Below are 58280 nucleotides of genomic sequence, written 5' to 3'. Positions count from 1 at the left end.
GGGGGGAAACATGAAAACAGGAGACTAAGCCGAGTGCTGGGGGTCAGGAGCCTGTGGACCCCACCCCCTCCCCCGCCCCAAGGGGTGTGGGGCTGCCAGCCCCACTCCGTATGCCCACACCACTGGGCTGTGCCCTGGAGAAGCGAGACCCCCCCCCCTTCCACTGGCGGGCGGGGTGTCATCTGGCTGCAGACGGGGTGCAGGATCCGGGGACCCGACACGCTGGGTCACCTGCCCAGGCTGGGGGGGGGGGGGCAGTCTCTGTAACCCAGGGTGGCCGGGACACGTGGGTTCCAGCTGGGAATTGTGGGGGGGGGGGGCTCTCTGCTGTTTGTGGTCCAGGCCCCTCCCCTGTGGGCTGGGGAATGAGGCCACGTGAGGCCCCGCCCCCCCGCATCGGTCAATACCCCCTGCTCCCCAGGTGCCCCTCCCTAGAGCCCCCCCCACGGTCCCGCCCCCCCCCCCTCGCTGGAATCTGGTTGGGATGCAGGATGTTGCTCCGCAGACGGTTGCTTAGCAACCAGCTCGGCAGCTGCGGCTGGGGGGGGGGGGGGGGGGGGGGTTCGCCTGGAGCATCCCCGGCGCGAGCTGCGGGGCGGTTCTCGGCGCTTCCAGACGGCGGGGAAATGGGGCTGGACCCCGCCCCTCCCCGTGGCCTCGGGTCCGGCTGGAGTGCGGCCCGAGACCCAGCCACGGAGACTGCCCGGGGCTGAGCTGGACGCAGTAACCCTCGCCGCTCCCCAGCCCCTTGCACGCTCAGCCCCCCTTGCACACTCACCACCGTCCATCCTTGCACGCTCAGCCCCCTTGCACACTCGCCCAGCTCCGTGCACCGCCTCTGCATACTCCCCAGCCCCTTGCACACTCGCGCCATTGCACACTCGCCCCAGCCGCCATTGCACACTCGCCCCCTTGCACACTCGCCCAGCCCCTCACCCCCCCCAGATGCTCGCCCCTCGCACGCGCCCCCTGCGCACACTCACGCGCGTGGGGCTCGGGCCGCCGCCCAGGCCGCTCGGAGCCCATCGGGGGGTCTGCCCCCCCCTAGCGCGCGGCTCCGTCTCCCCAGCCCGCTGCAGCCGGCCCGGAAGGAGCCGCGACGAGCCGGCCGCTCCCGATGCAGCGCCTGGTAGGTGCCCCGCGGGGATGGGCGGCGGACCCAGGCGTCCGGGGGCTTCGCGCGGGCCTGGGGCGGGGGGGTTCCTCCGCCCCCTCGGCCCCCAGCAGCCTCCTATGGGGCAGCCCCACCGCTGGCCCCGCCCTGTAGCCCGGCCGGGGAGGGGCAGGGCTCCTGGGTTCTCTCCCCGGCTCGGGGGGGGGGGGGGATGCTGACCCTTCCTCCCGTGGGCCTCAGTTTCTCTATCGGCAACAGGGGACGTGGGCTTTCGGGGGGCCCGCTGGGGATTGCCCCTCCCCCCCTCTGCGCCCCCTGCCCAGCTGGGCAGCCAGGGCCGGGATCTGGCTCAGCCCTCGTGGGATTCCAGCCACTCCTGCTGGGCAGTGTCTGGAGGGCCCCCCCCAAGATCCCAGACCTGGGGAACCCCCGGCCCCCCCTTAGTCCCCCAGCTGATGACTAGCTGGGGATGAGGCTTCCACGGAGGCCACCCTCCCCCCCCCGTGAAAAATGGGTTAGCAGAGCTGGGGGGGGAGCGGCAGAGCTGGGGGGCTGGAGGTGGGGAGTGAAGGGTGGTGGCAGAGCTCTGGGGGTGGGGAGTGTGGGGCAGGGGCAGAGCTAGGGGGCAGTGGGCTGGGGTGGGGGATGAGGGGCAGCAGCAGAGCTGAGGAGCAGGAGGCTGCAGGAGGGGAGTGAGGGGCAGGGGCAGAGCTGGGGGTGGGGAGTGAGTGGAAGAGCTGGGGGGTAGGAGGTTAGGGTGGGGAGTGAGGGGCAGGGGCAAAGCTCTGGGGGTGGGGATGGGGAGTGAGGGGCAGAGCTGGGGGGCTGGGGGTGGGGAATGAGGGACAGAGCTGGCGGGCAGGGGGCTGTGGGAGAGGAGTGAGGGGCAGGAGCAGGGGCAGAGCTGCGGGGCAGGGGGAGGGGAGTGAGGGGCAGAGCTGGGGGGCAGGGGGAGGGGAGTGAGGGGCAGAGCTGCGGGGCAGGGGGAGGGGAGTGAGGGGCAGAGCTGGGGGGCAGGGGGAGGGGAGTGAGGGGCAGAGCTGCGGGGCAGGGGGGGAGTGAGGGGCAGAGCTGCGGGGCAGGGGGAGGGGAGTGAGGGGCAGAGCTGGGGGGCAGGGGGGGGAGTGAGGGGCAGAGCTGGGGGGCAGGGGGAGGGGAGTGAGGGGCAGAGCTGGGGGGCAGGGGGGGAGTGAGGGGCAGAGCTGGGGGGCAGGGGGAGGGGAGTGAGGGGCAGAGCTGGGGGGCAGGGGGGGGGAGTGAGGGGCAGAGCTGGGGGGCAGGGGGAGGGGAGTGAGGGACAGAGCTGGGGGCAGGGGGAGGGGAGTGAGGGGCAGAGCTGCGGGGGGGGGGAGTGAGGGGCAGAGCTGGGGGCAGGGGGAGGGGAGTGAGGGGCAGAGCTGGGGGGCAGGGGGAGGGGAGTGAGGGGCAGAGCTGGGGGGGGGGGGGGGAGTGAGGGGCAGAGCTGGAGGGCAGGGGGGGGAGTGAGGGGCAGAGCTGGGGGGCAGGGGGGGAGTGAGGGGCAGAGCTGGGGGGCAGGGGAGGGGAGTGAGGGGGAGGGGGGGCAGGGGAGTGAGGGGCAGAGCTGGGGGCAGGGGGAGGGGGGGAGTGAGGGGCAGAGCTGGGGGCAGGGGGAGGGGAGTGGGGGCAGAGGGGGGCAGGGGGGGAGTGAGGGGCAGAGCTGGGGGGCAGGGGGAGGGGAGTGAGGGGCAGAGATGGGGGGCAGGGGGAGGGGAGTGAGGGGCAGAGCTGCAGGGCAGGGGGAGGGGAGTGAGGGGCAGAGCTGGGGGCCCGGCTGTCCCTGCTGACGTGGTGCCCATGTCACTGGGGATGCTGACGATAGTGTGGGGGGGGGGACCAGGCGTTTGTTGTTTTTCACAGGCTGAGCTTGCCCAAAGGAGCCACTTCCCCCAGCCTCCCTCCCCCGCTTTTCCCACTTGTGGGGTAATGGAGGGGCCCATGGCTATGGGGTCAGGCCTGACTCCAGGGGCTGAAGGGAGGGCAGGATCTCCACACCAAGAATGGGCCCTTCTTGACACAGCTGGCGGGGGCTGTGGGTCAGGAGCGAGGGGCAACAGCAGGGCTGGGGGGCAGGGCTGGGGGGGCAGAGGCTGTGGGTCGGGTGTGAGGGGCACTGGCAGGGCTGGTGGAGCAGGGGCTGCGGGTCAGCCGTGAGGGGCACCGGCAGGGCTGGTGGGGCAGGGGCTGCAGGTCAGGTGTGAGGGGCACCGGCAGGGCTGGTGGGGCAGGGGCTGCAGGTCGGGTGTGAGGGGCACCGGCAGGGCTGGTGGGGCAGGGGCTGGGGGTCGGCCGTGAGGGGCACCGGCAGGGCTGGTGGGGCAGGGGCTGTGGGTTGGCCGTGAGGGGCACCGGCAGGGCTGGTGGGGCAGGGGCTGCAGGTCAGGTGTGAGGGGCACCGGCAGGGCTGGTGGGGCAGGGGCTGCAGGTCGGGTGTGAGGGGCACCGGCAGGGCTGGTGGGGCAGGGGCTGGGGGTCGGCCGTGAGGGGCACCGGCAGGGCTGGTGGGGCAGGGGCTGTGGGTCGGCCGTGAGGGGCACCGGCAGGGGTGGTGGAGCAGGGGCTGCGGGTCAGCCGTGAGGGGCACCGGCAGGGCTGGTGGGGCAGGGGCTGCAGGTTGGGTGTGAGGGGCACCGGCAGGGCTGGTGGGGCAGGGGCTGGGGGTCGGCCGTGAGGGGCACTGGCAGGGCTGGTGGGGCAGGGGCTGCAGGTTGGGTGTGAGGGGCACCGGCAGGGCTGGTGGGGCAGGGGCTGGGGGTCGGCCGTGAGGGGCACCGGCAGGGCTGGTGGAGCAGGGGCTGTGGGTCGGCCGTGAGGGGCACCGGCAGGGCTGGTGGGGCAGGGGCTGTGGGTCGGCCGTGAGGGGCACCGGCAGGGCTGGTGGAGCAGGGGCTGCGGGTCAGCCGTGAGGGGCACCGGCAGGGCTGGTGGGGCAGGGGCTGCAGGTCGGGTGTGAGGGGCACCGGCAGGGCTGGTGGGGCAGGGGCTGCAGGTCGGGTGTGAGGGACACCGGCAGGGCTGGTGGGGCAGGGGCTGGGGGTCGGCAGTGAGGGGCACCGGCAGGGCTGGTGGGGCAGGAGCTGTGGGTCGGCCGTGAGGGGCACTGGCAGGGCTGGTGGGGCAGGGGCTGTGGGTCGGTCGTGAGGGGCACCGGCAGGGCTGGTGGGGCAGGGGCTGTGGGTCGGCTGTGAGGGGAACCGGCAGGGCTGGGGGGGCAGGGGCTACAGGTCAGGTGTGAGGGGCACCGGCAGGGCTGGTGGGGCAGGGGCTGGGGGTCGGGCGTGAGGGGCACCGGCAGGGCTGGGGGGGCAGGGGCTGCAGGTCGGGTGTGAGGGGAACCGGCAGGGCTGGGGGGGCAGGGGCTACAGGTCAGGTGTGAGGGGCACCGGCAGGGCTGGTGGGGCAGGGGCTGTGGGTCGGCCGTGAGGGGCACTGGCAGGGCTGGTGGGGCAGGGGCTGTGGGTCGGCCGTGAGGGGCACTGGCAGGGCTGGTGGGGCAGGGGCTGTGGGTCGGGCGTGAGGGGCACCGGCAGGGCTGGTGGGGCAGGGGCTGTGGGTCGGGCGTGAGGGGAACCGGCAGGGCTGGTGGGGCAGGGGCTGTGGGTCGGCCGTGAGGGGAACCGGCAGGGCTGGTGGGGCAGGGGCTGTGGGTCGGCTGTGAGGGGAACCGGCAGGGCTGGGGGGGCAGGGGCTACAGGTCAGGTGTGAGGGGCACCGGCAGGGCTGGTGGGGCAGGGGCTGTGGGTCGGGCGTGAGGGGAACCGGCAGGGCTGGTGGGGCAGGGGCTGTGGGTCGGCCGTGAGGGGAACCGGCAGGGCTGGTGGGGCAGGGGCTGTGGGTCGGCTGTGAGGGGAACCGGCAGGGCTGGGGGGGCAGGGGCTACAGGTCAGGTGTGAGGGGCACCGGCAGGGCTGGTGGGGCAGGGGCTGGGGGTCGGGCGTGAGGGGCACCGGCAGGGCTGGTGGGGCAGGGGCTGTGGGTCGGGCGTGAGGGGCACCGGCAGGGCTGGTGGGGCAGGGGCTGTGGGTCGGCCGTGAGGGGCACCGGCAGGGCTGGTGGGGCAGGGGCTGTGGGTCGGCCGTGAGGGGCACCGGCAGGGCTGGTGGGGCAGGGGCTGCGGGTCGGCCGTGAGGGGCACCGGCAGGGCTGGTGGGGCAGGGGCTGCGGGTCGGCCGTGAGGGGCACCGGCAGGGCTGGTGGGGCAGGGGCTGTGGGTCGGGCGTGAGGGGCACCGGCAGGGCTGGTGGGGCAGGGGCTGTGGGTCGGCCGTGAGGGGCACCGGCAGGGCTGGTGGGGCAGGGGCTGGGGGTCGGCTGTGAGGGGCACCAGCAGGGCTGGTGGGGCAGGGGCTGTGGGTCGGGCGTGAGGGGCACCGGCAGGGCTGGTGGGGCAGGGGCTGCGGGTCGGCCGTGAGGGGCACCGGCAGGGCCGGGGAAGCCCAGGGCTGGGTCGTGTCTGGCCGGTCTCTCCCCACAGCTGTGCAGACCTGGCTCCTGGTGTCGCCCCCATGTCATGGTGGTGGGGGAGGGAAGCCCCCAGCCCCTTTGGCTGAGGCCCCATCCCCATGGGAGCCAAGCCGCCCCCTCCCCCCCAAGGGACCATGTACCCCCCACTTGCTCCCCAGCCCTGGTGCAAGGGGCGGGCGGGCGCTGGGGCAGCAAGGCGCCTACAGCTGGTGTTCTGGGGGCGGAGTGTGGGCGGGGCCAGGCAACGCCTCCCCCTGCCTATGAGACCAGCTCCCTCTGCCCTGCCTTTCCACGAGGAGGGGCTGGAAAGTCCTCCAACCCGGCACTGGGGGGGTCCTGGGAGAAGAGGGCAGGGGCAGCCCCCCCATCCCTGGGAGACTCGGGGCTCCCCATTCTCGGCAGGAGCTGGGGCTGCCGGTGGAGAGCCCGGTGGCCGGAAGGGGGGACCCGTGGGCGGAGGAATGGGGGAGCCCCGCTCTTCACCTGTCCCCGCCCCCCAGCAGGTGGACCTGAAGCTGCGCGTGGAGAAGCTGGATGTGAAGATGGTGCCGGGGGGCAGCGGGAGGCCGGGCCCGGAGTCCAAGGAGGACCATGAGGAGCGTGTCCTGGCCATGCTGGGCATCGTGGGCACCGTGCTCAACCTGCTGGTCGTCATCTTTGTCTACATCTACACCACGGTCTAGCGCCGCCCGGCCTCCGCGCCCGGGCCCCGCGGCTGCATGGCGGAGCCTGGGGCCGCCCCGGACCCCTGGGCACACGGGGCCTGGCCCCCGCCGGACACCCAGCGCCCAGCCCCCGGGACCGCCCCCCAGGACAGCGAGGGGGGGCTGTGGCCCAGAGGGCACCTGCTGCCCGGCCCCCGGAGCTCCTGGACCTGAGCAGAGACAGCGGCCCCGCAACGTGGGGCAGGGACTGTGCTGTGGGTGGGGGAGGCGCATGGGGCGCTGGGGGGGGGGGGTGGCCCCTGCAGTGCCCAGAGGTGCAGGGGAGAACCAGGGGCTCTGATTTTGCCCTGGCAGAGATGTCGGCGCCAGAGTCTGGTCTAACCAGCCAAAGGCGCTGGCCCAGCCCTCTCGGGCCCTGCCCCTGCGCTCGCCACCCCCACCCCCGACCCCCCAACTCTGGCCAGTGGCCCCAGCCGCCTTTGTCTGGTTTGCTGCCACAGGCCACCCCAGAGCCATGGGGAGACCCCTCCCCCAACCACACTGAGTCTGCGCCAGGCCGGGGCTTGGGCCCCACTGGGGCATGGGACCGTGACCCCCATTTCACTGCCAGGGCCTAGACCTGCAGCCTCTGGCTGGATGGGAGCCGACCCCTCTCGAAGGGACAGGCCCTGCCCCCCTCAGCCAGCCAGTTCCTACCCGGGGGCCAGGTGGGAGCCGCCGCCCCTAGAGGGGACTGGCCCCGTGCCCCATTCTTGGCCCCTCTGCTGGGGAGATTCTCCCTGTTTTTACAGCCCCTTGGCTCTTTCCCGGCTCAGCTCTCTGCCCTGAGCCCCCCAGGACGGGCACGTGCCCCACGGGGCCCAGCTGCCGCCGCCCCACGGGAGTCAGGGGCTCTTCCACTCCAAGTGCTTTATAGGACATCAGGCTCCACCTGGCTCAGCAGGCCTCTGTGCAGCCCCCCGGCGCCCACGGGCTCCCGTCCCTCTCGGAGGGTGGGGGTGGGGGGTGGCTGCCCCCCCCCGCTGTGCAGAGCCCAGGGGACCAGCACAGGCCCCTCCCTGAGGAGCAGCGTCGCTCCCCGCTTCCTGGCTTGGCACCAGCAGCGGGGCGAACGCCCCTTTCCAGGAGGCCACCAAGTCCTCCGGCGTCTGGGCCGGTGTCCCGCAGGGCCCGGCAGGGGGCATCAAGCCAGTTTGCAAGCGCGAGCTGGCCCTGCCGAGGGGGGGGCAGGGTCTCAGCCCCCCAACAGCCCTTGCTTGGGAGTGCTCGGGTTCTTCTGCACCAGGAGTTTGCTCTGGGGGGAGGGGGGCTCCAGGGCAGCAGGGGCTGTTTGTGCCCCCTGGGGTAACTGGCCGGTTTTATATGCAAAGGGGGGGGGTGAAACAGTGACAATGAAATGTCCATGAACTCAGCTCCCAGGTGTCGCTGTTGCTGCTGTGGGGGGTGGGGGCCCTGGGCAGGGTCTGGCTGGGCGTGCCAGCCCCCCCAGCCTGGCCAAAGGGGGGTCCGCTGGGCAGCGCCCCAGGAACCGGAGCTCCCAGCTCAGCCCGGAGACCCCACAGTGAAGACTTTGCCCGGCCCTTCGCCTCCGTCCAGCGCTGGGGATCCCCGGCCGGCCGGCCTCCGCCCTGAGCCCCTTGGCACCCACCGGGACACCCGGCCCAGAGCAGGCAGAAAGGGGCCCGCGTCCGCACGGCCAGAACACGGCACAAGCCCTCTCAGCCCGGCTCTGCCCCTCCTGGCCAGGGGGCTGCAGCCTGGCAGCTCAGGCCTGAGCCCCTCAGTCGCCCCCCTCCCTCCGGGGCAGCCCGGACGCCTGGGTTCCCTCTCTGGCTCCGGGAAGGCAGTGGGGCCTAGTGAGTGGAGGGAGGGGGGCTTGGGAGCCAGGACGCCTGGGTTCCCTCTCTGGCTCCGGGAAGGCAGTGGGGCCTAGTGAGTGGAGGGAGGGGGGCTTGGGAGCCCGGACGCCTGGGTTCCCTCTCTGGCTCCGGGAAGGCAGTGGGGCCTAGTGAGTGGAGGGAGGGAGGCTTGGGAGCCAGGACGCCTGGGTTCCCTCTCTGGCTCTGGGAAGGCAGTGGGGCCTAGTGAGTGGAGGGAGGGGGGCTTGGGAGCCAGGATGCCTGGGTTCCCTCTCTGGCTCTGGGAAGGCAGTGGGGCCTAGTGAGTGGAGGGAGGGAGGCTTGGGAGCCAGGACGCCTGGGTTCCCTCTCTGGCTCCGGGAAGGCAGTGGGGCCTAGTGAGTGGAGGGAGGGGGGCTTGGGAGCCAGGACGCCTGGGTTCCCTCTCTGGCTCCGGGAAGGCAGTGGGGCCTAGTGAGTGGAGGGAGGGAGGCTTGGGAGCCAGGACGCCTGGGTTCCCTCTCTGGCTCTGGGAAGGCAGTGGGGCCTAGTGAGTGGAGGGAGGGGGGCTTGGGAGCCAGGACGCCTGGGTTCCCTCTCTGGCTCTGGGAAGGCAGTGGGGCCTAGTGAGTGGAGGGAGCGGGGCTTGGGAGCCAGGACGCCTGGACTCTCTCGCAGCTCTGGGGGGCGGGCAGGGCGCCCGGGTTCCATCCCTGGGGTCCCCCTTCCTGCCCAGCCCCTCCAGGCACCTGCGCTGCGGGGCCCCTCCCCGGCCCCCGGCCATTGGCTGCTGGGAGGGGGCCGGAGACCGGGCCTGCCCGGGCTCCTATTGGCCGGGCTGCGAGGAGCCGGCTCCGCCGCTTCGCTCTTGTCTCCTGCCGGAGGGAACCCGGAGCCGCGCCCGGGAGTCCCCCTCGCGCCCCCTCGGGACCAGCTGCGCCCCCGGCCCGCGCGCTCCCGGCGCCCCCGATCCGCGCGCTCCCGGCCCTCCCGTTCCAGGGCCCCCCCGGGGCTCCCCACGGCCCGCCCCGCCCGGGGGATGCCCCGGGGCCCCGCGCCACGATGCAGCCCGCGCTCGCCGCCCTGGCCCTGCTGGCCGCGCTGCAGCTGCTGGAGGTGCGAGGCCAGGGCGGGGCAGGACCCCAGGGGCTGAGCCCGGCCCGCGGGGACCGGCCCCCCCGCCCGCCGGCCCCGCAGAAGCGCCGGGCGCCCCCGGCCCGCAGGTGAGTGGGGGCGGCCCCGGGCCGGGCGCAGGGGGCGAGCCCGGGACAGGTGGGGGGCGGTTCGGCTGCTCCGCTCTTCGGGCTCCAGATGGAAACGCGCTCGGGAGCCGGGCGGGCGTTGAGCTGGCAGGGCCCCCCCCGCACGGGAGGGTCTGTGTGCCCCCCCCGAGCCCCCTTCCCGGCTCATAGCCCCTCCGAGCCCCCCGCCCCTCCAGGCCCCCCCTTCCCGGCTCATAGCCCCTCCGAGCCCCCCGCCCCTCCAGGCCCCCCCTTCCCGGCTCATAGCCCCTCCGAGCCCCCCGCCCCTCCAGGCCCCCCCTTCCCGGCTCATAGCCCCTCCGAGCCCCCCCCCCCCCTTCCCCCCGCCCCTCCGAGCCCCCCGCCCCCCCCCCTTCCCGGCTCATAGCCCCTCCGAGCCCCCCGCCCCTCCAGGCCCCCCCTTCCCGGCTCATAGCCCCTCTGATCCCCCCGCCCCTCCAGGCCCCCCCTTCCCGGCTCATAGCCCCTCTGATCCCCCCCCCTCCCCCCGCCCCCTCCCGAGCCCCCCCCCCCCGCCCCTCCAGGCCCCCTTCCCGGCTCATAGCCCCTCCGAGCCCCCCGCCCCTCCAGGCCCCCCCTTCCCGGCTCATAGCCCCTCTAATCCCCCCGCCCCTCCGAGCCCCCCCCCCCTCCAGGCCCCCCTTCCCGGCTCATAGCCCCTCTGATCCCCCCCCTCCCCCCCGCCCCTCCCGAGCCCCCCCCCGCCCCTCCAGGCCCCCTTCCCGGCTCATAGCCCCTCCGAGCCCCCCGCCCCTCCAGGCCCCCCCTTCCCGGCTCATAGCCCCTCCGATCCCCCCCCCCCGCCCCTCCGAGCCCCCCCCCCCCGCCCCTCCAGGCCCCCCCCCCCCTTCCCGGCTCATAGCCCCTCTGATCCCCCCGCCCCTCCCCTCCAGCCCCCCCTCCCGAGCCCCCCCCCGCCCCTCCAGGCCCCCTTCCCGGCTCATAGCCCCTCTGATCCCCCCGCCCCTCCCCCCGCCCCCTCCCGAGCCCCTCCCCCCCCGCCCCTCCAGGCCCCCTTCCCGGCTCATAGCCCCTCTGATCCCCCCGCCCCTCCGCCCCCCAGCCCCCCCCCGCCCCTCCAGGCCCCCTTCCCGGCTCATAGCCCCTCCGATCCCCCCGCCCCTCCGAGCCCCCCCCCCCCGCCCCTCCGAGCCCCCCGCCCCCCCCCCTTCCCGGCTCATAGCCCCTCCGAGCCCCCCGCCCCTCCAGGCCCCCCCTTCCCGGCTCATAGCCCCTCTAATCCCCCCGCCCCTCCGAGCCCCCCGCCCCTCCAGGCCCCCCCTTCCCGGCTCATAGCCCCTCCGAGCCCCCCGCCCCTCCAGGCCCCCCCCGGCCCCCTCCGGCCCCCCGCCCCTCCCCCCCTTCCCGGCTCATAGCCCCTCTGATCCCCCCGCCCCTCCCCCCGCCCCTCCGAGCCCCCCGCCCCTCCAGGCCCCCTTCCCGGCTCATAGCCCCTCTGATCCCCCCGCCCCTCCAGGCCCCCCCTTCCCGGCTCATAGCCCCTCTAATCCCCCCGCCCCTCCGAGCCCCCCGCCCCTCCAGGCCCCCTTCCCGGCTCATAGCCCCTCTAATCCCCCCGCCCCCTTCCTGGAGCCCCCCGCCCCTCCAGGCCCCCCCTTCCCGGCTCATAGCCCCTCTGATCCCCCCCCCCGCCCCTCCAGGCCCCCCCTTCCCGGCTCATAGCCCCTCTAATCCCCCCGCCCCTCCGAGCCCCCCTGCCCCTCCAGACCCCCTTCCCGGCTCATAGCCCCTCTAATCCCCCCGCCCCTCCGAGCCCCCCTGCCCCTCCAGACCCCCTTCCCGGCTCATAGCCCCTCTAATCCCCCCGCCCCTCCGAGCCCCCCTGCCCCTCCAGACCCCCTTCCCGGCTCATAGCCCCTCTAATCCCCCCGCCCCTCCGAGCCCCCCTGCCCCTCCAGACCCCCTTCCCGGCTCATAGCCCCTCTAATCCCCCCGCCCCCTCCCCCGGCCCCTCCGAGCCCCCCGCCCCTCCAGGCCCCCCTTCCCGGCTCATAGCCCCTCTAATCCCCCGGCCCCTCCCCCCGCCCCTCCGAGCCCCCCTGCCCCTCCAGGCCCCCCTTCCCGGCTCATAGCCCCTCTAATCCCCCCGCCCCCGAGCCCCCCCGCCCCTCCAGGCCCCCTTTCCAGCTCATAGCCCCTCTTAACCTCCAGTCCACCCCACCCCCCGCTGCCCCCCCAGTTCATAGCCCCTCTAATCCCCCTGCCCCTCTGAGCCCCCCGCCCCTCGCTGCCCCTCCAGTCCCCCCACCCCACTCCCGAGTTCCCGTCCCCTCCAATCTCCTTTGCTTCAGGATCCCCGCCCCCTCCCCCAACTGTTGACTCCCCTTAGGGAAGGTGACTGACGAGCCCCATTCCCACCCAGGCTCAACCGATGCCATGACCCCGGTGACATCCTAGAGGTGAGCCCGGCCCCCGGCCTGTCCCCTCTCTGCCGCCCCGGCCCGGCCCCTCGCCCCTGCCCGGCCCCTCGCCCCTACCCAGCCCGGCCCTGCCCCTCGCCCCTGCCCTGCCCGGCCCGGCCCCCGGCCCGGCCCCTCGCCCCTACCCTACCCGCCCGGCCCCTCGCTCCCGGCCCCTGCCGGCCAGGCCTTCTGGCCTCTCGCTGCTGAAGTGCTCGTGGTTCTTGTCCCCACGCTCGGGTCGGCATCCTTGCCCCTGGACCCTTTGCCCTCTGTGAGCCCCCACTGCCTGGGTTGGGGGCCCGGAGCTCGCCGTAGGCAGCGGTGGAATCTCCTGCCTGGCCGATGGCGCCAGCTCTCTCCAGCAGCAGCTCCCAGGCAGCTCCGGGACGTTTGGGCCCCTGGCTACCCTGAAGGGAAAAGCCCCAAACGGCACCTGGGGTCTCTGGAGTGAGGCTCCTCACTGGCTCAGCACTACAGGGCTCATGACACACACGTGGTCCCAGCCACGCCAGTACCCAGCTCTTCTCCAGGGCACTGCCCACCCCCTGACCTGTCCAGGCAGACCAGCCCTGCTGCCCCGAGCCTCCAAGATGGGCAGAGCCTACCCTGCCCCTCGGGGACCTGACCGTGGGTGGGGCAGCCGCAGGCCTGGCCTGGCCCTCACAGGCACCAAGTGGGGTCAGGAGCGAGGGGCAGTGGCAGTGCTGGGGGGGCAGGGGCTATGGGTGGGGAGTGAGGGGCACTGGCAGGGCCGGGGGGGGCAGTCGACAGCCCCCTGCCTGCACTGTCCCCTGCAGATTGGCCCCCAGACACGCTGGGGGAGGGGGCTGTTCTGTGCTGTTGGCAGGGGGAGGGAGGGGGGCTTTGCTGGGCTGTGGGGGAGGGGGGCCCTGGCAGCTTTTGGAGGAAACGTGGCTGAGGAATTTCGGGCCCAAGTTTCCGCCTTGTGGAGCTGCCCCTCCCCCAGCGTGTCTCCGCAGTGGGGGGGCTGATCCTGCCAGGAGCAGGGAGCCCCCTGTGCTGGGGGGGTGGGGCGGGTTCTGGCCTATTGAGCTCTGGGGTGGGGGGGGGGCTGTGCTGGGGGCTGGTTCCTGCGCTTGGCTCCCTGCTGCAAAAGCTGTTTGGGGCACCGGAGATTCTGCTAGAGCCCCCCACGGGCCCCCAAGCCCCCCCACAGATACATTCTGGCCCCCCCGGAACCTCCTCAGCTCCCCCCTCCAGGCATTTCTGGCCCCTTCCTCTCCCCGCCTTCCATTCCCAACCCTGGAGCGGCTGGGGAGAGTGGGGTCTAGTGGTCAGAGCAGGGGGGCTGTCCCACCTGTCCAGGAGCATTGGCTCCTCCTGCCCCCTGGGAGCCAGGTGACCCCCCCCACACACACACTGAGCTCTGGGGCCCATAGTGCTGCCCACAGGGGAAGGAGCCAACTATGCCCCCCCCCCATTTCCTTTCACTTGTGCTGCCCAGCCCCACTTCTGTGTCCTCAGGGCTTAGATGGAACCTGCCAGGGGGAGGGGGGTCCTGTCTCTGCAGCCCCTCCCCCACCGGGTGGGGCTGAGGGGTGTCCCCAGGGCCAGAGTCCAGCTCCCTGCCCCTGCTGCTCTAATCACTAGGCCCCGCTCCCCTGCCAGAGCCTGGGAGAAAACCCAGGAGTCCTGGTTTCTCCCTCCCCAATGGGCAGCCCCCTCCCCCCCATTGGTGGTCACCTCCCAGGGGGCCAGGCAGCCCCCGCTACCCTCTTGTCTCCCTCCCACCCCAGAGGGGGGAGCTGGCTGGGAGGAGGGGTCTGGACCAGGCAGGGCCTCGAGGGCGCAGACATCTGGGGCAAGGGTGGGGGGCTGGACTGTCCGGCCCTGGGGTCCCCCTCACTATGCTCTGTCCCCTCTGAAGCCCCCATGTGTGTGGAGCAACCTGCTGTCCCGGCTGGAGCCTGGCCCCCAAAACCCAGAAGTGCACAAAAGGTACTTGGGGGGCAGGAGGCAAGGGGGAGCCAGCGGGGGGCACTGGGGGAGGGGGCAGGAAGCAGCGTGGGAGGGGGCAAGGACACTGAATTGTTGCCCCTCCAGGCATTGTCGTTCCCCACTTCCCCCCCCCCCCCCCCCGAATCGCCCAGTCAGTGCTACTCCCCATCTGGGCTGTAGATGGCAGTAACCCCCCACTTGCAGGGCTAGGGGAGGGGGATGGAGGCTGGGGGGGGGGGGAGCCTGCCCAGTCCCCTTCGCCCCTCCCCCCCACATTTGGGGCAGCCAAACCCTGCTGCCCCCTAGCCATGCTGCCCTGTTGGGGGTGGGGCCACTGCCCCGGGTTGTGGGGAGGGAGCCGGGGACCCCCCCCCGTCTCCTCCCTCCTGAGCCCCGGTCTCTCGCCAGCCATCTGCACCCCGAAGTGCCGCAATGGGGGGCTGTGCCGGGAGCCCCAAGTCTGCACCTGCCGCCCGGGCTTCGCTGGCCGCCGCTGTGAGCAGGTGCTGCCCCCCGACACGCCGAGGGGGCGCCCCCCAGGGCCCAGCGCCACGGCCTCGCTCCCCACAGCCGGCCCCAGGAGGGCAGCGTCCGTGCGCTGGCAGCCGCTGACGTAAGTGGGGGGGCTGGGGGGCAATCGTGGGCGGGGGGGGCTCTGAGCCGTTCCTCTAGCACCTGAGTGGCTGTTCATCCCCTCTGTGCTGGCCAGGCCCTGGGGGGGGCTGGGATCCCCCCCCCCAACCTCCTGGGGTCCTCTAGGGCCTGGTTCGTGCTGCACCGGGCAGGGGGGTCAGCTCTGAGTTTGGGGGGAGGCAATGCAGACTCTCAGTGGGGCCCCTCTGGAAACCCCTCCCCCGCTGAGTGAGCTGGGGGGGCCACACCCCGGCAAGGAGCCCCCCCACCGAGCTCCCATCTCTCCCACTGCTCCGGGGCTATTTATAGACCTAGTGAATTCGCCTCCCAGACAGACTCCCCCCCCCCCCCCCAGCTATTTATCAATCCCCCCCCCCCACACACACACACATTGCTGGCTGCTCCTCTTTACGGCAGGCTCTGGGGCGGGGCGGCCTGGCGGCACCGAGCCCCCGGCCTGTCTCCGGGCCCCCACCGCCTCCAGCCCCCTCCCACAGCCGAGGGTCTGTCCTGGGGGGGCTGGGCTCCAAGGGGAAGGGGCTGTGGCTCGCGGGCCCTGCCTGTCCTGGCAGGGCAGGGGCGCGGGCAGCCGGCCAGGGCCCTGGCTGAGCTCATGTCTGCAGCTGAGTGGGGAGGGGGGTGGCCAAGGAGCCGCCCAGCCTGGTCGGGGGGGGGGGGGCTACCGCCCCCACAGCCGGGATTCTCGCCTCCCGCGGGGAGCTGGGGCGCCTGGGGTCTCTCCTTGGCTCTGACCTGCCCTCCTGGGCAAGATGAGCCCCCCCCCCGGGCTCCCCTGTGTGATGGGCTCCAGGCCCAGCTCAGGGCTTGGTGATGTGGGGGCCAAGGGAGGTGAGGGGGGAGCAGGAGGTCACTGAGGGGCAGGTGGAGACCGGGGTCCCTGGGGGGGGGGCGGTGAGGGTCCCTGGGGCAAGGGGAGGTCCCTGGATGGCCAGTAGAGACTGGGGTCCCTGGGGCGAGCAGAGGTCCCTGGGGGCTGGTGGGGGTCCCTGGGACGAGGGAAGGTCCCTGGGGGCCAGGGGCTCCCTGGGGGGGCCGGTGGGGGTCCCTGGGGCGAGCGGAGGTCCCTGAGGGGCCGTGGGGGCCAGTGGGGGTCCCTCGGACGAGGGCAGGGGTCCCTGGGGGCTGGTGGGGGTCCCTGGGGTGAGGGAAGGTACCTGGGGGGGCCGGTGGGGGTCCCTGGAGGGCCGGGGGTCCCTGGGGGCTGGTGGGGGTCCCTGGAGGGCTGGGGGTCCCTGGGCCAAGGTGCGGGGAGGTCTCTGGCCATGGGGCCCCCACTCAGTGTCCCCCGCTCCCCCAGGCTGGCAGAGGTCCAGGCCGTGCTGCGGCGTCGGACCGGCGCCACGGACAAGATGGCATCGCTGCTGGCCAAGCACTTGGAAGCCCCACTGAGCCACACAGCCCGCCCCACGGGCCCTCCCAGCACCCGGCTGCCCCCCAGGGGGCGGACCCTGCACCGCAGCCCCCAGCCTGGTAAGGGGGCAGGGCCTGTGGGTGAGGGTAGCGGTGGGGCGGGGTCTCGGTGCATGGTGAGGGGCCTGCCCCCCACCGGCCAGGCACACCCCCTGGCACTTGCCCCGGGCAGGTAGCTGCCCCCCAGCACCAGGGCCTCCTGCCCCGGCCCCGCAGCCCATCAGGAACAGAGCAGCATCGTAGTTAGCAAAGTGGGGGGAGCCCCGATCAGGTCACTGGGGTTCAGCCCTGGCTGTGTGTGCGGGGGGGCCGTGGTGCGTGCGAGACTCTCACGAGCGTGCACTAGTGCCCGCGGGCGACGCCCGGGCAGGTGGCGGGCGGGGCGGCGGCGGGGCCGGGAAGAGTTAACGCAGCCGGCAGTGACCGAGGTCCCTCGCAAACATTGTTGCTGGCGCCGGGCCCAGCCTAGCTCCGCGCGCTGCTTCCAATTAGCTGGCCGGGCACTCGGTGCGGAGCGGGAGCCGAGCGCCATCGCTCCCTGCCTGCTCTCCGGCCCGGGGCTGGCGCACGCATGGCCCGAGCCCTCGCCCGCCTCCTGGTGCCCGCCGCCCTGCTGCTGGCGGCCCGGCCGGCGGCGGCCCAGGCGCCCGGCCAGCTGCGGGTGCTGTTCACGCCCACCGTGTGCCGGGTGCACTGTGCCGGGCAGCGCTGCACCCACCGCTGTGCCCCGGGCAATGCCACCATGCTGTACAGCGGGGACCACGCCGGGCCCGCCGCCCGCGCCGCCGGCTTCCGTGTCTGTGAGTACCCGGGGCGCCCGCCGGGCCCCGCCCACCCTGCGCCCGGGCCACCCGCCACACCTGCCGGCCGGTGCCCCGAGCGGAGAGCTGGGGTTCCCTGAGGTCTCGTCCTGTGGGGCGGGAGGGGCCAGGCTGCCCCCCTTGGGTGCTGCCCCGCGGGGTCGCCCCGGCCTTGCCCCCATGGACTGCCCACGGTCGGCCAGTGGCCCCCAGCCACTAGGCATCCCCATGCTGGGGGCTTGGGGAACATGTTCCCCATGCTCCATTGCTTGCCTCAAGCCCGGCCCAGCCCCTCTGCAAGGCCCAGGGCTGGGGGGGGGGGGCGGCAAGTCACTGTAGGGCTGGGCCTGCAGGGCTGGGCACGTGGGGCTGGCTGGGGGCCCAGGACTGGGTGTGTGGGGCTGGCGGGGAGCTCGGCTGGGTGCGTAGGTCCAGGACTGCTTGTGTAGGGCTGGGGGCGTGGGCAGGGTCAGGACTGGGTGTGTAGGGCTGTGGGGGTGACAGGGGTCCAGGACTGGGTGTGTGGGTCCAGGACTGGGTGTGTAGGGCTGAGGGTGTGGGCGTGGGGCTGGCGGGGGTCAGGACTGGGTGCGTAGGGCTGGGTGTGTGGGTGTGGGGCTGGTTGGGGTTGGGTGTGTGGGGCTGGCGGGGGCTGGGAGTTCCAGGGGGCTGGGGGTGTGGGTGTGGGGCTGGTGGCTGGGGGGTTCCAGGGAGCCCGGGGCTGGGTGTGTGGGGCTGGCGGGGGCCGGGGGTTCAGCTCTGGCCGGGCGGAGGCTTTTCCCAGCTTGTCCCAGCTGCTCTGCGTCCCGCCCACGCCTGCCCCATGAGCTCATCCTTGCGTGCGACCCCCCCCGCCCCGGCCCCCCCCCCCGCGCTGGCCCCCAGGTTCGGAGCCGGCTCCGCCCTGCCCCGGCTCCATGGCTGGACCTGCCTGAGCTTCCGCTCCGGGTGAAACCTGGGAAGTCGGAGAACAAACAAGGCCCCCGAGTCCCTGCCCCGGACGCCTGGGTCCCCTCCCAGCTCGGGGAGGGGCGCGGGGTCCAGCCGTCTCAGCGGGGGGCAGGGCCCCAGGGCGCCTGGGTCCTATCTTGGGACCCTCCCCCTCCCGGTGCCTCAGTTTCCCGCAGCACAGGACTGGGCAGAGGCAGCTCAGACAAGTCACTCCGGGCCCCAGGGGACACCCCTGCCACCCCATTTCTGCAGGGCCCCCCCCCGGCATGTTCACCCTTCAGTCACTGCCTAGTTTTGCCCCATGGCTGGAGGGTCCAGGGGAGGCTGCCCTGGAGAGGGGGCTGTTGGCGGCTGCCTGCCCTGCCAGGTGTCCCCTTGCTGAAACCTGGCACCGCATCTCAGAACCACCTGGCACGTCCGGGCGGTGGGGCTGGGGGGCGGGGGGGGGGGGGAGGAGAATGTCGGGGTCAGAAAATACAGCCTGGGGGGGCAGATGCTACCCCCCTCTGAGGCCTCCTCCCTGTGTTCCCCCCCCCCTCCCCCCGTCTGGCTGCTTCCCAGCCCCTCACTTCCCCAGCTGTTCCCAGCTGCTGCAGCTGGCAGGTTTCCGGGGGGGGGGGGGCGCGGTGTCTGGAGCTGGGACCCAGTGGGGGATGGGTTCAGCCCAGCAGGGCTCTGTCCTGAGCACCATGGGTGGGGGGAGCAAATGCCCCCTCCTCTCCAAGGCCCCCCCGATGATTTCAGGCAGACCCCTGGTGGGGGGGGCACGCAGGGAGTGTCCCCCGACGCTGCCTCCTTCCCATGGGGGCTGGGTTAATGGGGGGCAGCGGCTCCGAGACTGCCCCCCCCAGTCCCTGGCGTCCCCTCCAGCTGACCCTGGTCCAGCTGCTCAGCCCCCGTGTGGGGAGATGCGGCTGCCAAGGGTCCATCCATTAACGTCTGGGGCCGGGGAGGGGACCCAGCTGGCTGGGAACATCTGGGCTGTAGGAGCGCAGCCAGGTCCGGGGGGGCCGCGGGGGCTGGAGGGACACCAGCCTGAGAGGGGGAGGCCGGGCGGGGGGGCATGGTTGCTAGGCGGTTCTAGAGGGGGGCCCTGTGGCTAGGGGTTCTGGTGGGTGGTACTATGGGGGGCTGGCTGGGAGGGCCCCATGTTAGGGGACTGGCTGGGGGCCACAGTGGGGGACCCGTGGCTGGTGGGTATTATGGGGGGCTGGCTGGGGGTCCCTGTGGCTGGGGGTTCTGGTGGGGGTCCCTGTGGCTGGGAGGCACTATGGGGGGCCGGGTGGGGGGCTCTGGCTGGAGCCAGGCACACAGATGTCCTGGGTCCAGCCCAAAGGGGGGGAGGGCAGGGCAGTGCTGGCTCCTTGGGGGGCCATGGCCCAGCTAGGGGGGCAGTGGGGCTGGGCCTTTGAGCCGTGGGAGGAACCCCAGGGCAGCCCCTCAGGGCATCCTGCCCCCCGCATCCCAGGGCTAATGGCCCAGTTGCCTTGAAGGAACATCGGGTACCAGCCCAGACCCACAGCTGGGCCTCTGGGCCCCTCGCTCCTGCCCCTCAGCTCCTACCCCCCGGCCCTGCCGGTGCCCCCAGCCCCTGCCCCCCAGCGCTGCCCATGCCCCTCACTCCCACCTCCCAGCACTACCAGTGCCCCTCACTTCGGCCCTCCAGCCCCTGCCCCCCGGCCCTGCTGATGCCCCCCAATCCCTGCCCCCCAGCCCCTGCCTCTCAGCGCTGCCGGTGCCCCTCACTCCCACCCCCCAGCCCCATCTATCCAGGACCATCTGGCCCTCCGCCCGGGATGTGACACCGCGACACCCCTGGGGGCCCCTCCCTCCCTGGGCACAGCCCGTGGGCCCGCTGACCTCTGCCCTTGCCTTGCAGTCCTGTGCCCCCTGCTCTGCCACAACGGGGGGGTCTGCATCCGGAAGGACCAGTGCCTCTGCCCCCCCGGCTTCACCGGCAAGTTCTGCCAGATCCCGGCCCCCCCGCCCCTGGCCCCCCAGCCCCAGGAGAGCGACGGCCCGGGGGGGCTGCAGCCCCTCACCCAGTCCGTCCACACCCTGCCCCTCACCAACCACCAGCAGGAGCGCGACGGTAAGGGGCTCGGCGGGGGGGGGATCGACCTGGGGGGGCTACGTCTCTGCCCTGGGCGGGGGGACGGTCACACGCCCGTGCGAGCTGAGTGGGGGGGCTCTGCAGGGCCTGGCCCTGAGCCTCTGACCCCAGGGGTGCCCACCCCCCACCCCTGGCACCGCCCCCCCGCTCTGCCCTGGCACTGCCCCTTTCTCCCCAGGCGCCCTGTCCATGGTGAACGTGCACGTGCAGCACCCCCCCGAGGCCCCCGTGACCATCCACCAGGTGGAGCGGGTGGACGAGGCCGGCGACCTGGGGGAGCCTCGTGCCAACGCCCTGCCCCCCGCCCGCCCTGCCCTCTACAGCCCCCTGGCCCAGAGCAGCCCCCGCGCTGGGCCCTACGACGAGAACGCCGGCTACGGGTACTGCTTCCGGCAGCTGCACGCCGGAGAGGTAAGGGGCGCGGGCGCGTCGGGGGGGGCCTGCCGTGTGGGGGCCGGGGGGCACATTGGGGGGGGCCTGCCGTGTGGGGGCCGGGGGGCACGTCGGGGGGGGCTGCCCGTGTGGGGGCTGGGGGGCGCGTCGGGGGGGCCTGCCCGTGTGGGGGCCGGGGGGCACGTCGGGGGGGGCCTGCCCGTGGGGGGGCCGGGGGGCACGTCGGGGGGGCCTGCCCGTGGGGGGGCCGGGGGGCACGTCGGGGGGGGCCTGCCCGTGTGGGGGCCGGGGGGCGCGTCGGGGGGGCTGCCCGTGTCGGGGGGGGCCGGGGGGCACGGGGGGGTCTGTGTGGGGGGGGGGGCGTGCCCGTGTGCCGGGGGGGGGCTGGGGGGCACGTCGTGGGGGGGCATGGGGCTGCCTGTGTGGGGGCCGGGGCACGTCGGGGGGCCTGCCCGTGTGGGGGCCGGGGGCGCGTCGGGGGGGCCTGCCGTGTGGGGGCCGGGGGGCGCGTCGGGGGGGCCTGCCCATGGGGGGGCCGGGGGGCACGTCGGGGGGGGCCTGCCCGTGTGGGGGCCGGGGAGCACGTCGGGGGGGGGCCTGCCCATGGGGGGCCAGGGGGCACGTAGGGGGCCTACCCGTGGGGGGGCATGGGGCGTGCCAGGGGGCCTGCCCGTGTGGGGGCCAGGGGGCACGTCGGGGGGGCCTGCCCGTGTGGGGGCCGGGGGGCGCGTCGGGGGGGGCCTGCCCGTGTGGGGGCCGGGGGGCGTGTCGGGGGGGCCTGCCGTGTGGGGGCCGGGGGGCGCGTCGGGGGGGCCTGCCCATGGGGGGGCCGGGGGGCACGTCGGGGGGGGCCTGCCCGTGTGGGGGCCGGGGAGCACGTCGGGGGGGGGCCTGCCCATGTGGGGGCCGGGGGGCACATAGGGGGGGCCTACCTGTGGGGGGACCGGGGGGCACGTCGGGGGGGGCCTGCCCGTGTGGGGGGGCATGGGGCGTGCCAGGGGGCCTGCCCACGGGGGGCGCACTGGAGGGATACACGTGGGGGCACAAGGGAACGGGCCTGTGTACTGAGCCTTGCCCCCAATTGTGTGTGTGTGCGACGCACACCTGCTGGCACACGCGTGTGGAGCGTGCCCAGCGCCCCCCTCTCCTCCGCCCCGGGGTGGCCCAAAGATGCTCGTTCATCCACACGGGCGCAATTCCCCCCCCCCCCGCACTTTGTCCCCCCTGGCTGAAGGCCGCCGGGCAGGGGGCGTGGGGGGGGGGCCTCTCTGCAGCCCCTTGGCCTCCCGCTGGCCTGAGCCGGCCGTGCCCCCCCCCCAGCTCTGCCAGGCATTGGGGGCGTCGCTCTCAAGGGTCCCCATCTCCCTGCCGGTGCCTGCGCCCCCAAACTGCCCCCAGGACACGGAGCCCCTCCCAGCTGGGCCCCGCCTGCCCCCCAATCCCAAGAGCCCCCGGCAGGCCCCCTGACCCGGCCCCCTTGCCGTGCAGTGCAGTGCACCCCTGGCCGGCCTGCGCACCCAGGACGTCTGCTGCCGTGGAGCCGGAGTGGCCTGGGGCGTGCACGAGTGTTTGCCCTGCCCCACCCGGCCAGGTACGCACAGCCTTGGGGGCGGGGCTGGGGACCCCCCGCTCTGGGGTCAGTGGGGGGGGGCTGGGGACCCCTCGCTCTGGGGTCAGTGGGGGGGCGGGGCTGGGGACCCCTCGCTCTGGGGTCATGGGGGGGGGGGCGGGGCTGGGGTCCCCCCGCTCTGGGGTCATGGGGGGGGGGGGCTGGGGTCCCCCCGCTCTGGGGTCATGGGGGGGGCTGGGCTGGGGACCCCCCGCTCTGGGGTCATGGGGGGGGCTGGGCTGGGGTCCCCCCGCTCTGGGGTCATGGGGGGGGCGGGGCTGGGGTCCCCCCGCTCTGGGGTCATGGGGGGGGGCGGGGCTGGGGACCCCCCGCTCTGGGGTCCGGGGGCTGGGCTGGGGTCCCCTCGCTCTGGGGTCAGGGGGGGGCGGGGCTGGGGTCCCCCCGCTCTGGGGTCAGTGGGGGGGGGGGGCAGTGGGGGGGGGGGCTGGGGACCCCTCGCTCTGGGGTCAGTGGGGGGGGCTGGGGGGGACCTGGGGGGGCGGGGCTGGGGACCCCTCGCTCTGGGGTCAGTGGGGGGGGCTGGGCTGGGGACCCCCCCCGCTCTGGGGTCAGTGGGGGGGCGGGGCTGGGGACCCCCCCCGCTCTGGGGTCAGTGGGGGGGCGGGGCTGGGGACCCCCCCCGCTCTGGGGTCAGTGGGGGGGGCGGGGCTGGGGACCCCTCGCTCTGGGGTCAGTGCCTGGGCTGGGGTGGAACAGGGAGCTTGGGGGGGCCCTGGGGCGAAGGGCAGTGGGTGGGGGAGGGGCATTCCCCGCTCTGACCCCCGCTCGCTCCCCCCAGTGAACGCACCCGCCCTGGGACAGCAGGAGGCGCCGTGCCCCACGGGTTTCCAGCGTCTGAACGGCTCCTGCCAAGGTGGGCTGGGCTGGGCGTGGGGCGGGGGAGGGCTCAGGAGATGGGCCCCCCACCGGGCTGAGGTAGCCAGGCCTATGGGGAGGGGCCGGTGCCCCAGGAGTCAGCGCCAGCCCCTGGCGGGGTGTCTGTTCGGGGCATTGGCCCACAGGGCCACGCTGGGGTCAGCTCCCTGGGCCCGGAGCTGGAAGCCGCCCAGCCCCACCCCAGCCGCCCCTGCTCTCTGTCCTGCCCCCCCGGCCCCTCCCTGCCCCCGCCCTCTGCCCCCCCGGCCCCCCCCCCCGGGCCCTGTGCCCCAGTGCGTCCCCCCCGGCTGCCGTCCTGTCCCTCTGTGGGCGCCGGGTGGCCCTGTGGGCGTGAGGGGGGCTGGGCCTTCCCCCCTCCCCCGTCTCCCAGCGCAGCCCCGCTGACCCCCGCCCCTCCCCAGATGTGGACGAGTGCCAGGAGGGCGGGTTCTGCCACAACGGGCTCTGCACCAACGCGCCCGGCAGCTTCTCCTGCCTCTGCCACACGGGCTACATCCTGGACTCCTCCCGCAGCAGCTGCATCTGTGAGCGGGGCCCCAGCTGGCACAACTGCGGGGGGGGGGGGCTGGCCCATGGGGAGGGGTAGGGAATGGGCCGGGGGCCAGCCGGGGGGGGCAGGGAACAGGCCGGGGGGGCAGGGGACTGGCTGGGATGGCGCACGGAATTGAGCCAGGGTCCGGTTTGGGGGAGGTGGGGAATGGGCCCGGGGCCCGGTTGGGGGGGCGGGGAGCAGGCCACGGGGCCCGGTTGTGAGACGGGGCCGGGGGGCCGGGCTGTGGGGCGGGGAACAGGCCACGGGGCCCAGTTGGGGGGGCAGGGAACAGGCCACGGGGCCCGGTTGTGGGGCGGGGAGCGGGCCACGGGGCCCGGTTGGGGGGCGGGGCTGTGGTGGCAGGGAACGGGCCCAAGACGGGGGAGGCGCCCTGGCAGCGGCTCGCCCCGGGGCTCAGCACCTGGCCGTGCGTCTGTCCGTCTGCCCCCAGCCCACCACGTGATCTCGGAGGCCAAGGGCCCCTGCTACCGGGTGATGCGGGACGGCGCCTGCTCCCTGCCCACCCTGCGCAACATCACCAAGCAGATCTGCTGCTGCAGCCGCGTGGGCAAGGCCTGGGGCTGGAGCTGCGAGCGCTGCCCGCTCTTCGGCTCTGGTGAGCGGGGGTGGGGGGCAGCCGGAGGGCCGGGACCCCTGAGTTCTCTCCTGGCAGGGGGAGGCAGTGGGGACTAGTGAGAGCGGAGCAGGGCCTTGGCGGGGGTGGCGGTCAGAGAGCCAGGGCACCTGGCCAGTCTCCCCTTGAAGTTTGTGTCCACGTGCGGCTGTTGTGCACCACGGGGAGGTGACGTGCGACATGGAGCAGGTGTGCGACACGGCACCGCCGTAGTGGTGCACATAATAACATTCATTCCGCACAAGGACAATCTGTGGCAGGGGAGCCGAGGGGTTCGGTGTGGGGGAGGGGCTCCGGGCAGGAGGTTGGGGGGGCACTCAGGGCAGGAGGTTGGGGGGGTTTGGGGGGCAGGGGGCGTACCTGGAGCCGCTCCCATTTGCTCCAGGTGGCTCTGTTCTGCCCCCATCTCACCTGCAGCCCCCGTTGGCTGCGATTCCCGACCAATGGGAGCTGCGGAGGCGGAGCTTATTAGGTGGCTTAGAGGGACCCTTGCTCCTGGGCCCCCTCCCCGTTCTGGGGGGGCTGCGGGGGGGGGGGTCTCCTGGGTTCCCGCCCGGCTGGGGGCCCTGACGCCGCCACTCTCCGTGCAGATGGCTTCAAGGAGATTTGCCCAGCGGGCCCCGGGTACCACTACTCCGCCTCCGACCTGCGCTACAACACCCGCTTCTTGGGCCACGACCTGCCCCGCGTGCCCGTCAGCCGCCAGCAGGGGGGGCGCCCGGCCGCCACACGCTCCCCCCCCACCACGCGTGAGCGCTCCCTGCCCGCCCTGCCGAGATCCCCCTCCCCCACCCTCGGCCCCCAGGACCCCTTGGTCTCACCCTTCCCCCACCTTTGGGCCCCGGCCATCCCAGCCTCACCCCCTCCTTGTCGCCCTGCAGCCCGCTGGAGTGCCCGCCCGACCGCCCGGGGGGGGCAGCGCCCTGCCGAGCCCCCTCCAACCCAGCCACCTGCCTTGGAAGGGCCAGTCTCAGGTAGTCCCGGAGAGGGGGCGGGTCACGGGGGGAGGATGCTGAGCATGGGGGGTGGGAGGGGTCTGGAGGAGCGGGGGCTGCATCTCTGGGCGGTGGGCACAGCCCAATCAGAGCTTTGCCCCGCAGAGCCCAGCAGCGTGTGCGACCGCAACGCCGGGATCTGCGGCCCGGGGCAGTGCGTCCCCCGCCAGGGCAGCTACACCTGCCTCTGCCACCCCGGCTTCTGGCTCAGCGCCCAGGGCACCCACTGCGTCGGTGAGAGGGGCGCCGGGGGGGCGGGGCTGGAGGGGCGGGGGCTGTGGGCCCCCCAGAAGGGGGGGCGCCCGGCCCTGCCCTCCCGTGGCTCAGGGCACCCTCTGTCTGTCTGCGGCAGACGTGGACGAGTGCCGGCGGAGCCCGTCCCCCTGCGCCAACGGGCGCTGCGAGAATTCGGTGGGGAGCTACCGCTGCGTCTGCGCCCCTGGCTACCGCGCCAACCCGCCGGGCACCGCGTGCCGAGGTGAGCGGCTGGGGGGGGGCTGCCAGCTTGGCTCGGTGCCACGGGTCCCTGGGAGCCCCCCGTCTCGGGGTCCCGCCAGGGTCTGCCCCACAGCCCCTCCCTGCCCCCCGGCTGGAGCCCTGCCAGCCCCTGGCTCGGCCCCCCCATGCAAGTTCCCTGCTCAGATGTGGTCCTCTGGCATCTCAGCCCACCCAGGCACCGACCTGCCCTCTGTGGGCACCAGGCCGGGGAGAAACCGAGGCACTCGCCAGCTGGGTCAAAGTTGGACACATAATTCCCCTTTGTCACCCAGGGCTGGGGGGGGGGGGGAGTCTGTGATCCCCTCCCCAGCTCACCCTTCCCCTCCCCTCCCCCGCTCTGGCAGACATCGACGAATGTGCCCAGAGCCCCCGGCCCTGTGCCCAGGGCCGCTGTGAGAACACGCCCGGCTCCTACCGCTGCCTCTGCCCCACGGGCTACCGGCCGGACTCCTCCCACACCGGCTGCGTGGGTAAGAGGAGCCCGGGGGCACCGGGCGATGCCGTGGGTTCCGGGAGGGGGAGATGGCTGGGGGGGTGCCGTGGGGAGGGGAGGGAGAGGCTGGGGGGGGTGCCGGGGGGAGGGGAGGGAGAGGCTGGGGGGTGCCGTGGGGGGGGGGTTGCGGGTTCACAGCCGCCCTGTGCCCTGCAGACATCGACGAGTGCGCCCAGAGCCCCCGCCCGTGCACCCAGGGCCTGTGCGAGAACACGGCCGGGAGCTACCGCTGCACCTGCCCGCAGGGCTTCCGCGCCGGCCCGGCGGGCACCGAGTGCCTGGGTACGTGCCCCGCCCCCGGGGGATCCCCCACCCCACATCCCCAGACAGGGACCAGACCTGCATGGCTGGGGGCAGAGCATTAGGGATTCCAGGGGCTTCCCTTCCTGCCCATGCCTGGGGGGTTCCCATCCCTGGGGGGGGGTTTCCCTTCCTGCCCATGCCTGGGGGGTTCCTATCCCTGGGGGGGGGTTCCCCTGCCTGCCCATGCCTGGGGGGTTCCTATCCCTGGGGGGGGGTTCCCCTGCCTGCCCATGCCTGGGGGGTTCCTATCCCTGGGGGGGGGTTCCCCTGCCTGCCCATGCCTGGGGGGTTCCTATCCCTGGGGGGGGTTCCCCTGCCTGCCCGTCCCTGGGGGGGGTTTCCCTTCCTGCCTATGCCTGGGGGGGGGGGGGGTTCCCCTGCCTGCCCATGCCTGGGGGGGTTCCTATCCCGGGGGGGGGGTTCCCCTGCCTGCCCATGCCTGGGGAGTTCCTATCCCTGGGGGGGGTTCCCCTACCTGCCCGTCCCTGGGGGGTTCCCACCCCTGGGGGGGGTTTCCCTTCCTGCCTATGCCTGGGGGGTTCCTATCCCTGGGGGGGGTTTCCCTTCCTGCCTATGCCTGGGGGGGTCCCAGCTCTGCCCATCCCCATGCTGAGCCCCCCTGAGGCCGGGCCGTGGCCGTTGCAGACGTGGACGAGTGCCGGCAGAGTCCCCCGCCCTGCAAGCCCGGGCGCTGCGAGAACGTGGCCGGCGGGTATCGCTGTGTCTGCCCCAGCGGCTTCCGGACCAGCCCCCTGGGCACGGAGTGTGTGGGTAAGAGCTGGGGTGGGGGGCTGAGCGCTGAGCTGCCCTTAGTGTCTGCATGCGCTGGAGATGGGGGTGGGGGCTGGTCCCAGCCCCCCCTCCCAACGTCCCTGCTTCAGTGTGGGTGGCTCCGGGCAGGAGTCGGGGGGGCTCGGGGCACTGCCCACGGGGACGCATGCAGATCGGGGCCGTGGACCGTGCCAGGCAGCCCCCCCACTTTCACTGTGTCTGCCCCGTAGACGTGGACGAGTGTCGGCAGCCCCCCCCGCCCTGCAGCTCCGGGCGCTGCGAGAACACGCCGGGCAGCTACCGGTGCGTCTGCCCGGCCGGCTTCCAGCTCAACCCGCAGAGCCAGTGTGAGGGTGAGTGGCGGGGCTGGGGGCCCTGGGGAGCAGGGAGGGGTGGGGGCTCTGGGGGAGCAGGGCGCGGGGGGCAGGGCACGGGGGGCAGGGAGGGGTGGGGGCTCTGGGGGAGCAGGGCACGGGGGGCAGGGAGGGGTGGGGGCTCTGGGGGAGCAGGGCGCGGGGGGCAGGGCGCAGGTCGCTAACCCCAGGTGCCCGTGCGCCCACGCAGACATCGACGAGTGCGAGAGCCGCATGGCCTGCCCGGGGCAGGAATGTACCAACCTGCCCGGCTCCTTCCAGTGCCTGCCCTGCCGGGACGGCTACCAGCTCCGGGACGGGCACTGCACAGGTACCAGGCTGGGCCCCCACCCGCCCCCCTGGGCGCTGGGGATCCCTCCCTTCCCCCCGCGGCACTGAGCTCCCTCGCCTCCCCATGGGCCCCGTAATCCCTGATGCTGCACCTTTGGGGGTGGGGGAGGCTGGGGGGGGGAGGGCGGAGCAATGGCAGGAAGTGGTGGGACTCCCAGGTAGGATCCCGCAACTGAGCCCCCTGGTCTAGGCGCTACCCAGGGGAAACTGAGGCACAGCCCGCAATCGTGCACACAGTGAAACTCATGGGACGGGGGGGAGGGGGGGGCTCTGCTTCATCCCACCTCGCCCTGTGGGTGTTGGGTCCTGCCCCCTGCCGGCATTGGGTCTCCATCCCCCCCCCCCCGGCCACGGGCAGCGGGCCCCCCAAGCACCTCTCAGCTGGACTGGTCCCCTGGCCTGCCCCACAAGCTCTCTCCCCCCCCCCCCGGTCTGACCCTGCCTCGGCTTTGCAGACATCGACGAGTGCGCGGGGGGCTCGCCCTGCGGGCCCCACGGCCGCTGCTCCAACACCCGCGGCTCCTTCCGCTGCCAGTGCAGCCGGGGGTACCGGGCGGGCGCGCCGGGGGGCCCCTGCGCAGGTGAGTGCAGGCCCACGGGGGGGGGGGCAGGGCTGGAACCGACCCCCCCCCGCTGACCCCCTTCCCCATTGCAGACGTGAACGAGTGTCTGGAGGGAGACTTGTGCTTCCCCCACGGCGAGTGTCTGAACACGGAGGGCTCCTACACCTGCCTGTGCGCCCAGGGCTTCGTCACCACGCCCGCCGGCACCGCCTGCCAAGGTGTGCGGGGGCTGGGGGGGCCCCGTGGGGATGGGGCCCTGGGTGTCTGGGGGGCCTTGTGAGTGTGGGGCCCCAGGCGTCCGGAGGGGCTTCGTGGGGGCGGGCCCAGGCGTCTGGGGGGTAGCCTCATGGATGTGGGGCCCCAGGTGGCGTCGGGGGGGGAGGTGGCTCGCGGGTGTGGGGGCCCTGGGCGGCGTCGGGGGGGGAGGTGGCTCGCGGGTGTGGGGGCCCTGGGCGGCGTCGGGGGGGGAGGTGGCTCGCGGGTGTGGGGGCCCTGGGCGGCGTCGGGGGGGGAGGCGGCTCGCGGGTGTGGGGGCCCCGGGTGGCGTCGGGGAGGAGGTGGCTCGCGGGTGTGGGGGCCCCGGGTGGCGTCGGGGAGGAGGTGGCTCGCGGGTGTGGGGGCCCCGGGTGGCGTCGGGGAGGAGGTGGCTCGCGGGTGTGGGGGCGGCTCGCGGGTGTGGGGGCCCTGGGCGGCGTCGGGGGGGGAGGTGGCTCACGGGTGTGGGGGCCCCGGGCGGCGGCGGGGGGGCGGCTTGCGGGTAGGGAGCATCTCGGGAGCAGAGGACCCAGCCCCCGCGAGGGGGAGGTCCGGGTCGTCCCACCCACGGCCCCCGTGTCCCCGGCAGACGTGGACGAGTGCCAGCGTGGCGGGGTGTGCGAGGGCGGGCGCTGCGCTAACACGGACGGATCCTTCGACTGCTACTGCCCGACTGGCTTCCGCGCCAGTGCCGACAAGCGCTCCTGCCAGGGTGAGGTGCCGGGGGGGGGAGCTCTCTGGCAGGGCCCTGGCCCCCTTCCGTGGCTGGGTCTGGCCCCCCCAATGCAAGGCGGGACCAGACCCACCCCCGCCCAGGCAGGGCCTGGTGTAGGCCACGCTCCAGTGGTGGGTTGGGGGGCAGGGCACGTGTGGGGTGTGCTAAGCTCTGTCGGACCCTGGGCAGCCCCGTGGGGGTGGTGGATGGGGGGCAGATCCTCCCCCTGCCGATGCAGCTGACTGCCCCCTCTTGCCCCCAGACCTGGACGAGTGCCAGGAGTATGGGGCAGCCCTGTGTGGGGCGCAGCGCTGTGAGAACCAGCCCGGCTCCTACCGCTGCCGCCCTGCCTGCCAGCTGGGCTACCGGGCCACGGCCACCGGCGGCTGCGTGGGTGAGAGCCAGGAGGCCTTGCGCAGGCACCGGGGGCGAGCTTGGAGAACAGGAGGGGGCTGCCAGGGCCAGGGGAGCTCTGGGCGGGGGGCTACAGGCACCTTGGGCGGCCTCTGTGGGCAGGGGGCCATGGGCAGGGGGCAACGTGGGCACTGTGGGTAGAGGTGGGTGGGCAGGGGGCCGTAGGCAGGGGGCAACGTGGGTAGAGGTCGGTGGGCAGGGGGCAACGTGGGCACTGTGGGTAGAGGTCGGTGGGCAGGGGGCAACGTGGGCACTGTGAGTAGAGGTCGGTGGGCAGGGGGCCACGTGGGCACTGTGGCCCTGGGCACTGTGTGTAGAGGTCGGTGGGCAGGGGGCCACGTGGGCACTGTGGCCCTGGGCACTGTGTGTAGAGGTCGGTGGGCAGGGGGCCACGTGGGCACTGTGGCCCTGGGCACTGTGGGTAGAGGTCGGTGGGCAGGGGGCCACGTGGGCACTGTGGGTAGAGGTCGGTGGGCAGGGGGACACGTGGGCACTGTGGGTAGAGGTCGGTGGGCAGGGGGCCACGGGCACTGTGGGTAGAGGTCGGTGGGCAGGGGGCCACGTGGGCACTGTGGCCGTGGGCACTGTGGGTAGAGGTCGGTGGGCAGGGGGCCACGTGGGCACTGTGGGTAGAGGTCGGTGGGCAGGGGGCCACGTGGGCACTGTGGGTAGAGGTCGGTGGGCAGAGGGCCACGTGGGCACTGTGGCCGTGGGCACTGTGGGTAGAGGTCGGTGGGCAGGGGGCCACGTGGGCACTGTGGCCATGGGCACTGTGGGTAGAGGTCGGTGGGCAGGGGGCCACGTGGGCACTGTGGGTAGAGGTCGGTGGGCAGGGGGCCACGTGAGCACTGTGGGTAGAGGTCGGTGGACAGGGGGGCCACGTGGGCACTGTGGGTAGAGGTCGGTGGGCAGGGGGCCACGTGGGCACTGTGGGTAGAGGTCGGTGGGCAGGGGGCCACGTGGGCACTGTGGGTAGAGGTCGGTGGGCAGGGGGCCACGTGGGCACTGTGGGTAGAGGTCGGTGGGCAGGGGGCCACGTGGGCACTGTGGGTAGAGGTCGGTGGGCAGGGGGCCACGGGCGCTCTGGGAGCCGGCTGCTGCCGTTGCAGACGAGGACGAGTGCACCAACGGGACGCTGTGCGGGGACCACGCCATGTGCCACAACCTGCCCGGCTCCTTCCAGTGCCTCTGCGACCAGGGCTACGAGAGCACCCGCGACGGGCGCCACTGCCAGGGTACGGGGGGCTGGCTGGCTGGTGGGGGGCCAGAGGCGGCTGCTGGGGAGCAGGGGCGCCGCGGCGGGGGGGGGGCTGGAGGCCGGGCTCTGAGCCCCCCTCACTGCCCCCCGCCCCGCCCCCCAGACGTGAACGAGTGCGAGACGCTGCAGGGCGTGTGCGGGGCCGAGCTCTGCGAGAACGTGGACGGATCCTTCCTCTGCCTCTGCGCCAGCAGCGCCCAGGAGTTCGACCCCATGACGGGGCGCTGCACCCCCCCGCCCAGCCCCCGTGAGTGCCCAGGGGCCCACAGGGAGGGGCCGGGGGAGGGGAGAAGATGGGGGAGGGGCTGGAGGGAGGAGCTGGGGGAGGGGGGAAGCCTTTGGGTGGGGTCTGGGGTGCTGCTGGGATGGGGTTCAGGGGCTGCCTCCCCCCCAGGCTTCCCACCCCCCCCTTGCCTTGCAGCCCATCCCCCGATGCCCGGCCTGCCCATCCCCCGTCCGGAGCCCGGGGCGCCAGTGCGGGACCCCAGCCGCCAGCCCTGCTACTACGAGTCCTGCGACAAGGTGCTGGCCCCGAACGTCACCCGCCAGGAATGCTGCTGCAGCCTGGGCCAGGCCTGGGGCCCGGCCTGCCCGGCCCAGCCCTGCCCCCACCCCGGCACAGGTAGGGGGCGCGTCCCGCCTTGCCCCGCCCCTCCCGGGCACAGGTACCGCCCAGGGTCCCCCCGCTGTCCGGGCCCGAGAATCGGGCCCCGTGCCTGTCACGGCTCACGGGTGGTGTCCACACTTGGCCCCTCGGCTCCTGGGGGGACCCCTCCTCCAGTGGGGCAACCCTCGGGGGGGCCCCTAACCTGGGGGGTCAAACTCTCCCCTTCCTCATTGCCCCCTCGGACTCTCTCCTGCCCCACCCCCATTTGCTGTGTCCCTCTGGTCAGTGTGAGGGGGCCCCACCTTGGGCCGGGACCCACGCACGGACCCTGCCCCTTGGCTCGCTGAGCCGGCCTCCTGGGTTTGCTCCCAGCCCTGTGGGGTTAGGGGGTCTGATGGTTGGCGGGGGGGGAGGGGAGGCAGGACTCCTGGGTTGTCTGGGGGGGGGGGGTGCGGCTCTGACAGCGTCTCTCTGGCTCCAGCGGAGCACCAGGCCCTGTGCCCCCGCGGGAACGGCTACGCGGCAACGGGACCCCTCGCCACGCTCTCAGGTGGGTGCTGCCTGGGGCCCCTTTCTGGGGCTCTGAGCGGGGGGGGCGGGTCCAGGCCTCCCGGATCCCCTGACCTGCATGTCCCAGACCAGCCGCCTCGGTGCCCCCCCCATTTAAATAGCCCCTAAGAACTCCCCAGCGTAGCAGGCGGCTTGCCCCGTGACTCCGGGTGCCCCCAGGCAGGGCTCCCCGTGTCTGCCTGCCTCGGTCACCAGCCCTGGGGAGCAAGGAGAAGGGAGGAGGGAAACTGAGGCAGGCGGGGCCCCTCCAGAGGGGGCCCCCGCTGAGGTGCTGTGTGTCTCCCCCGCGCAGACATGGATGAGTGCGCCCTGTTCAGCACCCAGCTGTGCCGGGGGGGCGTCTGCGTCAACCAGGCCCCCGGCTACTCCTGCTACTGCAGCAACGGCTACTACTACGAAACGCATCATCTGGAGTGCATTGGTGAGACCCCCCCTGCCCCCTGGGGGACCCGGGCCCCTCCCTGGGGAATCCACCCCCAGAGACCCCCATCTCCTGTGTTGTGGGGGCAGCCCTCCAGAGTCCCCCCCCCCCCCGTGTCTGGAATCCAAGTGCACCCCCGCCTTCTGTGTCTGGTGGAGGCACCGCGCCGGGGAACCCCTCATCCCATGGGGGGGGGCGTGCTCCAGAGTACCCCCATATCTGGAACCCAGGCATCCCCCACCCTGTGTCGGGGGGTTGCTCCAGGCACCCCCCCCACTCCATGTTGGGGGGCCAGCGCTCCAGGGAACCCTCCATGTATGGAACCCAGGCACGCCCCCCCCGCCCTGTCTCTGGGGGGGCTGTCTCTGGGGACTGCAGCGTGGTGACCCCTCTCGGTCCCAGATAACGACGAGTGCCGCGACGAGGAGGCGGAGCCCTGCATCGGGGGGGGCTGCGTGAACACCATCGGCTCCTTCTACTGCGCCTGCACCCCGCCCCTCGTGCTCGACGCGTCCCAGCGCCGCTGCGTGGCCAACGACAGCCAGGCCCTGGGTGAGTGACGCCCGCCGGGGTCCTGCTTCTGGGGCAGTGGCCGCGGCGTCAGTGCAGGGCTGGGGCCTGACCCCCGCCCCCCCCATACCGCCACCCTGGGGCAGTGCCAGGGCCACGACCGGACCCTGGAAATCACGTGCAACAGTGACTAGCATCCCCGCTTTGCCTGCATGTGGGCCCGGAGCTGGCCCTGTATCCCAGAGCCCCACTCTGAGCCCCCCGACACCGCTGCAGGGGTCCCCTTCTCCCCCTGAACTTCCACTGACCCTGGCGTGCTCGCCTGCACACGTGCACTTGTGTGCACATTCACGGCACGGCTCTGTTGTGCTCACGCTGCCGTGCTCTCCTGCACATGTGCTGTCACGCTTTTGTGCGCATATTCACGGTATTGTGGGGCTCATGCTGCGGTGCTCACTTGCACACGCTCCATCACACTCGTGTGCACATGACACGGTGCTGTTGGGCACACGCTGCTGTGCACCCGCGCCGTCACACTCGTGTGTACACGCTTATGGCATGGAGCTGTCGGGCTCACATGCAGCTGTGCACATGCTGCCTCACACTCGTGTGCACACATTCACACATGGGGCAGTCAGGCTCACGCTGCCATGCACACACTGCGTCACACTTGTGCGCACACACTCACACATGGGGCATTCAGGCTCACGCCGCCATGTACACACTGCGTGTCACTCGTGTGCGCGCACACTCCCGGCGTCGGGCTGTTGGGCTCACGCCGCTGTGCACACACTGCCTCACACTTGTGCGCGCACACTCACACACGGGGCAGTCGGGCTCACGCCGCCGTGCACACGCTGCCTCACACTTGTGCACGCACACTCACACACGGGGCAGTCGGGCTCACGCTGCCGTGCACACGCTGCCTCACACTCGTGCGCGCACACTCACACACGGGGCAGTCGGGCTCACGCCGCCGTGCACACGCTGCCTCACACTCGTGCGCGCACACTCACACACGGGGCAGTCGGGCTCACGCCGCCGTGCACACGCTGCCTCACACTCGTGCACACACTCCCGGCGTCGGGCTCCGCCGTGCATCCCCGAGCCCAGCAGCGAAACACACGTGTCTCCCCGCAGAGGAGAACCAGGCCGTGTGCTGGCAGGAGGTGGGTCCGGACCTGGTGTGCAGCCGCCCACGCCTCGACCGGCAGGTCACCTACACCGAGTGCTGCTGCCTGTATGGGGAGGCGTGGGGCATGGACTGCGCCCTGTGCCCGGCCCGAGACTCAGGTGAGGGGCCTGGGCCATGGGGGGGGGGGGCTGTTCTCTAGGGCTGGGCGGGGGAGGGGTTGCTGCCGCCCCACCCCAGTGAGTGCTGGAGCCTGGGGTCCCCCGGGGGGGGGGTTGGCTGCCGAGGGGTCTCTGGGAAGGCGGACACGGGGCTGGAGGTCTTGCACCCTGAAGTGGGCGGTCGGGGTCCCTGGGGCTGCAGCCGTGGGGGGGGGCAGGGTTCCTGGAGGTGTGGCTGGGGTTACAGCCCCCTGAAGAGGGGCCAGGCCCCCCCAGTGAAGGTCTCTCCCCCCCCAGATGACTTCGAGGCGCTGTGCAACGTGCTGCGCCCCCCCAGCTACGGCCCGGCCCCCCCCGGCCTGGGGCTGCCCTACGAGTACGGCCCCGAGTTCATGCCGGGCTACGGGCTGCCCTACGGCCCCGAGCTCTTCGCCGGCTCCGCGGCACAGGGCCCCCGGCCCGGCCTGCGCCCCGACTACGACCCCTACGGCCTGGGGGGCTACGCCGGGCGCCGCGACTCGCTCTACAGCTCCCCCCCCTACGAGGCCAGCGACTTCGAGGACTTGAGCTACGTGGACGCCCGCCCCGACCCCCCCCGCTCCTACCGGCCCCGCAGCCCCCCAGACACCGAGCCCGGCCCGGCCTGGCACTACCCCCCCCGCCCCGCCAGCCCCTTCTCCGAGCAGCTGCCGCCCCCCAGCGAGACCCACTCTGGTGAGCGGGGGAGGGGGATGTTGGGGGCAGGGCGGATGCCAGGCATGGAGGGTGTGGGGGAGGGGCAGGCGCCGGGTGTGGGAGGGTGTGAGGGGTGGGGTAGATGCTGTGCTTGCAAGGGGGGGGGTGGGCGCCGGGCATGGAGGAAGAGGGCACCAGGAGTGGGGGGAGGAGCAGATGCCAGGTGTGGGGGAGGAGTGGGCACCAGGGATGGAGGAGTGGGGGGGGCAGGGCGGGTGCTGGGGGCAGAAGGGAGGGTGCCAGGCAGGGTGGGGAGGGGGCAGGCGCCAGGCAGGGGAGGGTGTGAGGGGTGGGGTAGATGCTGTGTTTGCAGGGGAGGGGCGGGTGCTGGGCATGGAGGGGGAGGGCAGAAGGAGTGGGGGGAGGGGCAGGTGCCAGGTGCGGGAGAGGAGTGGGGGGAGGGGCAGATGCCAGGTGTGGGGGAGGAGTGGGCACCAGGGATGGAGGAGTGGGGGGGGCAGGGCGGGTGCTGGGGGCAGAAGGGAGGGTGCCAGGCAGGGGAGGGTGTGAGGGGTGGGGTAGATGCTGTGTTTGCAGGGGAGGGGCGGGTGCTGGGCATGGAGGGGGAGGGCAGAAGGAGTGGGGGGAGGGGCAGGTGCCAGGTGCGGGGGGAGGGGCGGGCGCCGGGCGGGGGCCAGGCTCTGACACCGTGGTGCCCCCCAGAGCAGTCCGAGGGGCTGCGGGCCGAGGAATGCGGGGTGCTGCACGGCTGTGAGAACGGGCGCTGTGTCCGCGTGCCCGAGGGCTTCACCTGCCGCTGCGACCCGGGCTTCCGGCTGGACACCGCCCACCTGGCCTGCCGGGGTGAGCCCCCCGCCCCCCACTGCCCCATGGGCTGCTGGGTAGGGCCCCCGCCCCGCCCCCACCTCCGAACCACCACCGCCCACCTGGCCTGCCGGGGTGAGCCCCCCGACCCCCGCCCCCCACTGCCCCATGGGCTGCTGGGTAGGGCCCCCGCCCCCACCTCCGAACCATCACCGCCCACCTGGCCTGCCGGGGTGAGCCCCCCGCCCCCCACTGCCCCATGGGCTGCTGGGTCGGGCCCCTGCCCCGCCCCCCCCCCCCCCACCGAACCACCACCACCCATCTGGCCTGCCAAGGTGAGCCCCCTGCCCCCCACTGCCCCGTGGGCTGCTGGGTCGGGCCCCCGCCCCCACCTCCGAACCATCACCGCCCACCTGGCCTGCCGGGGTGAGCCCCCCGCCCCCCACTGCCCCGTGGGCTGCTGGGTCGGGCCCCTGCCCCGCCTCCCCCCCCCCCCACCGAACCACCACCACCCACCTGGCCTGCCAAGGTGAGCCCCCCGCCCCCCACTGCCCCGTGGGCTGCTGGGTCGGGCCCCCCCCCCACCGAACCATCACCGCCCACCTGGCCTGCCGGGGTGAGCCCCCCGCCCCCACTGCCCCATGGGCTGCTGGGTAGGGCCCCTGCCCCGCCCCCCCGAACCACCACCACCCACCTGGCCCCGCCGGGGTGAGCCCCCCGCCCCCCACTGCCCCATGGGCTGCTGGGTAGGGCCCCTGCCCCGCCCCCCCCCGAACCACCACCGCCCACCTGGCCCCGCCGGGGTGAGCCCCCCGCCCCCCACTGCCCCATGGGCTGCTGGGTAGGGCCCCGGCTCCCGCCCCCCCCCCGAACCACCACCGCCCGCCTGGCCTGCTGGGGTGAGCCCCCCGCCCCCCACTGCCCCATGGGCTGCTGGGTAGGGCCCCTGCCCCGCCCCCCCCGAACCACCACCGCCCACCTGGCCCCGCCGGGGTGAGCCCCCCGCCCCCCACTGCCCCATGGGCTGCTGGGTAGGGCCCCCGCCCCCACCCCCGAACCACCACCGCCCGCCTGGCCTGCTGGGGTGAGCCCCCCGCCCCCCAGCCATCCACCCCCCCCCCCCACCGCCCCCCCACCCCGCCCGCCCCCGCCAGCCTGCCCCACTTCCCCCAGGCTGCCTAGGCGAGGCCCCCCATGGCTCTGCCCCTCGTGCCTAGCCCCCGATTCCCTGCCCATCCCACAGAGCCCCCCCCGACGCTCTCCCCTCCTCCTGCAGATATCGATGAGTGCGCCGAAGCCGCTGGCTCCCCGGTTCTCTGCCTCCACGGGCGCTGCCTGAACACGGCCGGCTCCTTCCGCTGCCTCTGCCCCCGCGGCTTCGTCCTCAGCCGGCCCCCCCACTCCTGCGTCCCCGCCCGGCCCCGGGCCTGAGCGGGTATTTATTGTGTGGCTGTGGGGCTGCCCACCCCAGGAAGAGGGGCACCGGGCCCGCGGGCTCCAGCCTGCCCCCCCGCCTCCCTTGCTCAGGGAGCAGCTCCCTGGCCGGCAGCTCTAGGAGGCTGTTACCTTGCGCTCTCCAGCAGGGTGACCACGGGGGAGCATTCTCCGTCCCCCAGGGGCCACGGGAAGTGTGGGCTCCGTGGGACCCCAGCCCCCTCGGCTAGCCCCTCCCATCTCCCGGAGGCATTTTGCCCAGCAGTGACCCCCGCAGCTCCAGGTAGCGTGGCAGGCCGGGGCCTCCCCCAAGAGCGGGGGGGAGAGATGGGGTGCCCCAGGATAGAGGGCGCAGGCCTCTGAGCCAAGCGTTCCCCATGGGCAGGGTGGAGCCCAGGCCTGCGTGTGCCGGGCTATCCACGTGAGCCTAGGGCCCCCCCACGAGACCCAGCCTCCCCCGCCCACGCAGCCTGGGTGGGGGGCAGCCCCAGGGGAGTCTGGGGAGCACAGAGAAGGGGGCATTTCTGCCTGCGGCTGGTAGGAAGCTCGGGCCAGGTGCCACCTCGGCCCCGCTCGGCTCCGGGGCGTCGCTATAAGAACTGCTCCCCCACCCCCGTGTTACAGGAATAAAGGTTTTCTAGAAAAGGAACGTGGCATCTGTGCAGTGTTGGGGGTGGGTGGGGTCCTTTCCCCCTCCCCCGGGCCCCTGCCCCCCACCCTGAACTTCCAACCCCCCAGGCTTCATTCCCAGTCGCAGCAGGGAAACTGAGGCACGGGCTTGGGGTTGCCATAGGACAGTGATTCAAAAGCACGGCTCGGAAAAGAACTCAGGGGTCCTGGCTCCCAGCTCCTCTTGCTCTACCCACTAGCCCCCACTTCCCTTCCAGAGCTGGGGAAAGAACCCAGCAGTCCTGGCCCCCACCCCTCTCTCCCGCTCTGTCAAACTGCCCAGGGACCCCCCAGCCAGCCTCAGCCCGCGCAGGGTTAATACCTCCCCCGCCCGCCTCTCCCGCCAGGCGCACCCTGCTATTACAGCTGTGTGAACGTGGCCAGGCCCCGGCCTTCTCCCTGCGCACGTGTTCCCAGCTGCAGCCGGAGCAGCCCGAGCCCCCGGAGCCCCGCCGCAGGGCCCTGCCCCTCCCCGTGCCATGGGGCTGGGGGCCACGGGGCTGGGGGCCCTGCTGCTGCTGCTGAGCCAGGACTCCTGGGTGCGCCCCCACCCCCAGTGCCTGGACTACAAGCCCCCCTTCCGGCCCCCCCAGCCCCTGGCCTTCTGCTCCGAATACTCGGCCTTTGGCTGCTGCGACGGCCAACGCGACGCCCAGCTGGGCGCCAGGTTCCAGGAGCTGGGCACCTTCCTCGACCCCGCCGGCCTGCGGACCTGTGGGCACTTCCTGCACGCCCTGCTGTGCCAGGTGAGCGGGCGCGGGGCAGCCCGGCTGGGCGTGGGGCACTGGGCACAGTGGGGTGCGGGGAGGGCAGCCCGGCTGGGAGTGGGGTGCGGGGAGGGCAGCCCGGCTGGGCGTGGGGCGCTGGGCACAGTGGGGTGCGGGGAGGGCAGCCCGGCTGGGAGTGGGGTGCGGGGAGGGCAGCCCGGCTGGGCGTGGGGCGCTGGGCACAGTGGGGTGCGGGGAGGGCAGCCTGGCTGGGAGTGGGGTGCGGGGAGGGCAGCCCGGCTGGGTGTGGGGCAGGGGTGCGGGGCAGGCAGCCCGAGACCCACTCTGTGGCCCCAACACATCAGGTTTTCTGCACCCCCCGACTCCCCTGCAGTCATGTTGGGGGACCCCGTGAGCTCCAGGGGGGCCCATTCCCTTTCCCACCCCTCTTCCCTGGGTGGCCTCACCAGCAGCGAATGGGTCGGGGGCAGTCCCGCCCGCCGAGCTCCCACCCCTGGGTCCCCCAGAAGCGCCTCGCCCGGCTGCCCTGGCATCCTGGTGGGGGGGGCACCCAGGGCAAGGTGCCAGCGGGAGCCCCCAGACGCCCCGCCCCGAGGCTCCAGGCAGCACGGAGCAGCCGGGCACCGGCCCCTCCCTGCCACATCCTGTCTCGGCTGGGCCGGTGACATCACCCACAGCGCCGGCGGGGAGGCTGCCCATGGCTGGGGGGCGGGTGAGGGGGGCTCCCGCTGCTTGGGCCGATTCCCCTCCTGTCCCCGCCCCGCTTGGAGGCCTAGTTTCAGCAGGGTCCTGAACAGAATCTAGGAGCCTCCCACTAACCACTAGACTCCACTGCCCTCCGAGGGCCTAACGGCCCTGCAAGCTGGGGGGAGGGGGAGAGGGAGCACTGGGCTCCAGCCCTCCTGGGTTCTCTCTCGGCTCCGGGAGGGCGGCAAGGCCCAGTGGGTTGGGGCAGGGGGAGCCGGGCGCCCCTCACCCCGCTCTCCCTGCCCCGCAGGAGTGCTCGCCTTACGCCGCCCACCTGTACGACGCGGAGGACGGGAGCTCCCCGGGGCGGGCGCTGCCCGGCCTGTGCCCCGCCTACTGTGCCGCCTTCTGGCTCCGGTGCCGCTCCGTGCTCAGCCTGCTCACCCAGGACCCCGCCAGCCTGGAGCTGGAGGGCGACCGCGCCCGCTTCTGCGGGGCCTTGGAGCTGGGTGACCCCACCTACTGCTACCCGGCGGTGCGGGGCAGCATGGCGCTGAGCCAGGGGCTGGGCCGGGTGCAGGAGGGCGCCCGCGGGTGCCTGCAGCTCTGCCTGCGCGAGGTGGCCAACGGGCTCCACAACCCCGTGGCCATGGCGCACGCCGGGGACGGCTCCCACCGCCTCTTCGTGGCCGAGCAGCTGGGCTGCGTCTGGGTCTTCCTGGCCAACGGCTCCCGGCTGGCGCGCCCCTTCCTGGACCTGCGGGCCTCGGTGCTCACCTCGCCCTGGGCGGGCGACGAGCGGGGCTTCCTGGGCCTGGCCTTCCATCCCCGCTTCCGCGCCACCCGCGCCTTCTACGTCTACTACTCCGCCCGCGCCGGGGCCCGCGAGGCCATCCGCGTCTCCCAGTTCCGCGCCTCGGCCCGTGACCCCAACGCCGCCGACCCCCGGTCCGAGAGGTGTGTGCCGGGCGGGCGCGCCTCGCCACAGGGCCCCCGGCCCCAGCCCCTCGGAGAACCCTGGCCCCAGCCCCTCGGCAAATCCAGGCCCCCCAGCCCCGGCCTCTCGGAGAACCCTGGCCCCAGCCCCTCGGCAAACCCAGGCCCCCTGGCCCCAGCCCCTCGGAGAACCCTGGCCCCAGCCCCTCGGCAAACCCAGGCCCCCTGGCCCCAGCCCCTCGGAGAACCCTGGCCCCAGCCCCTCGGCAAACCCGGGCCCCCTGGCCCCAGCCCCTCGGAGAACCCGGGCCCCCTGGCCCGAGCCCCTCGGAGAACCCGGGTCCCCTGGCCCCAGCCCCTCGGAGAACCCGGGCCCCCCGGCCCGAGCCCCTCGGAGAACCCTGGCCCCAGCCTCTCGGAGAACCCGGGCCCCCTGGCCCCAGCCTCTCGGAGAACCCGGGCCCCATGGCCCGAGCCCCTTGGAGAACCTGGGCCCCCTGGCCTGAGCCCCTTGAAGAACCTGGGCCCCCTGGCCCCAGCCTCTCGGAGAACCCGGGCCCCCTGGCCCCAGCCCCTCGGAGAACCCGGGCCCCCCGGCCCCAGCCTCTCGGAGAACCCTGGCCCCAGCCTCTCGGAGAACCCGGGCCCCCTGGCCCCAGCCTCTCGGAGAACCCGGGCCCCATGGCCCGAGCCCCTTGGAGAACCTGGGCCCCCTGGCCTGAGCCCCTTGAAGAACCTGGGCCCCCTGGCCCCAGCCTCTCGGAGAACCCGGGCCCCCTGGCCCCAGCCTCTCGGAGAACCCGGGCCCCCTGGCCCCAGCCTCTCGACAAACCCAGGCCCCCTGGCCCCCTTTCCGAGCCCCTTGGAGAACCTGGGCATCTGATCCGTGTCCTCTCTGCTTCTGAGCTGCGCCCTTGCCACACTCCTTCCCCTGGCTCCTGCCCCGGGCTCCACCGGCCCCCATGGCCCCCCACACTCCACCCAGCTCCTTTCCCGCACAGGGTCCTGCTGGAGGTGCTGGAGCCGGCCTCGAACCACAACGGGGGGCAGCTGCTGTTTGGGGCCGACGGGATGCTCTACATCTTCACGGGGGACGGGGGCCGAGCGGGGGACCCCTTCGGAGCCTTCGGCAACGCCCAGAACAAGTGAGGGGGGGACGGGGTGGCCCAGGTGGCGGGGGTGCTGGGAGGGTGCCTGGGGCTCTGCACGGGGCAGCAGGGAGGCCAGGGACTGCATGGGATGGGGGGAGGGGTGGTGGGTGTCCCTGGCAGGAAATGTGGGGGAGGGTGGGAAAGGAGCTGAGCTGAGCAATGGGGGGGGGGGGGGGAGAGCTTGATGAGAGCTGGGCTCCTAGATGCCACCTGGTGGCCAAATGCAGCCTGTCTGGCCTTGTGTGGGGCAGCCAGCCCTGTCCCCCCCACACCTGTCCCCGGCTCCCCCCCAAACGTCCCCGGCTCCCCCCAGCTCCCCCCATGTCTGTCCCCAGTGATCCCCCTAACATCCATCCCCAGCTCCCTTCAAACATCCATCCACATCTCTGCCCCCCCAACGTCCGTCCCCAGCTCCCCCCATGTCTGTCCCCAGTGATCCCCCTAACATCCATCCCCAGCTCCCTTCAAACATCCATCCACATCTCTGCCCCCCCAACGTCCGTCCCCGGCTCCCCCCCAAACATCCATCCCCAGCTCCCCCCCTCCCAGCTCCCCTGCCTGCCTTCCAGGTCATCCCTGCTGGGCAAGGTGCTGCGGATCCAGGTGGAGCCGGACGCCGCCAGCCCCCCCTACCGCATCCCGCCCGACAACCCCTTTGTGGGGGTGCCGGGGGCCCGGCCGGAGCTCTACGCCTACGGCGTGAGGAACATGTGGCGCTGCTCCGTGGACCGGGGCGACCCCGCCAGCGGCGCCGGGCGCGGGCGCATCTTCTGCGGGGACGTGGGCCAGAACAAGTTCGAGGAGGTGGATCTCATCGTGCCGGGCGGCAACTACGGCTGGCGGGCCAAGGAAGGGTTCGCCTGCTACGACCAGGCGCTGTGCACCAACGCCTCGCTCGGTACGGGCCTGCCCCCCTCGAGGGCAGGGGACCGGCTCGCTCATGGGGGTGGGGGCAGGGAACCCGGTAGTCTGGGGTCCTGGGAATGATAAACCCTTATTCTCCCCCCCCCCCACGCACCCCTCTCCCGTCCTGGCCCTGCACCCCGGGCCCAGAGGGGCAGGGTCCAGGCAGGCTGCCCCTGAGCTGCGCCCGGCCGTGTCTTGCAGACGACGTCCCCCCCATCTTTGCCTACTCGCACCAGCTGGGGCGCTCGGTCACGGGGGGCTACGTGTACCGGGGCTGCCAGAGCCCCAACCTGCGGGGCCTCTACGTCTTCGGGGACTTCATGAGCGGGTAGGTTGGGCCCCTGGGGCCAGCCCTGGGCCAACAACCTACTACTGCTGCTGGCCAGGGGGTGTGGGCGTGTGCAGCTGCACCCAGGGCCCCTCCCTGAGCAGCGTGCCCCACGGCCAGCTCAGACGCGCCGCAGGGGGCACAGACCCCCTTCCCCGGGAGCAGCCTCTGCCCTGGGGGCAAATTCCTGACCCTAAGCGCCCCGGGGGCAGCAGTGCAGCTGTCGCCATGGCGCCTATGGGAGGGGGTGGGTACGGCCCCCCGCTTGTCTCCAGGATGTTGGTCACAGGCCCGTCTCCATGACTCATTTTGGGGGGTTGGGTGACAGGCCCTCCCAGCTCCGTGGCGCCTGTTGGAGGCTGGCGACAGGCCCCTCATCTCCATGGTGACATTGGAGGGTTGGTAACAGCACTGCATCTCCATGGCAACCATGGGGGCATTGGTCACAGCCCCCCCCCCCCCCCGGTCTCCATGGCTCCCATTGGGGTGTTGTCGACAGGCCCCGTCTCCATGGCTCCCATCTCCCCCCCAGGCGCCTGATGTCGCTGCAGGAGGAGGCCGGCTCCGGGCACTGGCACTACAAGGAGCTGTGCATGGGGCAGGGGCGGACGTGCGCCTTCCCCGGCCTCCTCAACCACCACGTGCCCCACATCATCTCCTTTGCCGAGGACGAGGCGGGTAAGGGGGCAGAGCCGAGGGGGCCCCAGTGCGGGGAGGGGTCTGGGATCCAGGGGCGAGGGGGAAGGAGCCCTCCTGGGTTCCCTTCCCCTTGCTCCCACCGACTGCCTGTGGCCGTGGGCAGGTCCTCCCCCTTCTGGCCACTCCGTGCCTCAGTTTCCCCTGCCTAGCACCGGGCTTCCTGGCCAGCGACGAACCCCGCTGTCTTCACAGGTGAGCTCTATTTCCTCTCCACGGCCACCCCCAGCGCCGCCGTGCCAGCCGGCATCGTGTACCAGCTCGTGGACCCCTCCAGGTAGCCACCCGCCCCCCCCTCCCCTGCCAGCTGGGACGGGCACCAGCCCTCCTGCCCCTATAACGGGCTTCTCCCCGCAGGCGGGCGTCCCCGGGCCAGTGCGAGATCAGGCCAGTCTCCGTCCCCGTCGCAGGGAAGCTGGTTCACTTCCACCCAACACAGAGTGAGTGGCAGGGGCGGGGGGGCCACGCGTGGCCCAGCCAGGCCGGGGCAGCAGCAGGGCGGGAGGGGGCTGCTGGTAGCCTGGATTGTACCCTGGCTGGGGGGAGTGGGGACTGCTAGAGCCGGGGGAGGAGCTGGGGGGGCCAAGCTGGTTGGGGAGGCCGTGTTACCTAGGACCGGCCCGACGGGGTCAGGCCAGAGGGGGTGGACCCAGGACGATGGTCAAGCGATTTGGCTCCTGCCCTCCTTTGGCAGAGGTCGGGGCACCGCCCCCCCCCCCCCCCGGCTGACAACCTCTTATGGACCTAACCCCCTTGCATCGATGCTGGGGGTGGCCTCATGGAGGGGCAGAGCGCTATCCCCAACGCCCCCCCCTTCTTGTTTCAGAATTCATCACGCCAGCGCCCCCCGCCGCAGGAACCAGCCCGCCCCCCGGCCCTGAGCCCACCAGCCCCTCTGCCCCCCCCACAGCGCCTGCCACCCAGCCCGGCTCAGCCCCAGAGCCGCCCAGCCTGCCCCCCTCTGGGACCAGCCCAGCGGGGCCGCACCCCCTCCCCACCCTCAACTGGTACCAGCAGCTGCTGGAGCGCCTGGAGGCCAACATCAGCCAATGGGGCCATGCCAACCTGCCCCCCACTGACCCCCCAGCCCTCCCCCACCGCCTGCCCCCCAGCACAGGGCCAGCCCCCCGCCCCCACCTGCCCCCAGCAGCGAGCCAGACCCCAGCCCAAGGACAGCCCCCAGCCCCCACCTGCCCCCCAGCACAGGGCCAGCCCCCAGCCCCCACCTGCCCCACAACACAGGGTCAGCCCCCACCTACCACCTGCCCTCCAGCAGCGAGCCACTCCTCAGCACCAGGCCAGCCCCTACCCACCACCTGCCCCCCAGCACAGGGCCAGCCCCCAGCCCCCACCTGCCCCACAACACAGGGTCAGCCCCCACCTACCACCTGCCCCTCAGCAGCGAGCCACTCCTCAGCACCAGGCCAGCCCCTACCCACCACCTGCCCCCCAGCACAGGGCCAGCCCCCAGCCCCCACCTGCCCCACAACACAGGGCCAGCCCCCACCTACCACCTGCCCCCCAGCAGCGAGCCACTCCTCAGCACCAGGCCAGCCCCTACCCACCACCTGCCCCCCAGCACAGTGTTATCTCCTATCACCCCCCCACCCCAGGCCAGGCCCCACCCCAGGAGGCCAGGAGCCCGGAGACAGCTGCCCCCTGGCACGGTGCGGCTGGTGCACAAGGGCCCGGGCCGGGGCCGGGGCCGGCTGGAGATCCTGCTGGGGGGCCAGTGGGGCACAGTCTGCGACGACCTCTTTGATGGGCGCGCGGCCGCCGTGGCCTGCCGGCAGCTGGGCTACGGGCAGGCGCTGCGGGTGGCCCGGCGGGCGGAGTTTGGGCAAGGGGTGGCCCTGCCCATCCTGCTGGACGACGTGCGGTGCGACGGGGGGGAGCGCACCCTGCTGGAATGCTGGAGCGCCCCGCCCGGCCAGCACGACTGCACCCACGCCGAGGACGTGGGGGTGGTGTGCGGGCTGCCACTGGGGCAGAAGGGGGGCAGGGGCCGAGGCCTGTGACAGCTGCCCCACGCGCCGGGGCTCCGGCTGGCTGCAGGGGCGCGGAATGGCACTGCCCCCATCCCCACACAATTTCCCCCCTGCGACAGGCACAGCCCCCGAGGCCGCTGCTCCGGGTTCCTGCTTCCCTTCCCCTGGGGGGCTGTAGAATAAGGGGGCAGGGAGCCCCTGGGTGGACAGAGGCCCAATTCCAAGCTGCCATCTCCTTCCACCAAGGCTTTATTCAGACCAGCACTGCCCAGCCAAGCCCCCCACCGCCTGGCACAGCTGGGCCCACTGGGAGCAAACTCCCCCCCGCCCCCTATCACCCTGAGTGGATTCCCGGGCAGCACAGCTGGCGTGTGGCTGTGTGATCAGAGTCCCGCCGCCCAACCCCTGCCTCTGTGGGGTGAACCACACCCCTTGGGGGGCAGCCCCACGCAGGACAGGAGGGGCCATGGCCCCCCCGCCCAGTGCCTGTCTTGCATTGCTCCAGCCTGCAGCTGGCACCCAGCCGCTGACCCTGGCAAACACCCCTGGTCCCCAAACCGAGGGGCAGCGTGTCTGGGCAGAACCCTCCTTGAGCGGTGCCAGGCGCCCCCCAGGGCCTGTTCAGCCTGGCTCTCGGCTCCTGCCAGAGTGGGGGGGTGGCCCCCAGCCGCAGGGGGAACCCCCCGCCCGTGGGTCAGGGAGATCCCCAGTCCAGCCCAGCTTGCTCCTAGGCAGAGCTAGGTCCCGCAGCCCCTGGGGCGGTGGGCTGGCCCACTGCTGGGGGTGGGGGATAGGGCGGCTCCGGCTCGGGGCTGCTCAGAGCCAAGGAGTGTAGCCGGGGTGGGGCCTTGGCCAGCGGTGGAATTTGCCCCCCAACTACACAAGTCAACTCGGCCTGGGCCAGGCTCACCCCACACCCAGCGCTGGGCCCATCCCCTCCCAGCCAGCCAAGGGGCAGCCGCAGGTCCCAGCTGCTCGCCCCGGGCTAGAACCCGGCGGTGCCCCCGGCCGCTCGCTGCGGAGCCGGCGCTATCTGTCGATGGAGGCGTAGTTGGCACGGCCGCCTGTGTTGAGCTGGGCGCTGGTGGGCAGCTTCTCGCCCCGGGCCGGCTCCGCGGGCGGCGCCTCGGGCTCCAGGATGGGCTCCTGGTCCTGGGGGCGACCGGCCGGCAGCAGGATGAGGTCGGTGAGGCCGTGCAGGTCGGCCGCCTTGTGGAAGGTCTGCAGGACCAGCAGCACGGCCATCAGCCCCAGCAGCAGGTACACTGGGAGAGAGGGGAGGGGTCGGCTGTCAGGGGTCACCCCTTGAAGGGATACCACCCCCCCCAGCGACGGAACCCAGGCGGCCGAGCGCCCAGCCCCACAGCTCTAACCACTAGACTTCACTTCCTTCCCAGAACTGGGAAAGACGAGTCCTGGCTCCCAGCCCCCCGCACTACCCCAGAGCGAGGCTTCCGGGGCCTCCTCTCCCTGCCCCCACCACGGTACCTGCCCCCCTAGACACCTGGGTGTGGGGAGGTCCCTACTGTTTTGCATGAGCACCACGTGTGCCTCGGTTACCCCGAGCATGACATGTCCCGCCGGCGAGGGACTGGGGGGCAGGGACCCAGGCAGGTGCCTTCTAGCCCCCTGAGCATAGATCCCCACCAGGCAGCCGCTGGCCAGGGCCCTCTCCGAGGAAGAGAAAGGGGCAGCGGGGTGGGGCGGGAGGGAAGGCCCAGGCCTCTCCAAAGAGCCTCTCGCTGCACCTGCCATCTGGGCTGACGAGCTCCGTTTCACGCCTCCTCCCCGTGACTAATAAACCTGCTTTCCACGCTGGCTGAGTCACGCCTGCCTGGGGCGTGTGTGTGCACGTGCGTGTTTCTCCCTGCATCCTGCTCACGGGCGTCGGAGCCGGGAGGCTCCTTCTCCTGCAATGGTGCCCCACGGGGCGCCGGGACGAGGGCCCTGCCCCCCTCCCTCCGGCCCCACCGCTCACCGGTGACGGAGACTTTGTAGAGCGCCCGCAGCTTCTGGCCCGGCTGCTCGCCCGGCACGTAGTCGCCCAGCCCGATGGTGCACAGCGAGATGAAGCAGAAGTAGAAGGCGTCCAGGTAGCTCCAGGTCTCCTCCAGGGCATTGAAGACGGCGGCCGGCAGCAGGAAGAAGGCGACCAGCACGGCCAGCAGCAGCAGCAAGAAGTGGACCTGGACCTGCGCCTGGGAGCTGTAGCTGCACCGCAGCCGCAGGTACTCCAGGGGCCGGTGGGTGAAGAGCCGGGCCAGGCGCTGCACCGTGGCCGTCAGCACCAGCATGGTGAAGGGCACCCCCAGCAGCGCGTAGAAGATGCAGAAGGCTTTGCCGGAGTCCGAGAGCGGTGTGGTGTAGCCATAGCCTGGAATAGGCACAGGGGAGCAGTTACCCTGCTGCATGGGGGGGGACACTGAGGCACAGGCCGGCAAAGGGACTGTCCTTGGGATCCTAGGAATCAGTGTCAGAGCCCGAGAGAAAACCCAGGAGGCCTGGCTCCCAGTCCCCCCTGCTCTAACCACTAGCCCCCACTGCCCTCCGGGAACCAGGAACAGAACCCAAGCATCCTGGCTCCCAGTCCCCCCTGCTCTAACCACTAGCCCCCACTGCCCTCCGGGAACCAGGAACAGAACCCAAGCATCCTGGCTCCCAGTCCCCCTGCTCTAACCACTAGCCCCCACTGCCCTCCCGGAGCCAGGGACAGAACCCAAGCATCCTGGCTCCCAGTCCCCCTTGCTCTGACCAATAGCCCCCCACTGCCCTCCCGGAGCCAGGGACAGAACCCAAGCATCCTGGCTCCCAGTCCCCCTGCTCTAACCACTAGCCCCCACCGCTCTCCCAGAGCCAGGGACAGAACCCAGGTGCAGGCCCTGGCCCACTCCAGCAGATCCCAGGGTCCATACCCACCCTGGCTCATGTGCTCGGTCTCCGTGTGGCTGGCTCTCGGCACGGCTCCAGGGGGGGAGCCAGGTAATGAGATTTCACGCCCAGGCGGGCTCTAAGCCGGGCAATTAGGCGGCTGCTGGAGGCGGTGAAAGGCTCCATTGTGCGGGGCGCAGCACTGCACCCGCTGCTAATCCGGCGGCCAAGCCAGGGCCCCCGGGGACCGCAGGCTGCACACGACCCCGTGCGGGGAGGGGACGGCCCCGGCCCGGTCACCGTTTTACAAGCGGGGACCTCGGGGCGAGACGGGATCTAGGGATGCCGGAGCAGGATGACACAGGCCGGGCCACTCATCAGGATAACAGCCTACTACCACAGCCAGCCCCTGCCCAGAGCTTCCGGGCTCCAACTGCACCAGAAGGGTGCCAGGTGAGGGTGCCACTATTGGGGGGCAGCTGCAGGGCCCCCACCCCGCATGGCTGGGCCCACATCTCCCTGCCATTGCTGCCCCCCCCCCCCCCATGACCCATGCCATGCAGCGGACACACTACGGGACCCCCCGGGAGGTGCCCAGCTGGTCATGCAGCTGCCTTAGGCCCCGACCCTGCCGGTGCCTGGATCCAGCACGGCCCCGAAGGTTGAGCCCCGTGTGCGCCCCACCCCATGGCACATGGTATCCCGGGGGCTGGGCCCTGGAAGGGACCCGCCCTCGGCCTGGCAGGCAGCAGGACGCTCTGGCTGGGCGCCCGCCCCGGGCAGGGCCGGAACGCCCGGGCCCAGGGGTGAGGCCCCGGTGCCAGCTCATCTCCAGGTTAACTCCCTCCCTGCCAGGGCCCAGCCACAGGTGTGGGCCAAAGGCCGGTGTGGGGGCGTCCGTGCCGCCCGCACCATGAACCCCAGGCCACCTAGGATTGCTCACCACCGCCAGCAAGAGCATGGCAGTGGTCAGCTGGGCTGGGAGGGGACCCCCCCCTCTTCCTTCCCCGCCAGCAGCAGCTGGCTCAGCATCTCCAGCAGCCACTTCCCCTGCCGGGGAGCCACCGGGGCTGCTCAGATCACACAGCAGAGGAGCCAGAGGCAGCTACCGCCCCTTTCTGAAGGGGTCAGCTGAGCTGGGCCACGCTCACGAGTTAGCTCAGGGCAGGGGAGCGGGGCCTAGTGGTTAGTGCAGGGGGCTGGGAGCCAGGACTCTGGAGTTCTGGCTGCGGCTGCAAGTGCGGGAGGGTCTAGGGCACGGGTTCCCAAGTGGCGCCGGGACGGGGGGGGGGTGAAAAAATTCCAAGGGGGGTGCGAGGTGACCCCCCCCCCCGTCAACCCTCCTTCTGCTCAGCAAGCTTGGCTGCTATATTTGGGGGGGGGGGGCAGAGGTTTCTCAAAAATCAAGACGGGAGCGTGATGCCGAAAAGTTTGGGACCCGCTGGTCTAGTGGTTAGAGCAGCGGGTGCGAGGAGCCAGGACGCCTGGGTCCCAGGGATTTCAGCTGGCTCCTGGCTAGACCCAGCTGTGCCGGGCATCTGCTCTCTGGGATCCTGGCACAGGAAGGGAGGACCTGCATGGGGGGAGGGGGGACAGGAACTAACCCGGACAGGAGCAGGGGGGGGAGGGGCGGGGGCAGGCTGCCGACTCTTTCACTTTCTGAGCCTGGCGCCCAAGTGCTGTTGCGGGGGCAGAGTTCTTCCAAAGCCCTCCCCCCACCCCTCCTGGAAAGCACCCCCAGGGCGGGAGCAGGGGCTGCCGGTGCCCGACCCCCCCGGAAAAAGACCAGAGGCAGAGTCCCAGCATGGGGCAAGCCCTTGGCAGGGTTGCCCAGGGCGGGGGCCGCTCCCAGGCCATGTCACTCCAAGGTCCAGCAGACACTCGGGAGAAAGGGCCTCAGTGTTACAGCCCCTCCCCCCGTCTTGGCTACGGGCACGGGCCCTGACACCCCATGATCCAAAGGCCCCACAGGGACCTTCCAGCCCCCCCCCCCCCCAGTCCCATCCCACTGGGGGCCCTGCATGGCAGAGGCCAAGGGGCAGATGGGGGGCTGGAAGTGGGGGCAGGGCAGTGATTGCTTTGTGGGTTGGGCAGGGGCTGTCAAGTCCCGGGGGGGGGGTGCAGTGTCGGCGGGGGGGGGGGGCCCCGGGAGGAGGTGGCTCGGACACTGTCCCTTACACGCCGGACACACTTTCTGAAAGTTTCTCCTGCTGGTTCGGACTCTGGGCAGCGCCTGGCCCCGGGGCGCCGGGCCCCACGACCGGGAACATTCCCCCACCCCCGGCCTGGGCGATCCCAGCGAAGCCGGATATTAGCCTCGGCTTCAGTGGGAACGGAGCCCGGGGGGGGGGGAAGCTGGGGGTGAGGACGGGGGCCCCTTGGCCGCAGTAGGCTGGAAGCCGGAGGGGACAGCTCGTTCCGGGACGAGCAGGAGTAGGGGGTGGCGCACCGGGAGGCTCATGTGCTATCTGGGAGCGGCTGCCCCCGGGGGCCTGTGCCCGGCCCTGAGCAAAGCGCTGGGGAGGCTCGGGGGGAGCCGGCGAGGGGCGCACGGCGCTGGAGAGGGGGCGGGAGCCGCAGGCGGGCGCACGACCCTGGGGAAGCCGGCGGGGGGCGCAGGGTCCTGGACGGGATCACGGGGCGAGTAGAGGATGGAAGCCGGCGCGGAGCGCACCTCCCTGGGGAGGGGGCGAGAGCCGGTGAGGGGCGCACGGCGCTGGGGAGGGGGCGGGAGCCGGCGGGGGGCGCACGGCGCTGGGGAGGGGGGGGAGCCGGCGGGGGGTGGGGCTGGGGAGGGGGGGGAGCCGGCGGGGGGCGCACGGCGCTGGGGAGGGGGCGGGAGCCGGCGGGGGGCGCACGGCGCTGGGGAGGGGGCGGGAGCCGGCGGGGGGCGCACGGCGCTGGGGAGGGGGCGGGGGGGAGGGGGGCGGGAGCCGGCGGGGGGCGCACGGCGCTGGGGAGGGGGCGGGAGCCGGCGGGGGGCGCACGGCGCTGGGGAGGGGGCGGGAGCCGGCGGGGGGCGCACGGCGCTGGGGAGGGGGCGGGAGCCGGCGGGGGGCGCACGGCGCTGGGGAGGGGGCGGGAGCCGGCGCGGGGGCGCACGGCGCTGGGGAGGGGGCGGGAGCCGGCGCGGGGGCGCACGGCGCTGGGGAGGGGGCGGGAGCCGGCGGGGGGCGCACGGCGCTGGGGAGGGGGCGGGAGCCGGCGGGGGGCGCACGGCGCTGGGGAGGGGGCGGGAGCCGGCGGGGGGCGCACGGCGCTGGGGAGGGGGCGGGAGCCGGCGGGGGGCGCACGGCGCTGGGGAGGGGGCGGGAGCCGGCGGGGGGGCGCTTACCCACGGTGGTGATCAGGGTGCTGGAGAAGAAGAAGGCAGAGGCGAAGTCCCAGTTGGAGGCGCCGGCCGAGCCGTTGCGCAGCACGGACACGCCGTAGCGGCTGGCGCGCAGCACCCGCTCCAGGAAGGTCTCCAGCGCGCTCTCGTTCAGGCAGGGGTTGGCGCGCAGGAAGGCGGCCTTGAGGCCGCGCAGGTCGGCGCGCAGCCGGCTCTCGTAGGGGCGCTCAATGGAGGAGACGATGAGCGCGCCGAACAGCAGGTAGGCCAGGTAGCCCAGCAGCAGGAGCGCCAGCAGGGCGCAGCGGCTCATGGCACGGCCGGACCCCCGTGCGCCCTGGCGCGGCCCGCTCGGGCACCCAGGGAACGGAGGAACGCGGGGCCCCGCCAACCGGACTAAGTCTCCGCGCCGGCGCCCCCGAGAGCAGCCGGGCCGGGCGCCGAGCGGCTGCGCAGCGACCCCTGCAGCCCGCCGGTCCCCTTCGCTTCTTAGGCTGGGGACAAGCCCCTCCCAGCCGGGCGGGGCTGGGCTCCGGGCCCCTCCCGCCTCTCAGAGGGCTGTCCGGGGGTGCGGGGCGGGGAGCAGCTTCCATTCTAGCCGGGGGGTGGTTATACAGCTTGGCTCCATGCCCCTCCCGTTCTGGATTCCCTGCCTCATCCCCTCCTGTGGGGCACATGCACCGATCCCCCCCCCCCCCTTTGGCTGCTCTGCCGGGCCTTTCCACGGGGATCTCCAAGCGCTTTATACGCCGCCGCCCATCTCCCCAAGGAAGCAGGTCACCACCACGTTTCCTGTGCTGCAGCTGGGGAAACTGAGGCACGGGGACAGGCGAGCTTGGCCAAGGGTGGACTGAACAGCAGCACTGGGAACAGATCACAGGAGTCCAGGCCTGGCTCCCATGGAGAAGCGAAGGCTGGAAAAGCCACCGTGCAGTCTGGCCCCTGGGAGGGGAAGGCTAAGGAAGTGACATGGGTTTTCGCACAGGCGTGTGCAGAGACAGACACGCACACACAGCTTGGGACCAGGGCACCTCTGTCTCCCAGGACGGGTCCTCTTGTGTGGAGTAAATATTCGGTGGGAGACATCGGCTCCCCCCAGCATCCCCCGAACTGTGAGCGTCTCCCTGTAACTCAGCCCTTGGGGATCAGGCCTCCTGTCTTTGCGGGGAAGCTGGGGGCACGGGAATCACCCTGGGCAGGGAACAGAGAGAGCCCGGACTCACCCGCCTGGGCAGCCTGCGCCAGGCTCCACCCTGCCGGGGGCCTGGGCCAGCCGGGAGCACCAGAGGCCAGTGGTGGCGCAGGGTGACTTGGACCTGGGTGTTCCCAGATCTTCAGCCCCAGCCTGTCCCCGTGTGACCCTGGCCCCTCTCTTCCCTGCCTCAGGCTCCACAGCCCGGGCCCTGGCCCGACATCCGCCAGTGGGCCAGGCCGGGCCAACCCAGGTGGGACGGATATTCAGTGGCTGAGTGCAGCGTCTGCATGGCAGGAGGCAGAGGGGGTGGAGGGGGGTGGTGTAATGGGGGGCTGTCTGCTCTGTAACCCGGGGGGGGGGGTCTGAGGTATCCCACCGCTGGCACCACGGTGACGCCGTGTCGGGTTCCCCCGTAGCAGCCAGAACAGACTCCACCAGGCAGTAGAACAGGGGGGTTTATTGCTTCTCCAGGGTACAGCACGGCACAGACGGGATGTGGCTACAGGAGCCAGGGCCAGGATGCCTCAGCCCCCTTGGGCTAGGGGGTCCATCGCTCCTAGCCCCTCAGCCCTCAGCTCAGGCTGTTCCCTTCCGGTCCCACCCCCCCCCAGCCTCCTGTTGGTCTCGGCCTCCCCCCCTTTGTCTCTCCTCCAGGAATCCCGTTATCTCCTCAGGCTGAGCCCACCCAATCCACATGTGGGGGAGTCAGTGGGAATCGCACCTCGTAGCGCAGGGGGACCCCGGGTCACAGAGCAGACAGCCCCCCCCCACTGAGCCACAAGGGGCTGGCTGGGCAGAGGGCCTGGAGGGGGGCACAGGAGGGGAGGGGGAAGGGCTGGCCAGGCAGAGGGCCTGGAGGGGGGCACAGGAGGGGAGGGGGAAGGGCTGGCCAGGCAGAGGGCCTGGTGGGAGGCACAGGAGGGGAGGGGGAGGGGCTGGCCGGGCAGAGGGCCTGGTGGGGGGCACAGGAGGGGAGGGGGGAGGGGCTGGCCGGGCAGAGGGCCTGGTGGGGGGCACAGGAGGGGAGGGGGAGGGGCTGGCCAGGCAGAGGGCCTGGTGGGGGGCACAGGAGGGGAGGGGGAGGGGCTGGCCGGGCAGAGGGCCTGGTGGGGGGCACAGGAGGGGAGGGGGAAGGGCTGGCCGGGCAGAGGGCCTGGTGGGGGGCACAGGAGGGGAGGGGGAGGGGCTGGCCGGGCAGAGGGCCTGGTGGGGGGCACAGGAGGGGAGGGGGAAGGGCTGGCCGGGCAGAGGGCCTGGTGGGGGGCACAGTGTAGACACATCTCTGTATGAGTCATTTGCTCCCTGAAGTTGTTAATTTTGTATCAAGTCCTTTTCGCCTTTTGTCAAGCCTTGTAGTAAAAGTCTTTTTACACAGGAAGGTGGGGTCTGGAAGGCTGGATCCTAAACAGGAGTGAGGCCTTTGTGCCCCATTGCTGAACGGGGAGCGAATGGGGTGTGAATGGATAAGGCTGAAGACGCCCCTCCGGGCCTTGCAAGGGCTGGGGAGGGGCTGGAAGCCAGATCGAAGAACAATGGGACCTGGGAAGTGGGGCGGGAGGGGCACAGGAGGGGAAGTGGAAGGGCTGGCAGGACCCTGGGGCTGGCGAGGGGCACAGGAAGGGAGGGGGAAGGGTTGGCAGGGTGCACAGGGGAAGAGGCGGAAGGGCTGGTGGGGTGCACAGGAGGGGAGGTGGAAGGGCTGGTGGGGTGCTCAGGGGGGGAGGCGGAAGGGCTGGCGGGGTGCTCGGGGGGGAGGCGGTAGGGCCGGCCGGGCACAGGGACTGGTGGGGGGCAGAGGAGGGGAAGTAGAAGGGCCGGCGGGGTGCTTGGGGGGGGAGGCGGAAGGGCTGGCGGGGTGCTTGGGGGGGGAGGCGGAAGGGCCGGCGGGGTGCTCGGGGGGGAAGGCGGAAGGGCTAGCGGGGTGCTCGGGGGGGGGGGCGGAAGGGCGGCGGGGTGCTCGGGGGGGAGGGGAAGGGCTGGCGGGGTGCTGGGGGGGGAAGGGCCGGCGGGGTGCTCGGGGGGGAGGGGAGGCGGGGGGGAGGTGGAAGGGCTGGCGGGGTGCTCGGGGGGGGGGGCGGAGGCTGGCGGGGCTAGGGCTGGCAGGGGCTGCTGCTGGGGGGGGGGAGGCGGAGGGGCCGGGGGGGAGGCGGGGGCTGGCTTGGGGGGAGGTGGAAGGGCTGGCCGGGCACAGGGACTGGTGGGGGGCAGAGGAGGGGAAGTAGAAGGGCTGGCGGGGTGCTTGGGGGGGGAGGCGGTAGGGCTGGCGGGTGCTCGGGGGGGGGGGAAGGGCTGGCCGGGCACAGGGGCTGGTGGGGGGCAGAGGAGGGGAAGTAGAAGGGCCGGCGGGGTGCTCGGGGGGAGGCGGAAGGGCTGGCCGGGCACAGGGACTGGTGGGGGGCAGAGGAGGGGAAGTAGAAGGGCTGGCGGGGTGCTCGGGGGGGGAGGCGGTACGGCTGGCAGGGTGCTCGGGGGGGGGGCGGTAGGGCTGGCAGGGTGCTTGGGGGGGGGAGGCGGAAGGGCCGGCGGGGTGCTTGGGGGGGAGGTGGAAGGGCTGGCCGGGCACAGGGACTGGTGGGGGGCAGAGGAGGGGAAGTAGAAGGGCCGGCGGGGAGCTTGGGGGGGGAGGCGGAAGGGCTGGCGGGGTGCTCGGGGGGGGAGGCGGAAGGGCCGGCGGGGTGCTCGGGGGGGGAGGCGGAAGGGCTGGCGGGGTGCTCGGGGGGGGAGGCGGAAGGGCTGGCGGGGTGCTCGGGGGGGGGGGGAGGCGGAAGGGCTGGTGGGGTGCTCGGGGGGGAGGTGGAAGGGCTGGCCGGGCACAGGGACTGGTGGGGGGCAGAGGAGGGGAAGTAGAAGGGCTGGCGGGGTGCTCGGGGGGGGGGAGGCGGAAGGGCCGGCAGGGTGCTCGGGGGGAGGCGGAAGGGCTGGCCGGGCACAGGGACTGGTGGGGGGCAGAGGAGGGGAAGTAGAAGGGCCGGCGGGGTGCTTGGGGGGGAGGTGGAAGGGCTGGCCGGGCACAGGGACTGGTGGGGGGCAGAGGAGGGGAAGTAGAAGGGCCGGCGGGGTGCTTGGGGGGGAGGTGGAAGGGCTGGCCGGGCACAGGGACTGGTGGGGGGCAGAGGAGGGGAAGTAGAAGGGCTGGCAGGGTCCTCGGGGGGGGGGGAGGGCTGGCTGGGCACAGGGACTGGTGGGGGGCAGAGGAGGGGAAGTAGAAGGGCCGGCGGGGTGCTTGGGGGGGAGGTGGAAGGGCTGGCCGGGCACAGGGACTGGTGGGGGGCAGAGGAGGGGAAGTGGAGGGCTGGCTGGGCACGGGGGGAGGGGGAAGACAGAGGACCCGCTTTGCCTTGCACCGAATTCCCTACCCCCGGCAGTTTGAAGTCTCAACCCAAAGTCCCTGTCTGAACAGAAAAGCTCTCCGGGGACGTGGCCGGAGCCCAGGTGAAGACGGCCGGGGCAGAAGCGGAGCCCAGCCTGCCCCTCCGCCAGCAGCCCCTCGCGGCCAGTCCAGGCTGGGCAGCGCGGGGGGGGGCTGTCCCCGGTTAAGGCCTGTCTCTGCCGTGGGCCCCCCCTCCCTGGGCCCGAGGGGGCAGAGACTGAGCCGGCGTACAACAAGGGTTTACTAGGGCGGCTCTGGGCCTGTCCCTGTAGGTCTCCCTGCGGCGGGGCGGGGAGGAGGGGTCGTTCCGGGGCCCTCTCTCCGCCGTCCTCTGTTCCCCGGCTGGAGCCAGCTCAGCTCAGTGGGGTCGTCTCCTGCCGCCCTTCCTCTCCCGCTGGCCAGAGCCGGCTGCCTCCCGCCGCGGGTCCCCCATCCTCAGGCCCTCACTCGGGGGCCCCGGCGGCTGGGCGAGGTCCCACCGGGGTCTCCAGCCACCAGCTGGTGAAACGCGCCGTGCGCAGGGAGACTGAGCCCCACGCCAGGGCCACCCGGCACCCACCCCCTGCCGGCTGTGGTCCCAGCTCCCCCCCAGAGACGGTGGCAGGCGAAGGGAGCCGTGGGGCAGGAAGGGTGCTAGCGCGGCCCAGCTGTGGAGACAAGGCCCAGGGCTTTGGCGTGGGCCCCGGCGCGGCAGGAGGCATCGGCAGGCAGCCCCTGTGGGCAGGAGAGGTCCAGGCCTCCCCCGCTGCTCCTCCCTGAGCTGTTGCACCAGGGCTTTGGCTTGGCAGCCTCCCAGCGCCTGCTTTCCAGGCGACACAGTCCAGGTGGGAATGGACCCCCTCCGCCCCCATTCCATTCCCAGCCCCCACGGCTGGCTCTGACACAGGGGGACCCTTGGCCATTACGCTGCGAAAGGGGCATCGAACAATCTGAGCTTGCTGGGTCAGGGCCCGGCCTCGGGAGGTGCAGGGCCAGTCACCTACATGGGGGCCCCCTTTAACGGTTTTATACGGGTGAAATCTGGTGACGGTGAACGTGCGGCGCAGCTCTGGCTGCCGGCTACACGCTGAGAATGCCCAGTGCATGGTTGTGCGCGGCGCGGCGGTAGCTCTTCATTCTTACAATCATTCAAACAGCAGCCCCATGCCCCAGCTCTTCCATGGTGAAACCCTGCTTCCTGGCGGCACCCGCTGCTCTGAGATCGCGGGCTTGCAGGTTTGCAGCTACTTCCCCTCTGCGCCCGGCCTCTCTGGAGACCCCGTTGGCTGTGGGCAGCTCTCAGTCGTTTTGGATGGAGAGGAACTTCCCTGCCCTAAGCCACTGGGACTGGCCGCAAAACCGTGGCTGCTAGATTTGGGAAGGTGCTGTCAAGTGACTTAAGCACCACGTGTGTTCCCTCCTATTTAAAGGGGGGTAGGGAAAGCTCAGTGGTTTGAGCATGGGCCCAGGGTTGTGAGTTCAATCCTCGAGGGGCCATTTAGGGATCTGAGGCCGATCTCTCAGGGATGGTACTTGGCCCTGCAATGAGGGCAGGGGACTGGACTTGATGACCTGTCAAGGTCCCTTCTAGTTCTAGGAGATAAGGATATCTCCAGAGATTATTATTTAAACTGTGTTGTCTCCATTGCTCTCAGAGCCTGCTGGGGGGGCAGTGTGTTGGAGTGCAGTGCAGGACTGGGTTGGGGATTAGGAAAAAGTCCCCAAGCGGGTGGGGAGGCGCTGGGCTGGGTTCCCTGGGGAGGGGCTGGAATCTCCATCCCTAGAGGTGTTTAAGGCTGGGCTGGTCCTGCTTTGGGCAGGGGTTGGCTCAATGACTCCTGAGCAGTCTGCCCACCCTGGAATTTATGACTCTCTGCACTGGAGCCTGGAGGAACAGCAGAGTTCAGGGGCCTGGGGGGGGGGGTGCTAAATCTTCCTCCCCTGAACCTTCCCACTTATCTCCCTCCCCCCAATCCCTTCCCCCACACCACTCTCCTTCTGGCTCCTACCACAGGCCCCTGCCCAGGAAGCATTCACCTGCCTAATTCACACCTCCCCGCCCGCCCCCCCCATGACATTTGCATCCAAATCCAATTGCCAAGCCCCCCATGAATCACAAAGGGTAGCCCCCTCCAGGCATCTGCTGCTCAGCTCCATTGGTCTGTGAGATCAGACAGGATCACAAAGAAAAAACAGTTTCTTGCCATTTCAACCAGAAAGGACACTGTCTCAACAACTTGATTACCTGCATCCTGCTTCAAAGGCCTTTTAAGACTGCACTTCAAAGAGAATCCTCTGAACTGTCATTCATGCTCAAATTCGACACTTTACACTCAAATTTGAATAAAGACGCTAATTATCTTACTCATTACAAAGATAGCTTCCCCAGTTATCACCTCTAATATCATT

At 72.7% G+C, this 58280-nt stretch overlaps 3 protein-coding genes across 8 annotated transcripts; 2 read left to right on the top strand and 1 right to left on the bottom strand.

Moving 5' to 3' along the window:
* Positions 1-8967: 8967 nt before the first annotated feature.
* On the top strand, positions 8968-37176 carry LTBP4 (latent transforming growth factor beta binding protein 4). 5 transcript variants are annotated; one of them, XR_016347093.1, is made up of 33 exons: positions 8968-9321; positions 13672-13742; positions 14151-14355; positions 15694-15866; positions 19437-19649; positions 19849-20081; positions 21552-21654; positions 22472-22546; positions 22971-23093; positions 23553-23717; positions 24326-24484; positions 24617-24709; positions 24836-24964; positions 25083-25208; positions 25573-25698; positions 25878-26003; positions 26670-26795; positions 27026-27148; positions 27360-27479; positions 27955-28080; positions 28155-28280; positions 28907-29029; positions 29295-29426; positions 30556-30681; positions 30808-30951; positions 31126-31326; positions 31793-31861; positions 32174-32302; positions 32705-32854; positions 33953-34105; positions 34403-34819; positions 35509-35644; positions 36882-37018. XR_016347093.1 is itself a non-coding variant. In XM_089769885.1 (33 exons), exons 1-33 carry the CDS (start codon positions 9161-9163, stop codon positions 37034-37036), a joined length of 4842 nt encoding a protein of 1613 aa, XP_089626011.1. In that variant the 5' UTR covers positions 8969-9160; the 3' UTR covers positions 37037-37176. The 5 variants fall into 5 exon arrangements, 4 of the variants coding, with proteins under 4 accessions (XP_089626012.1, XP_089626011.1, XP_089626013.1 ...); XM_089769885.1 differs by having other exon boundaries at positions 8969-9321; positions 35504-35644; positions 36882-37176; XM_089769886.1 differs by lacking the exon at positions 24617-24709 and having other exon boundaries at positions 35504-35644; positions 36882-37176.
* An 88-nt stretch (positions 37177-37264) lies between these two features.
* LOC142823876 (HHIP-like protein 2) lies at positions 37265-46946 on the top strand. Of its 2 annotated transcripts, XM_075915565.2 has the most exons (9): positions 37265-38454; positions 39434-40080; positions 41061-41204; positions 41780-42108; positions 42318-42444; positions 42977-43122; positions 43336-43417; positions 43498-43580; positions 43967-46946. In XM_075915565.2, the coding sequence occupies exons 1-9, from the start codon at positions 38188-38190 to the stop codon at positions 45304-45306; spliced, it is 3165 nt and encodes a 1054-aa protein (XP_075771680.2). In that variant the 5' UTR covers positions 37265-38187; the 3' UTR covers positions 45307-46946. The 2 variants fall into 2 exon arrangements, with proteins under 2 accessions (XP_075771680.2, XP_089626015.1); XM_089769889.1 differs by lacking the exons at positions 42318-42444; positions 43336-43417; positions 43498-43580; positions 43967-46946 and having other exon boundaries at positions 42977-43100.
* KCNK6 (potassium two pore domain channel subfamily K member 6) lies at positions 45360-51823 on the bottom strand. The gene is made up of 3 exons (XM_075915576.2): positions 51331-51823; positions 47107-47502; positions 45360-46393 (listed from the first exon to the last, which is right to left on the bottom strand). Exons 1-3 carry the CDS (start codon positions 51638-51640, stop codon positions 46158-46160), a joined length of 942 nt encoding a protein of 313 aa, XP_075771691.2. The 5' UTR covers positions 51641-51823; the 3' UTR covers positions 45360-46157.
* Positions 51824-58280: the final 6457 nt, after the last annotated feature.

This window comes from Pelodiscus sinensis, chromosome 18 (assembly GCF_052426305.1).
Source record: "Pelodiscus sinensis isolate ZL-2025 chromosome 18, ASM5242630v1, whole genome shotgun sequence".
Taxonomy (NCBI): domain Eukaryota; kingdom Metazoa; phylum Chordata; order Testudines; family Trionychidae; genus Pelodiscus; species Pelodiscus sinensis.
The sequence above is the reverse complement of the archived record's forward strand: the minus strand, read 5'-3'. Positions and strand labels throughout refer to the sequence as shown.

What these genes read in the sequence shown, in the direction of transcription:
- KCNK6 (XM_075915576.2), bottom strand. Translation starts at nt 51,640, where the DNA reads ATGAGCCGCTGCGCCCTGCTGGCGCTCCTGCTGCTGGGCTACCTGGCC. An exon ending in CACCCTGATCACCACCGTGG is followed by an intron (nt 47,503 to 51,330) that starts GTAAGCGCCCCC and finishes TGCCTATTCCAG; the next exon opens with GCTATGGCTACACCACACCG. An exon ending in CTACAAAGTCTCCGTCACCG is followed by an intron (nt 46,394 to 47,106) that starts GTGAGCGGTGGG and finishes CCTCTCTCCCAG; the next exon opens with TGTACCTGCTGCTGGGGCTG.
- LTBP4 (XM_089769885.1), top strand. Translation starts at nt 9,161, where the DNA reads ATGCAGCCCGCGCTCGCCGCCCTGGCCCTGCTGGCCGCGCTGCAGCTG. An exon ending in CTCCCGCAGCAGCTGCATCT is followed by an intron (nt 23,094 to 23,552) that starts GTGAGCGGGGCC and finishes GTCTGCCCCCAG; the next exon opens with CCCACCACGTGATCTCGGAG. An exon ending in CCAGGGCACCCACTGCGTCG is followed by an intron (nt 24,965 to 25,082) that starts GTGAGAGGGGCG and finishes TGTCTGCGGCAG; the next exon opens with ACGTGGACGAGTGCCGGCGG.
- LOC142823876 (XM_075915565.2), top strand. Translation starts at nt 38,188, where the DNA reads ATGGGGCTGGGGGCCACGGGGCTGGGGGCCCTGCTGCTGCTGCTGAGC. An exon ending in TGCACGCCCTGCTGTGCCAG is followed by an intron (nt 38,455 to 39,433) that starts GTGAGCGGGCGC and finishes CCTGCCCCGCAG; the next exon opens with GAGTGCTCGCCTTACGCCGC. An exon ending in TTCGGGGACTTCATGAGCGG is followed by an intron (nt 42,445 to 42,976) that starts GTAGGTTGGGCC and finishes TCTCCCCCCCAG; the next exon opens with GCGCCTGATGTCGCTGCAGG.